At 35.5% G+C, this 56,537-nt stretch overlaps 2 protein-coding genes across 2 annotated transcripts; one reads left to right on the top strand and one right to left on the bottom strand.

The window, feature by feature from the left end:
• The first annotated feature begins 5,020 nt into the window (after window positions 1-5,020).
• LOC128553563 (uncharacterized) lies at window positions 5,021-44,965 on the top strand. The gene is made up of 11 exons (XM_053534745.1): window positions 5,021-5,356; window positions 5,970-6,124; window positions 6,632-6,988; window positions 7,384-7,905; window positions 8,824-8,930; window positions 10,691-10,801; window positions 13,262-13,429; window positions 18,368-18,535; window positions 19,852-20,016; window positions 21,430-21,561; window positions 39,775-44,965. The coding sequence occupies exons 2-11, from the start codon at window positions 6,097-6,099 to the stop codon at window positions 40,084-40,086; spliced, it is 2,070 nt and encodes a 689-aa protein (XP_053390720.1). The 5' UTR covers window positions 5,021-5,356; window positions 5,970-6,096; the 3' UTR covers window positions 40,087-44,965.
• A 3,981-nt stretch (window positions 44,966-48,946) lies between these two features.
• Window positions 48,947-52,641, bottom strand: LOC128553562 (complement C1q-like protein 3). The gene is made up of 2 exons (XM_053534744.1): window positions 52,339-52,641; window positions 48,947-51,474 (listed from the first exon to the last, which is right to left on the bottom strand). The coding sequence occupies exons 1-2, from the start codon at window positions 52,544-52,546 to the stop codon at window positions 51,068-51,070; spliced, it is 615 nt and encodes a 204-aa protein (XP_053390719.1). The 5' UTR covers window positions 52,547-52,641; the 3' UTR covers window positions 48,947-51,067.
• Window positions 52,642-56,537: the final 3,896 nt, after the last annotated feature.

Here is a 56,537-nt window from a genome sequence, read left to right as displayed (position 1 = left end):
GTTATCGCGTTGTAATAATTAAGGTTTTTGCTTATGGTTTTGAATTTCGGAATCACATTTAATTTGTTCTGGGTTTAACGCAGTTTTTCAACAGAAGTTCAGTTATATTACGGCTCTCAGTTAACCTAACCACTGTTCCTGGAGTTTGTTCCAGTACAAACCTGTTCTCCACAACTTACTACAACTTCACCACATGAATATCAGGTGGAGGACGAACAATTTCAGACACTCTATCTTTTATCAAATCGCCACCGTTGTTTTATATACACGTATCACCATTAGTCGTTTTTAGAAAATTAAGTGTTTAGGCTAGGTTAGACAATCTTGAAACTCTTATTAAATTCTGATCTAATTCTTTACTTTGACTAATTGAAAAGTTCGATTCCAAAACTCACTAATGGCAAAGTTCCATTCCGAAATTGACAAATGGTAACGTTCCATTCCAAAACTGACTATTCTATTCAAGGCTCAGTAATAGCAAACCTCCATTTCAAAACTGACTAATGACAACGTTCCATTCCAACATAGACAAATGATAAAGTTCTATTCAAAACTCAGTAACAGCAAACCTCCATTTCAAAACTGAATATGGTAAAGTTCCACTCTAAACTGACCAATGTCAATGTCAATGTCTAAATCGAAAACTGACTTACTGCAAAGTTTAATTACAAAACTGACTAATGACATAGTTCAGTTCCAAAACAAACAAATGTTACGGTTGTATTCCAAAACTTGCTGTGATTCAACGACAATTAGTGTTGGTGTGACTTATCCGCTATCTTCCGTTTTTACCGCAGTATTGTTATCAGCTAAAGGTACAGACACGCCTCAATGCATAGAGTTGATCTGTTATCGCAAAGTTCTGTTCCAATTATGGAAAGTTTTCATTCCGAACCTGTCTTTCAGACTCAGTGTCTGTAACCTCATAATTATATAGACTTTCTTTTTCTCTAAAAGATACAATTTGCATTGCTACTACAGTTAGGATGTATCATTTTGAAACAGAAGTATGTCTTCTTCAACCACGTAGGCATGTACGTACGTACACATACAAACATAAAAATTATTCTGATATCTTCCAAAAATCAAGTCCATATTATCAATCAAACAAACCAGTAACAGAGTACAACGAATGAATTCATAGCAATCTAATGCAAAGAAATAATTAACAAAACTTCTTTATTTGGATTCATGTCTTATGAAACAGGCATTTTACAATTGGTATCAGGCTTCCAGCGCTAACATACAATAAGTGACTAGTTTACAACCTTGGGTAATATTTTTGACAACTGACCAGCAAGTCATTCGTGTTGTATTGTACAACAAGCAAATAATCTTTCATATTTTTTCAAGTTTTGGCAAAGTGTAAGTTGATAAATAAACCGGTCGATAGCATATCCTACGGGCGAGCAATTTTTATAAGGAGATAATTTTGACAATGAAACTGAGAGTCTTTCAAGACATTTATTGTTTTCATTACAAAACATTAGAAGTACGTTTATAATACGCGTTAGCGTATTGAATATGGACATGTCATGTTGCACAGCAATGGACAGGTTATTTATATAAGGAGTCGTGTCGTAACAAATAATGAATACTGGGTCAATAGATACATGCTTTATATATAGATAAAACACTTCAAATTTTTTTGTAGAGAGAAATGAAAGAGAATCACGGAATTTTTTTAATACAACAATACACAAGATTGTTTTATCATTCTTTATTGTTATTACTTTTAATGCTAAACTTGACAATTAACCTCATGGAATAGGTAAGTTTTACTGCCACAATCAATATAACACCTTTCAAGAATCTAAATGCAGCAATGTTTGATTTTTAAACTGAATGCCTAATATGCGAACAAACTATAGGCTTAATTCAAGAAGAAAAAACGCATTTTAACTTTAGATTCACTTCCTTCTTCATAACAAAAGAAATTGCCACTCAGTACCTTGGTAGTATTGACACGACCGACACTTTGAAAAAAAAATCATTCAGCAAACGTATTTAATTATTAGAATGGGAGCTAGGAAAATAAACTGCATTTCTGGATTTTCTTTTTTAAATCTTGGTAAGTGACTTTTCTTTAGGAAACAAAATCAAAATAGAAAATAGCGTCCAATTTTGTTAAAACGAAAACATTTAAATGATAAATAGAAAAATAAATAAATAAATAAATAATAAATAAAAAAGGGGACAATTTCTATAGTTTTCTTTTTAAGTATTTGACAAATTATTCTTCTGGAAAATGATAAAATGGTTAACAAGATTTATTACAAGGAAGCATTGCAAAAAGTAGAAACTACGTGTATAATCGAGCATTACTGAAAATCATATCCGTTCATTTTTTTCCGAGATAAGAATTACTTCTTTGACAAAGACTTTGTTAAGCATCCACTCTAGATACAGCTAACGATATGACCATTCAAAATAAAACAACGATACTGGTTGGCAACCCAGATTCGGACAAATTTACAACGTTTTCAGCTGTCATGAAATGTTACCTGAATCAAGTTCAATTCTTCAGTGTCACAAAACACGAATTAATGATAAAAAGAACTTTTACCTTGTTTACATTCAACTATTAATGTCTGATATAAAGTTGTCGAAAAATAGAAGAAAAATCAGCTTGCATATTTTGAAGAAAAAAAATGGTAAAATGGTTTAAATGCATTTAACTTTTTTTGGGATATAATGTTTAACCCTTGCACTATTTACCCATTTTATCATTTTAAAACACTCAATTTTCTCGTCTACATTAAGATTATTTCATTTTATTTATTGTAGACGAGTACCCCTTGAATAATGTTGAGGCCTCAAAACAAATATACGCGTAAGCACTGAAAGCACATGCAACATACCCCAGCTAGAGCTGTAACAACATTTCGTAAACAAATGTAAATATTCCATTTTTTTTAAATTTTTTTTTTAGTTTTTCATACCGGTTCGCAGGGGATGTTACCCATAAAACAAGCCTCTGTGTACTCTTCAAAAAAAAGGTAATCAAAAAGAACCTAGAATTAAGCGTTTTACGCGACAGTTTGGGTTTCCAGGTCGTCCGAAATTCTGGGTATGCTAGGAGACGCACTTATGCTTTAAGATCAAATTATTTCAAGGTGCTCGTAAGTATGGTGGCATATGTCTGCCACGAGATAACTAGGTAGCTATCACAATAATTTGTAAACTTTTCAGGAAATGTGTGAATATTTTCTAGATATCTTATTTATTTCCTGAATATGTTTTAGCGCAAAATTGTTGCGTTAATGCATGGAACTGCTCGGTAACCACAAGATGCTCGATAACTATCACGATAATACTTTAAACTTTCCAGCAAAATTGTTCATTTTTCTGAAATCTTTATCGCAATAAATTAGTTTTTCTCGATATGCTTTTTATATTCAGAAAACTCTAGGCTATTGGTATAAACGTTTTAAAAAGTTCGAAATATCAAGATAATTTCAGAAAGTATCTCGAAAGCTTATCTAGCTACTAAATGGCATCGGTGGGCACAAAAGATATCGAGAAAATATTGTAAATTATCACAAAAGTATTTTCAGAAAATCTTCCACTATTGAGATAATCTTTTCAGAAAATAAAAAAGGATTTTTTTAAGTATCGCGACAGCTACATAACCTGTCTCATGGCAGAAAAATGTCACCATACAGAACAGTGTGTCAGAATTATTACGTACAGTTTTTCATCGGGTAACTCTCTAGCAAAATTGTTAATACATGATGATTAGCTTGATATGTTAAAAAAGGATGATCGTCGTTTATGTGGCTTGTTTTCATTACAATTTTTATGTTTCTCATAGCAGTTCGTCACAATTGATTCTTTGCTGAAGCCTTTTCTAGACTATTAACACTATTAGATTTGTAAACAAACATAATCTGAAGTTACTGTAATTATATTTTATGTATGTCTAAGCACTTTAACATAGGTAATATGTCTAGGACCATCATGCCATTTTGCGTCCAAAAACAAAAATATCTTAAGCGCTTGGTTTATAATTTCGAGCGCCTATTATCTTATCTTGAGCACACGACTTAATATCTCGAGTGTGCGACATAATTTGTCGAGCGATTGTCGAATGAAATAACTACAGTTACAAACAATTAGTGTTTGCCTAAACATGCATGTATCAATAGTTTACTTTTTATATGTTAAATTTGCCTGTTAATCATAAAAATCGGTTGTTCATACAGCACATTACAGTTTTAGTCCTTATTAAAGATTTTTTCTTTTGTAAGACGAATACGCTCTTATATTATCGCAGTAGATTAGAAAGAATATTTAAGACTGCATTTAACGTGTGTACCAGGCGTAAAATTGACATTGTACCTACTTAAAATCCATACACAGTTTTCCAGCTAAAATATAGTGTATTGAATTTCTATTACTGAAATAATAATAAAAAAAAACGATACTGCTGTATGCGTTTTGTTAAGCCGATACTAAGTTATACTTAAAGCATGCACAAAATTATACACAGCCGGATAATTAATTAGGGCTAATCGTATAGCAACATTGGGAACTATGAAAAATTACATAATTATAAAATATTAGTTCTTACAGAACGTTTAACATTGATAAAAATAAAATGTGTGTAGAATGTGTTTTCGGTGTTTAAGTGCATTCATATTTTGAACTGGATGTACATTTTAGTTTCTATTTTGTGAAGAATACCTAGTTGTCATTGTTTTACCGACAAATAGTGTTTCACATAAATATTGACATTTCTGACTAACACTTTAGCAAGGAAATATTTGCTAATGTGTTAATTTTTAAAAATAATTCTAGATGATTCCTTATCATTAAACCAGAAATATTCTGTTCTGTTAAACGTGTACAAACCTTTAATTATCAAGCTTAACTCTTCATAATACATATTAATATGTTTTTTATTACACAACTATGCAATTTAATTTCAAAACATGATGTTTACAAATTTATCAAAAAAAGTAAATACATTACAAAAATAACTATATATTGCCTTATTACATAACAGAACTAATTTTAGCCCAATATATACTGTTTTAGTTTTCTCAATCAGTGCTCAAATCTTGCCAGAGCCCTTAGTTTCATATAATAACCGTAACTCGGTGTGCTATGGTCCGGGGACACATGGCCAGTTTCGTCCATCCTGTCCGTACAACGACAGCGTCATCGCGGTCCAACAACTGAGAGTAGGTTCGAAACCAATAGAAGCTGACTGTCCAATCAGCGTAACTGAATGGACAGACCATACCGGAAGTTACCTCGTGGATCATTCGGATACTTCTAAAGTTCTAAACGAGACTGCATGTTGCTTTCCGGATGAACATCGGGACTGTACGTTCGTTTATGATTATGCAACGTAAGTCGTTTTTACTTTTAAATTGTAATCCTTTCTAGTAAACAAACCATTTAGTCTCACATTTATATCATACTAACTTTAGAAATAAAACGAGAATACAGCTTTGTAATATCATTTTCAAACTTTCTTGACCATTTGCAGTAGTTTAATTATAAACATGGACATACATTTTTGACTGAATTTAGTGTCACCCTTTGTTGTCACATTGCGCATCATGGGCAGATAATCATATGTGATTAAATTTTCATTCATTTTGCTTAATTACAATGACATGTGTTCATATAATTATAATCAGATCATAAAAATTTGATATTTCAGAGATCATCAAGTGTTATACTTGGTAACCGTGTATTATTAAGTTTTCATATTTATGCGTTCACATTTGAGATAATTCAAAACACATGAAATAAATTCACAGCAGATATGAATAAAAAAACTGAGACACTAGTTTGAACATTTTGAGCACTATGCATTTCCAATTCAGTAACAAATGTAATATTGTTTTAAAGATACGGTGCATCGACACAGAGAAAAGGAAAGCAGGACAATTCGTATAGAAACAGACGTAATATTAAAGAATTGCTTTTTTGCAGTTGAAAACTGAATCTTTCAGGTCTGGCTTGGAATACAAGTATCATATCAATTCGTCCGGATATACAAAAAGCCCGCCAAATTTGGAAGTTTCATGGGAAAAGACACGTTGCAATAACACATCAAATTATCACAGTGGCACCAATTTCATGTATATGGACTACTCGTGTATTAAACGTAAGTTTCTTTTTCATTTTTTCATTTACTGAAAACCAACAACTATTAATTACAAGTCAGTCATATGAAATTGTCGTGATACAGCCATAACATAAATTAGTTGGTTTGAAGCATTACGGGGCCGTAAGTTTGATCTCTTGGTGAGGCGTTTGCACTCAATGACGATTTATAGCAGACATTTTGTCGAAAATTTTTTGTCTACCACATCTATATTCATGTGAGGAAGTTGGCATTTACTTGTGTGGAAAACAGGTAAGTACTGGTACATAATCCAAAAACATTGTCTAGGTTAAAACAGGACAAACAAACAAAACCCTAAAGCTTTTTTCACTACAATATCAAATCTAAGCTTTTAAAAATATATCATCGCTGATATATATCTTCCTTACTACTTAAACAGCCGAACACAATGATTAGATACACATACATTGAATGAGACCTGAAATATATTAAGCTTACTTATGCGAAAATATATATATTTACCTAGATTTTGTCATTATTATGTAGGTAAGAAAATAGGTAATATGTGTTCTAATGGCACATTTACGCCAACCGATGGTCCATTTTACCTGTACAATACTGATTACCCGAGCAGTATGGAAGCAACCGTCGGTGTCTGTCAATGCGAGATCAAATCGGACTCAGCCAATATTCAGTTCTACTCTATTGATATTCGTCTGGAAAAATATGGGAACGAATGCAAACAAACATTTAACGTAACAGATTCTGAAGGAACGGTTTACTGGGATTGTGAATCTGCTCCGATTTTCAACGTTACCAAGTTGACGAAGAATCAGGTAGTAACAATCACATTTAGAAACAATCTTCCGGTGGATGGAGGTCATGTCTGGATAGGTTTCTCAGGTATGTAGGCATAACAATGATTATAATGATAATGATAATGAAAAGCTTGAGATATATTGACATAACAATGAAATGAATGATAATGAAAAATATGAAAGTGAAAGTATCATTTCTTTAAACTAATTGTAGTCTTGAAATTATATAACTCCACTGTTATAATTATGCACAACCTCTGACAAAAATTGTTTTTAAGTAAGAATATTACCAATTACAAGACTGAAGGTAACAGTCAGACACTATAGATTATATAGATATATCAAGTATATAAGTATGATGTACGTACTGTAAAAAAAATGACGAATTAAGAATCGTGATGGCTGCAGCATATGAGTACTCCCGTGTTACAAAATGTCTACATAAGTTTTTTTGTTTCCAACTACTCTATGGATGTGTAGGTGACAGTGATGATACATTAAAAATTGATTGCACTCATCAACTAAAGGAAGTCACAGTTCAATCTACAACGCCACTTCATAGTACAAACAGTGCACAAGCGACAGATGAATTAACAAGAACTCAAGGCTCAACAATTGAACATGAATCCACTTCCACTGAAGAAACAACAAATCGACATGAACCTGTAACCACCGACAGTACATCAAGCTTTTATGAAACAACAATATTCACTGAACCATCTCCAAGTATTACTAAAACAACAGTAACTGCCATAGCCACAACAAGAGTACATGAGTCAACAAAGGAAACCACCAATACGGATGTGTCAGCAAGTACCACTGTTTTTCAAACTACTTCAACAACTAAAAACATGATAACAGATGGAAAAACCGGAACAAGGGAACCTATAACTACGACCAAAGGGGCTTCATCTATACCTGATCCATTTGCTACAAGTACACAAAATGTAATACCGACGACGCAATCATTGACTGAACAACTAAAGATTGTCATCAAAGAAGGTATATTAGTATGAAGAAAAGAGAAACAATAAAACAACAATAACCTCATTATAGTATATATATTATTCATATTACTTTGAAATTTGCATTACTACAGGTATGTTATGTAAGGAATCCACAGGCTAACAACCTCAGGTTCCATTGTATATAAGAAACGAGCTAAAGTATTCTATGTTAAAAACGTAACATTCTGATGAGTACAAAATAAGCAGCCTAAATAAGCAGGAGAAGATTTCTTTAAGACAATCCTTTGAAAATATTAAACGTGATAAAGCAGCATAACAGAAGACTCTACGTGATTACTTATTTCTATTATTAAGCAGTAATAAAATTCAAAACCTTTATCTCTTAGCAACAGCCACTTTCATAAATAGCATGATCCCAAAAGACTAGAAATAATCACGCATTCCAAGTAAGGGTAATATTTTAATGGCCAATGAAATGTTTCGATGAAGCTGAGAGATTGCTTTTATAGGTTGTAACCACAAATTGCATGTTTCATACACAAAACACAGCATCATCAGTATTCAGTGGAGGAAAGAAGAAATATCTATTGTTGATTAGAATGTTGCTACTGTGGTGCAATCTCTATCAGTGAACTTGAAAAATACATGTCACTCATTCTTTTGAATATTTGATGAAAATGAATTTGTAAACTACAATGTTTAAAGGCGAGTGTTAATGTTGCTTTTCTGCTTTTATAAATTCCATTATTATTGTATAAATCATTATAATTGTATTCAGATTTAAACTAATAGCAATTGACTTCATTACAGATGTCAATCTTATGAATTTCATATTAATTCTTCTAGTTTCGACAAAAGCTTTGGAATTCGTAGTGTTTTTACATTTTCCGCATTTCCATTATGCCTTAACATTTTTGCATTTCTTTTTTCTTTATATATATTTACTTTACAGAATCTCGACTATTTCCAATCATGTTAGCTATTCTTCTAATCATGGTTTTTTGTGTAATTGTGGTGTTAGTTTGTTGGCTTATAGGAAGAAACAGAGGTGAACGTCAGGTGAGTATTCAAGCCAAAAGTGATGAATACATTATATAAAACAGTTGTAACCCGTTTGCAATAACACCGTTAATACCCTTCTGGGAATTGAATAGTTAATGTCTGCATTTCACTTAACGTTTCGGCCTAATTATAGCATTAGAAAGATCTACGTGAATTGTTAAAAATTTACCCTTAGGCTAGCTAATAGGAAACATGTGCTAGAAAAAGAATAGAAATGTCTGCTTTTACGCTTATTAAAGTTTACTGGTGTAGAATACTTCTATAAAACACACACACATACACACACACACGCACACAGAGTGTATGAGTGTATGACACAAATACTGATAACCAGTTTTATATTCTTAAAATTACTACATACTTCTGGAAACTGCTTACACGCATTTTTATCGAGAATTACTGAGATTTCATAGTATTCTAAAAGTAAACTATCCAAAAATTTTCAAAAACTGCGCTGTCCAGATGCTAAATGTCTGATCGCTGTGCCTCCTAGGTTGTGGCCTGGAAATGCGTAATTTTCGACAAACAAGCTTCACAATAGCAATGAATAATTTCCTAAACATGGTTACGAATAGCTCTATCTTTACTAAAGATCCCCGTGACTATTTATTGCCAAGTCACAATGTATGTCAACTCTTTCAAATATTTTGGGCGGAAACAAGGCCACTAGCTTTAAGACGTTTTGAGTATCCGACAGAAGTTAGTGGGTACATGATTTACAAATTTCGCACAAGCACATCATTCAATGTGAAATTTCCTTTTAAGTTTTCTTCATATTCGCATGTTACCCTTAATTAATCAGCAAATCTTGTACTCGACCAGTCACTGGTATTTCATCATGGTTCTCACAGGTACCGTGTTCAATATGGAGATTCTTTGCGATTTCATTGGCACCTCAGTATTTTTCGTTTGTCTTTATTTTTTGTTATGCCACATTTTTTAATCATTCTTAGAGTTTCATCTTGCCAAAATATGCGGCATTTATTTCTCAATATATACTTTTAAAAGAGACCTATTAAAAGTCCGTTTTTATCATTTTGCCTATAACACGCTGTTTATATAATACAAATTTATCAAAGTCGGTACTGTATTTTTATACGTATGATGTTTTCCATCCTAATTTTAAAGACCTGCTTCAGTCCTACCTTTTAACCTCAAATTGTCACTGAAAAAGCAGGAAAATCCTGACTATGAACAGTGACGGCTGTCAAAATAGAGTCTATCTTATATAATTTAAAAGTTCTATATGAAATACCTGTGGTTTTGCGTGCTAAAGTGTGGCGCGTGGCCTTTAACTGTTACCTATTGTAATCATGGGTTGCATACATACAAAAGAATACGAATAGATGCGGAGCAGGGCTTAAATAAGACCAGTACTATTTAAAATTTGTTATCAACGGCCGATTTCTAACAATTAAAATATGACCACGACAATCATGTAGACGGTGTTCGTGGACAAGCCACATGTCGATCTTTAAATTTGTAAATACGTTCAAGCAAAGAAATGATGTAAAATCAGTACTTATATAACTGATGCTTACTTTTCTTACTTTAAATACAATATAACTTACAAAATCGATACAGTAATATGATCTCTTTAAAATTACAATAATTAAAACATAATTGCTCAGTATATTAACTTAGGAAAGGATTAGGTGAGTAAACGCTGACAATATGATAATTTAGTAAAACCCGGAAGGCTAATTTTGCATTATACAGAAAAATCAGCCAGGTTTATCCTTATTGTTTCCTTTTAGATTTCTCCTGGAAGGGATGGGCAAGAAACTGTGATCGATATTTCAGACGAAAATGCTAACAAGAGAATTGGGGAAAGGACTAATAACAAAAATGAAAACACTGTTGCTAGTGTGAGTACTTTATTTGAAAGTAGTTGCATCACCGACAACTTCTAGTCGATACACTAGAGCCTGAGGGGGTTCTCTGAGCATGGTGCGTCCCATATAACTCTTTGAAGACGACTTACCATGCATGATTTAAAATTATTATCTTGACGCAGCCAAAGAAAATCAAGGTGGTGAACAAGGTGCATAAGTACGCTCTATGTGCGACAAAGTTCGTAATTCCGTAATTATACCTCTTATGCATTACACGTACTCTTTATGACTTATGTATAACACTTTATCAAATAACACAATCTTAAAGCGAGTTTATAGAGATTATGTACAGCCTAAGACATAGCATTAGAAAACGATAATCAACGAGAGTTGTTGTATAAAATTGATTACACTGATAGGAAAAATGTGCAAGACAAATAAATAATCTGTTATCATGCTTTGAAAAAATATTCGTATATAGGTATATATGTCTATACTGTATAAACTTAAAGAGGTAAAAGTTAATGTGATACTCTCGAATACAGCGTGCATGTGATTAAAAAGGTTTGGCAGTATTGCACTGATAAGGCTTTAATAATGTTTAATATTAAGTATATATATAACACCCTTTCTTCGTTACTAAGGTAGAAGAGCATTTCTGTCCATGTTTGCAGTTTGAATAGTGCATTTGGAAGAAATCATGATTGAACTGAAAGACTAGTTATGTTGTACCTGAATGATATAAATTGATACAACATATAAAGACAACAACTGACATTGTTAGCACATCCCGATTTATATGAAAAAATTCGAGTGGTTTATGTAACGTGCAAATAAAACAATCTTGAAGTTGTGATATCCGATGTAGATACCATCTGCATTATTAGTCTTGGAAAGGTCTGTTAAGCATTGACAGCCGAATCACAACTGATCCGATTATTTAAAAACTTCACATCTCCTATGTTTTCTATGGTCAAACAAATAAGAACGTTTATGTCAGATTTCTTAAATAGAAACTGTATTTTCCCTCCTAATTTTGATAAGACCTACATTTGTTCAAAGTAAGTATTGTTTGATCTTTATCACCAATGCCTGATATTGAAATATGACTATGACATGTAGACAGTGTTCTCCGACAAGCTACATGTGAAAGTTAAAATTTGACAAAGAAATTATCTAAAATCGGTACTTAGGTAACAGCTGCTTATTTTTCCTACTTTTAAACTAAATGTAAATACAAATGTAACACAAACAGGAAGTAAAGGTGTATGAATAATTTTACCCCTGTATTTTTTAGTCCAATGTCATAAAGCTATATGTCATAAAACAATTTTGACCTTATAAATAGCGTAGAGATGGTACCTACGCAAAACACTATTCAAGGGAAGCAACTAAACTGACTCATGAACTGAAACTAGCATAAAAGCAGTGTTCAAAATTGAAACAAAAACTAAATAGCCCACTTTCAAAATGCCTGATCTGACATGAAACATATGAGTTGCACTTGTAAAAAACTTTTTGTGACATATATAAAACATGCACATAAACATTTTCGAACTGGACCATGAGTATGCAAATATTTACAGAACTAATAAGACATTATTTCCATAGATAGTTGTGGAAAAACAATAATAAGTTAACTATTTAATTGATAAAATGTTAAACATATAAACCACAGAGAACACTGAAATTGTAAATTTACAGCGAATTATCAAAACAAAACGGACAGCTGTATTCAAAAGAGAAAACATTGCCAGCATTAATACTTCACACAACAATTATAGATGCTATTTATTTCATCAATATTGTCAAAAAACATTATTTTTTGTCGGGTTAAATGTGGCAATGACACAATCATAAGCCAGATTGCGTCTCACCAGCTTTAACAGAAGAGTTACGCCCATTGCTTTCAGTGCACTTTTTTCATCACGGGCGGAGACATGGGTAGAAACACAGATCTTTCGAAAACAGCCGGATGGCTTCCTAACCTGAAGATTCCAATGCCCCTAGTGAGGCTCGAACCAGTGTCAGTGAGGGGCAAGTAATTTGAAGTCACCGACCTTAGCCACTCGACAACAGTGACCCAATAGTCACATAATCTGTACTCACATTTCAACTTTGCTTAACGTGCTGTTTTGTTTCCTGAAGTAATATCTATTCAGAATGCATCTAAACATGTTTCGATTTTAACTTGATGTAGAAATACGTGTATATCATAGAGTTTCACGTTTATTACTTAAACAAACTGTTATGTTGATTACGTCCTTATCGCTTACAGTCATCGCTCTGAATAAGGCTATACGTCATTAAATTTCTGAATGCATTTATCATGCAGTTCGATAATTTACGACATACCCAGCTGAAGTATTTGATTTTGCTTTTTGTTTTGGGCACGGAGCCCTTGGATTTATTTTTTTTGCAAGAGAAAAATAAAGGCATATATAAATTCCGCACAAAGATCTCTCGATGTCAAACGATTTTTTCTTATTTTAGACCGCTAAAGTTGTAAGTCCTACACATAGCTACCTACAAGTTGACGGTGTACCCAGTGAGGATGACTTATCTTCAATAAGGCATAAGGCAACTGTCACAAATGACGATGGGACAGTTAAAAATGTTCAATGTGTTAAAAGCACCCAAACTGATAATAACGATAATAAGGTAAGTACGCTTTAATGTAAATAGCATGAGAAATAAGTACATAAGTGATGAAATAAAAAAGAGAGTAACATTTTATCAATATCACTGTTAACAGCTAAATGAAAAATGTAACACTAAATTCCTTCTGTAAAATGGATTAGAAATATTGATATTATTAGAACTTTAATTTCTTTACTGCAATATGTTTGTCAAACAAGAATACTTGTATTAACCAACATCTACGCAGACATCTCATCTGTAGGTATATTTCAATGTCACCGCAAACTAAAGCTTTCATTTTTGGTCAACTTACACACCATATTACACTGCTCCAATAATCAGAACTGTTTTCGATATTTTTCCTTTCCACCTTACCTTTTGTATACCTAAAATATTATTGGCATATCAAAACGAAGGCCACACAACTTTCAGCTAATATCTGATATCTAAACTAAACCTCCCATCAACACAACTAATGGTTCTGTAGCGACAAGACACCGGGTTCCCTTCTATGACTATCATTCATATCAAGATGATTTAGAGAAGCCTTGCAGTCCCTTGTGTGAAACGACTTGCAATTAACTTATATGATCGTAAGAGGAGAAAAAAGGGACTGAACATTTCATATTACTGTATCTTTATGATTCCAGCAGAGTTGATTCCCGCAGGTAACTTTATGAACGTCTTGATTCCATAAGGCATACATTTACTCTGGTATATATTAAGTAGGGTCATAATAACAATAGCACAATCTGGGATGCTGTATTCGGCTCGAGTGGATTTTTGCCAGATCGGATCTCACTAGGCGCGCAAAATCCACGAGAGCCGAATACAAAATCCCAGATCGAGCTACTGTTATAATGACATTTTTAGCTCACCTGTCACAAAGTGACAAGGTAAGCTTTTGTGATTGCGCAGCGTCTGTTGTCCGTGCGTCCGTACGTCCGTGCGTGTGTAAACTTTTGCTTGTGACCACTCTAGAGATCACATTTTTCATTGGGTCTTTATGAAAATTGGTCAGGATGTTCACCTTGATAATATCTAGGTCAGGTTCGAAACTGGGTCACGTGCGGTCAAAAACTAGATCAGTAGGTCTAAAAATAGAAAAACCTTGTGACCTCTCTAGAGGCCACATTTTTAAAAAGATCTTCATGAAAAATGGTCAGAATGTTCAACTTGATGATATCTAGGTCAAGTTTGAAACTGAGTTACGTGCCCTCCAAAACTAGGTCAGTAGGTCAAATAATAGAAATACCTTGTGACCTCTCTAGAGGCCAAAGTTTTAATGGGATCTGTATGAAAATTGGTCTGAATGTTCATCTTAATAATATCTAGGCCAAGTTTGAAACTGGATCACGTGTAGTCAAAAACTAGGTCAGTAGGTCTAAAAATAGAAAAACATTGTGACCTCTCTAGAGGCCATACTTGTGAATGGATCTTCATAAAAGTCGGTCAGAATGTTCACCTTGATGATATCTAGGTCAAGTTTGAAACTGGGTCGTCACGTGCCTTCAATAACTAGGTCAGTAGTTCAAATAATAAAAAAACCTTGTGACCTCTCTAGAGGCCATATTTTTCATGGGATCTGTATGAAAGTTTGTGTGAATGTTCATCTTGATGATATCTAGGTCATGTTTGAAACTGGGTCAACTGCAGTCAAAAACTAGGTCAGTAGGTCTAAAAATAGAAAAACCTCTGTTACCTCTCTAGAGGCCATACTTTTGAATGGACCTACATGAAAATTAGTCAGAATGTCCAACTTAATGATATCTAGGGCAAATTCGAAACTGGGTCACGTGCCGTCAATAATTAGGTCAGTAGGTCAAATAATAAAAAACCTTGTGACCTTTCTAGAGGCCATATTTTTCATGGGATCTGTATGAAAGTTGGTCTGAATGTTCATCTTGATGCTATCTAGGTCAAGTTCGAAACTGGGTCAGCTACGATCAAAAACTAGGTCAGTAGGTCTAAAAATAGAAAAACCTTGTGACCTCTCTAGAGGCCATACTTTTGAATGGATCTTCATGAAAATTGGTCAGAATGTTCATCTTGATGATATCTAAGTCAAATTTGAAACTGGGTCACGTGCCGTCAGATTTTTTATCTTGATGATATCTAGGTCAGGTTCAAAACTGGGTCACATGAGCTCAAAAACTAGGTCACTATGTCAAATAATAGAAAAAACTACATCATACTCAGTTCAAAACTGGGTCATGTGGGGACAGGTGAGCGATTCAGGACCATCATGGTCCTCTTGTTATTATATACCTCTACCTTTTTGTTTATTGTTTTGTTATTGAACGAAATCTTCAAGGTTTATCAATATTAAAATGGAACTAAGTGAAGTTTTATTTGCGCTATTTATGGAACTGTGTCAGGTTATTCATATTAATGAAAGTAGGCCGCAGCATACAATACGGAAGGTACAATATGGAATTTAATTTAAATACGGATTTTTTCTCTTCCTGTTCATACTTAATTGTGGAATACAAGCCGAATTTTAACAGAATTCATATAGGTATATAATAAAAAGATTTATTTTCCTGGATGTCTCTGTTTAGCATGTATTGTGTTGGTGCACAAACCAAGCCAAAATCAAATAAACATAAAGAAGACAATAAGTATGAACGAAATTTGCAAGCTTCGTGGTCAATCTTTGCAAAATAATTCCAATTGTATATTCCTGTGTTACAGTATCTACCAAGGTTGGGTCAATGTCAAATACTCTGTTCTTACGTGATAATCACAATTCAGCTAGGCATAACTGTAGCCTTTAATTCCTGAAGAATTGATAAAACATGTTACAGTGTAACTTCCGAAAACCGGACCTTCTGAAAACCGGAAACCTTTGAAAACCACACGAAACTCAAGGTCCGGGGTTTTTTTTCTGTTGTTATTTCTATTTATCTTTAACTTCTGAAAACGGAACGTCCGATTTTTGAAGGACCATTTATATTTCAACACTTAAATTGACTTCCGATAACCGAACAGCAAAATTTTTACTGGCTTAAAAGTGTCACATGTAAATCCAAAAACGCTGACAACATGTCCGTTTGTTTATCTATTAGCGGCGTTTATTTTGGCACGCTAGATAATCACAATGATCATTTGATGCAAAAGTAAGGAAGTGTCGGTACTTTCGTTTGTATTCAGTTTATGAAAACGTAATAAATTAAGTATCTTTCGTATGAAAAACTTTCTTAATGTTAACTTTGAACGAAAGAAAGATAGGTATTTTAATTGATTTAGTTACATCGATTAACCTATGCATTGTCAACAATTAATTAAATATTGACGAACTCGAGACTCCAAAGATGGTAAAATGTAAGTGGAAAATGTTTGCGTAAATGCTATTATTAAAGATATGTTGTTTCTTTTTATATTTGTTATTTATGAACTATTTAACCTTAATGTTTGTAATACATTATTGATAATAAATCAATTCATTATTTACTTTTAATAAAACTGTAAAATTAACAGGGATCATAATCTCCTTCATCCTACGTGTAAGAAAACATAACTCTTATGCACCACGTCCACTTTGCCTACAAACTTTCAAACTTCTGAATTCCGGAAACTTACAAAAACCGAACTTTTATGAACCATGGTCATGAAGGCAAAAATATACTGACAAGTTTGAATCGCACATTTCATACCTAAAACACACAGTTCGGTAAATGTGTACTATGGATATCAAACAAGTGGTAATTTATCTTCCATTGTGTACCGGTCATATTTCTTCATTACTTCTTATCTTCGGAAAACAACGCGTAGTTTATAGTTTTGTCAACGTTACACAAAAAACTTGCTTGAACCTCCCTGGTGAAGTTCCGTTCTAGATTACAAAACCATTCTGATTGGCTGTTGTGAAATGTATGTCAATCGTCATTTTACTACACGTGTTCTCTAAAATGTGAAAATGCAGCATAAATGTGCAAAATGAATAAAATAAACAGAACAGATGCAGACCAATATACAATTTCAAATTAAAGATCATATACAAGATGAATTTCATTCATCATTTCGAGTTTTAGTGTAAAATTGTGATTTTTTAAAATTCTGCTTTTGTTTGTTTACATTTCGCCAAACATGTGCACACTGCCGTGACCTCTAGACCGGATGTTCATTAGGGAAGGTCACGCAAGTTTTTTCTGTAACGTTGACGAAAGCATGAAATATGTTGATAATCTCAGCAATATGGAATATTGAGACAATGTGACTGGTGCACGATGGAAGATAAATTATCGCTTGTTCAATATACTAGGTACCCATTCACCGAACTGCGCGTTTAAGTTAAGAAATGAACGATTGAAACGGGCTAGTATATTTTCCCCTTCATAACCATGGTTCTTATAGAATACCTAGGGGTAAGGTATAATATATACAGAGGCATTTTCTTTCTGTTCTGGTGCCAGTGGGCTGGTCCGCAGGTCGTTCGGTTTTCGGAAGTTACACTGTGCTGTATTAACTTTTCGAAGAAAAACATGTATATCACAGAGTTTCATGCTAACGGTTGATGACGTTATATTCTTTTACAGTCATAGATGTGATCAAAAATATAGGTCATTAAATTTCCGAATGCATCTATCATGGTGTTCATAATTCACGACAAACCAATAAAAACATGTATATCACAGAGATTCATGCTAATTATTTATATTAACGGTAATGCTGATAACGTTATAATCGCTTACAGTCATAGCTGTCATCAAAAATAAAGGTCATTAAATTTCCGAATGCCTCTGTCATAGTTCATAATTCACGACAAACCAAGAAGAAGTTTGTGATGTTGCTGTGGTCTCAGGCACGGAGCTTGATATGAGGCAAATTTGTGTTAAGAAATATTAGAAAGCCTTGGATTTTAAGATTATAAGCGATTTTGCAAGCGAAAAATAAATGTATAAATTTAAGTTCCGCACAAAGATCTCTCGATGTCAAATGGTGTTCTTCTTATTTTAGACCAATGAAGTTGTAAGTCCTACAAATAGCTACGTACATGTTTGGGGTGCATCCAGTGAGAATGACTTTTCTTCACTTAGGCATGGGGCAGCTTTAAAACATGAGGATAAAACAGAGCAAAATAGTCAATATGTTGAAATGACGCAAACTGATAATAACGATGATAGGGTAAGTACGCAGCAATGTAAATAATGTGGGAAATATATTCATAAACGAAGAAATAGAAGAACATAGAGTCATATTTGATCAAATACCAGACACTGCTTACAGCGAAATGTAAAATGAAATGCTTAAAACGTCTTTTAAAGGAAATTTAAGAGTAGTTACATCTATAGAAAATGACCGTTTTAACCAACAACGAGGTAAGAATCTTTTATGCGTCACCGGCAATTAAAGATCAAGTTACAAATCACATAGCGCTGCTCAAATGATCACAAATAATTTCGATATTAGGTTCTTTCTACTTAAAGGTTTTGTCTATTGTTGTTTTTGTACGACAACTTTTGTGTAAACAGGAATAGAGCCATTGCCTCGAACTTATACGGTTTTAAGAGGCAAATAAAAGGGACTGAACACTTCATTTTACTGTATTTCTATGATTCCATCAGAGAAGGTCCGGCACATAAATTTTTTGACGTCTTTATATTCCCTACCTCATTTATTTATTTTGATGTAAATACCAAGATTTATTTTCTTGTTTGGCTTCATATAACATGTATTTTGTTGGTGCACCATCAAAACCCAAATCAAATAAAGATATAGTAGACAAGAAGTACATGTAATAAAAATAATCATGAAATAAGGCATTGCCTCAATCGGGAATCGACCTGACACCAACTTATCCCATAAGATTTTTCTAATTACAGCACCAAAGGACACATTTTTAATTCGACAGTAAATATCTCATTCGGTACATCGCCTGTTACCATCGGCCGCTCTAAATTGTATGTATGTATGGTCCGATAGGTATAAACAAACAACATCTGTCATATTGTACATCTGTTAAAGAACTTAATAGTCCATGATGTTCAGTATTTAGATGAACTGGTATTTCAATAAGTATATAATGCTTAACGTCATGTATTTAAACTATAAATGATATGCATATATGTGTGCCTGAATTGTTCTTAGTAGCTTATTACTTGTAAATCGTTATCCAGTTCAAATCCAGTTTTCTATTCAAGTAATTCATATTTATCTCTCTTTTGCATCTTACATGGTTAAGTCAATCTTTTAATGAAATATCATTGTAAATGATAAAAATGGAAAAAAACGTTAAAGTAAAGAGTTGATATTGCAAGAAAAAGTAAAACTGATTGGCGAAAGTAATGGCAAAAGTCAGCGGCAATTAGCTTAGCAGTTTGGAATGGGAAAAACTTACCTTTGAGGTAAAACAACTTTTTACAAACAGAGACGATGAGTTAAGATTGTAGAACATGTACACAAAGATAGCTCAAATTCAAAAGTATTTCATCTTATTTCAGACCTCTGAAGATAGAAGCCCTACAAATATCCACTTAAGTGCTAGCGGTTCCTCCATTGAGAGAGCTCCTTCACAAATTCATAGAGGACCTTTCAAAGATGAAGCTAAAACAGAGCAAAGTATTCCATATACTGGATCCATGTATATGGAAAATAACGATAAAAATGTAAGTATGTTTAATGTCAAAAAAAAAACGAAAAGGAAATAATAAACAACAGAGGAAGGGAAAATGTAATCAAAATGAAAGGCGTATTTCATCAAATATCACTGCTTATAGTGAAATTTCAAATGATTTGAGATGGACTAAATGTCCATAAACATAAAGTCTGAAATCAGAAATGATGAACACTTTATTGAAAAGGAATTTTTAGAGTCATGACATTTATATCCCCTTACTTTAATGGTTCCATAAATTCAAGTGATCTTAGTTGACCAAAAATGACGTAAACGTCTCTTAGATAAGCATATAGTTACCGCCTACAGAAGCTTTCGTTTATGGTCAACTTATACATCATCTACCACTACACCAATTCTTACTGATTAAGTTCCAGAAATGTGTTTCACTGCGTATTTATTTTCATATCTGAAAATTAAACTCATTATTTTCATAACGAAATGGTCACAATCCTTTTATCAAAGATCAGATACAACATATTAGTTGTTGTTAACGTCACAGCGGCTACTTTCCAGCCACGATAAAGTAAGAGCACGGTTGTCTCATCTTGCACTATTTAAGGTATGAGCGGGAATTGGTAGAATAAGTGACTTTTAGTAACCTGTCATAAACAAGATGGTTTAGAGATTTTAAAAACAGTCTCATGTGGATTTGGAACGAGAAGTCCATGTACCTATGAAAAAGACTGGCAAAGTGCCTTGCACTTCTATGATCTTAAGAGGCGACTAATAGGGACTGAACTTTTAATTCCGCTGTATCTTTGTGATTTCGGCAGAAAAATGTATAAGCGTTTTGATTCCATGTCTTTCATTTCGATGTATTTAAGATCTGAAACCAAACTTTTCAGTCCTTATGACACCGTATAACTTCTACTGTTTTTGGTGCACGATATTGGCATATTCCTATGTGGCGATTTGCCTGTAGGTTTGGTCTAAAGATACTATTCATTACTTATGCTGTTATAATTCAGGATATCATTTTTGATCTTTATCTTACGAACAAATACTCGTTTATTTGTTTATATCATTATCAACCGAAATATTGAGGACGTAATATTAAACCAGTCTTGCCATAGGTCTTGGAAGGGTAACATTTCTATATATTAATTAATATTTTTACCGAATTTTGAGAATTTTCTTACGGATTTCCGTTGAAAGACCACTTATACTGATTGCTACAATTTTGGGGGGTAATGTCAAACTTTAGCTGAAGCCAAAGACTGCCTTCGTATACATTTGAATAATGTCCTTTCTTTTTAAGGTAGAGTGACTGCAATATTAATCTTTTTTAGTAAGCTAAAACGAAATTGAAAAAAAAAGACGTCTTGAATAAAGTAAAGTACATGTGGATACCAAACATATATATACATATAGATTATATTAACGATTTCTCCCTATATTTCAGAACACCGGACGCAACTTAACGTCTATTAATACAGAAGGTCCTGTTAATGAAAGAGATGACAACGGTGAGATTACAACTGAGCAACGTCTCCAAAGCGATGAAATCATGCATATAGATTCTAGTGATCGTGACGTAAGTAGGCAACAATATAAACCATAGAAGAAAGTAAACAAAGTATAAAAAGACCTGAAAAAATAGGAAAAGAAATGCAATCAAAATATCATTCACATAGAACAAACTTACATTGTATAATTACTCTAAACAGAGCACAATTTTAACGGTGAATAATTACTTTCCGTCTCAGAACTATTATATTACAAATAGTAAAGGGTGATGATCTGGAACCGGTACCAGATCATCATGAGGCCGTTGCTATGGACCTCGGTACTAGATCATCATCCAGCCCATCCGTTGCTAGGGACCGCTATTTCAGGGATGCCAGATCACCATCTACCGGTACCGGATCACCATCCAGGTACCGGATCATCATGGCGCTTGTTGCTAGGTACCAGATCACCACTACCCATGCGTTGCTAGGGACCGCCATCCAGGGTACCATGTCACCCCCAGTAGGGTACCATATCACCATGCCACGCCATAGGCCCCATTGTGAGCCAGGAAATTTATGGTACCGGTACCATATCACTTCCAATATGGTACCATATCACCATGCCACGCCATAGGCCCCACTGTGAGCCAAGAAATTGATGGTACCCTATCGGAATTTAACATAGGGTACCATATCACCATTTAGGGTACTTATTAATACCAATAGACAATAAGAGAAAAGGTACTTTCTTTCGTAAAAGAAATGGAGTGGCCCTGAAAAGGGCCGTTGTGTTTTATTAAGTAGCATCTCTACTCAGTGGTGCTATCAGCCGGGGCCCTTTCGACATAGGGGTGAACCCTAACCACCCTGACGTAGCGCCGACCCATGTATCGCTCCTCCATTTCTGCCCCCGCCCTCCCCACTGCCCTTCTTTAAGGTCGGATGATCCTTAACCCCTCTTTCGTTTTCGTTGGGTGTCCTCCCCTCTTTTCTTTTTCCCCTTTAGGTATTGGGATACTTTTTGAAGAACACACTCGGGCTTCAGATGTTGCAGCCCTCAATGTGCTGGCAAGGGACTCCTTGTGAAGAATGTGAATTAAACCCAACTTTTAATGTTTATAGGGATCGCGCGGACCGGAATGAGAACAATATATTACCCAATGAGTTTTTGATGTTAAATGGAGGACCAACATCTCGGGGCTAATTTGAAAAAAGCCCTTTTTAGGGAGGGGTTATGGCACCTTTATACTCCCCTAGATAGGGAAAAATAACAAAGAATTTTTTTGTAACTTTTTTTTTATTGAAAAGTAATGTATTAAAAAAGAACATTAGGGTACAAATACTCATTGTCTAACCCCACAACAATTTAAACAAAGCTAAAGAAGTTTATCAACTGATTGTGTACAAAATGACAATTTTTCAGGTTTAGCTAGGACTATTTTTGAACAATGTCCTGAATTTTTTTACCAATTTCCTACTCTTTGAATTGAGATCCCAATTATTGGCTCTAAACGAAATTTGTGTCATATATTTTTTAAAATTTATATCCCCCGGGCAAAAGCGTCCAAAAAATTGCGTAAACACCCACTGCACTGTTCCCTTTGAAGTCGTATTTTTCCTATCCACTTCGGGATTGTTGTCCAAGAAGGTTAAAATAGTTTTCCTTTAAGGGTGGTAACCTAAGAGTCAACGTAGTGGCTGTTTTTTCTGAATAAATAGACCAATTTCCCCAGGTTTATCGGGTCATGTGTTTTCTAGAAAGTTTCACGTGACAGGGTTTTGCTGGGTAGTGACCTTGGGGACACTTTTTCCCATTGAGTGTTTAATAAAAGATTTATAAAGTTATTGAAGTTCAGGGGATTCATATTCCAGCGTCTTTACTCGATTCCCCATAAACTCACCCGCTTTCCCCGTAGATCTGATTGTGAGGGGTAATTGTCCTTATATCTACCCAATTGCGGGGGTGTTTCTTTTTAATGCCTGCACGTCAGGGCTCCGTTTAGGATACCTTTTTTCCCATGAATTGTGAGATTCGTTGTTGAGAGCTTTTTCATTTACAACTCCACCCACCGTCCGTAGATGGAACAAAACATTTGAGCTGTAACTGACTGGATGATCCAAATTCATCCAAAACAGTTCTTATGCACTTCATGGGAGATCATTGTTTGAATTCTTCCCAACACATTGTTTAAGGTGTCTCGTATTTTCTTCGGTTTTTTTTTAAAATTGGGTTCGGGTATTTATTTTTCCAGCATTTTCTCGAGTTGTCTGGCATGGCAACCACCATTTTAATAATTGTCGACTTCTCTCTTTCCGTTGATTTCAATTTGATTGCGAATTTTACATACCAGTTACGCGCTGGGAAGTTTTGTCAAACTAAAAGATCTATCCTCGGGTTTCCCCCGTTTTTTGGGGGGAAGTTGCCTTTCCTCGCAACCTTGTCTGCGTGAGATAAAAACCCCAAGGTGTACCCTTTTTATATTCTATCATAGTCAATCCAATCGACGTTGGCCCGAGAGCTCCTGTTCCCTGGTAATGACTGAAGGATCGCAAATTTCTCCATTTTCAAATCTGGTTGGAAGGTTTGTTTGAATGGTTTTTTCCGTCGATACTGCTTCTAGTTTAGACAATGGAAAGTCTGAAATCAAACGGGTTTGGGGTGGGGGTCTATTATTTGCATTTCTCACCATAAAAAAATGAGAGTCGTTTTAAAAAGTTGTCCAAGAACAAGGATCATCAAATTTTAGATCTTTGCCATCGGGGATCGTAATGTTTTCACTAAGCGATCGTTTTGGGGATTTCATGTTTGCTGGTAATGGCCTGATTCAATTGTTAGCCCCCAGAGGAAGCAATTCAACCGTCCTCCTTTAATCCCACTTGCGGGATATAAACTTTTCCTGGCTGTCCCCTGAGAAAAGGGTGGGTGGGGGCTCTTTTCAACTTGAGGCGTTTTTAAAATTCATTGGAGAGGTATTTCTTTGTAAATAAATCCGAGTAATTTCCAATGTGTTTACAGGTTTTGCTTTGGCATACAGTTTGCGATTTTTCCCACCTATTAGTGCGCCCGTGATTAGCCTGATATGACCGGTTTCTTTATCCCAGATTCAAACGCCGCAGTTGGGGTTTTTTTAAATTTTTTTGTTGTGGGACGGGGAATTTTCAAAGTAGCTCTTACGGATAGGTGTGTGTGTTGGTCGAATCAGTTTTTTTCAAGTTTAGTAAATGCTACTGAACAACTGTAAAAAATTTATTGACCACAGAAGTTTCAGTGCCACCCTCCGGTTGTCCTAGCCTTACCCCACTTTGAATTTGATTAAATGGGAATGATTTAAATTTTCCACTTTTCCTTTGTGGGGGAATAAAAATTCGAGGGCGTGAATTATTCAGAGCCAAAAAATGGGGTAATGTTCGTCTATTGTCCATCTTGCTGGTTACAGGGGTTGGGGTACAGAAAAATCAATTCGTTTTGCTACACTCGAAGAAACCGTGTTGCCTTATTTTTTCAGTCGAAAATATAAAGAGGTCTAGATTTTTCTTTGTGAACTTTTTTTTCCCACGCCCACTTGGGGTATCACCACCCCCTTCTTCCACGATGTGGGGAATGAGTATGCGACGGGGCCCTTGGGTTTTGAACCTTTTTTGTTTTGATCAAGTTTCCCCCCCAAAGGAAAAAGTTTTTCTTTAAACGACTTCAGGCCCTAACTCCACAATTTTAACACCTGTTTTGGATTTTTTCCTAAATGAATCCTTACTGCCCAACCCTTCTGTTTGAGAGCCCTAATTGCTGATAAAACCATAGTTTCCCCAAAGGAGATGTTTTTTTTAAGCTGTTTTAAAGATAGACCAAGCCCATGCCTATTGGCGGGGAAAAACCCACATACACGGAATCATTTGTAAATTTAAGTCGTGTTTCTTTCGAAAAAGAAAACTTTCCATAGACTTGCAAAAAAAACCCGACGGTTTGCCCAGTGTCACCCCTTAATTTTACCTATTTCTAAAAAACTGGTTTTTGGGGGGGGGACATAAGAAAAATTAACAAATTCTTCGTGAACATGATTTGAATCTTTCTTGCTGGTTTAAATGGAACCCACTCGAAGAATTGGTGCCTAATACTCCCAAAAAGTAAAACGCCAGACAGAATAAATAAAAAAATTTAATTTTTTAGCGCCCACATTCAAATCCACACCGAAAGGAAAGGGGATTTTATCCCCTGGAACACATCTCCCGATGTTGCTTTTCCCCCCTTGCTTAAGTAAAAAAAATGGGATGGAATGTATACCCACATGCTGTGTAGGGTATTGAATTTGTACTCTCCTTGTTGGGAAAAACCTATATGAAAAATTGGACATTTTAGGGAAAAAAGTCTTTCAAGTTCTTTTTAAAATAGTATTACGTTTCAGTAATGAGTGTCGGGGGAAGAAAACCCCCCAAAATTGTACAGCAATGCATGTTTTACTGATCATTTTTTTTTCCTCATTTGCGGGAAAAAAATTTACTAAATTCCTTCCTTTTTGAAATTGAAAATTCCCTTTTTTGTCCATTGAAAATTTGAGAAGGAATGATGATTTCGCCAAAGCCATTTCAAAACCCTTTATTGATAGAGGGGGTTTTTGGGTAATTTTGTCCTAAATTCGCTCGGGGTTTGTTAGAAAAAACCCATAAGTGCACTGACACCGTTATGAAAAACAATTTTCTCCTGGTGACCAATAGCTAGACTTTGAAGTAGGCCGTTTAAAATTTTAATGGGGAGGTTAAAAGAACCAAGTGTGCTACTGGGGCAAAATTTAAACCAAACCCTTTCTTCAGATTTCGACAAGTTAAATATGGAAACCCGCACAAAATAAATGGCAAAAATCTGTACATGTAAATGAGTCGTTTTTTTTGGTTTCACGATTTTACAAAGCGTGTTATTGTCTGCCGCCCCACGCTAGCCGAATCTGATGAGAATCGTCAAAATGTAGATCTTTTATCCAAATGACTTTCGGAAATCCAACTGTCAAATTTTTGGATAACCTTCCCAGTGAATTTTTAATTTTCTTTGATTTTTTTTTTCCACCCACTTTCCTTGTGGACGAGAAAGGGTGATTAAAATTTCGTAAATATCTTTGTTTTTTAGTCGAATTTCAGCAAAAAAAGGGTTTCCCTTTAAATTTTTTTTCCCCCCCAAACTTCAAATAAAAAGGGTTGGCGGTAAAGAAGGCGGTGTGAAGCCCTTAAATAATTTTTGGGTCCAGTTTGGGAGTCCCCTTTGTCAAAAGTTCGCTTTGTTTTGTTATGCGAAAAAAACCACCCACTTTGACCGACATAGGTTTTGATTTTTTTTTTTTTCCCATACAAGTGTTGGATATTCGGTTCTGTTTTTTTCAGGGGACGAGCGGGTGTTGTTTGTCTCCTGAAAATATGATTGTGGGATGAACCAAATCTCTAAAATATCAATGCAGCGTCCCCTTTTTTTCATGGTGAAATACCAAAACGACTTTTAAAAACGCTTTAAAATTTCTTTAAAAAAGGGCCCTTTGTTGGGGTTTTTCCGTATGAAAAAAGTAAATATGTTTGGACTTTAAAACTTTTGAAAGTCCTTTTTTTTTGAATTTAAACCCCCTTGTCATTTGAAAGGATTTTTTTGGGTGACCTGAATTTTAAAATAGACTGAACGTTTGAATAAAATTTGATTTTTTATTATAAATTTAAAAAACCCCAAGGTTTTTAAAAAACCATCAATGACACCAACAAATAACGAAATTCTTTGCTTTCTTTAACCTCTGAAAAATTCCCTAAACCCCGCCGCCATGAGATCAATGCCTCCACCTTTTTTTGGGTCTTTTAAATTTTTCGAGAAAAAGTTTATGCAAACGTGTAGGTTTTCGGCCGGCAAATGATCGACTTGATCAAAAATTGGATTTGTTTTTTTTCGGCTACCGATACATTTTTTTACCCCGAAAACCCTGCAGGGTTTTGGAGGTATTTAATTTTTGAAGCATTACCCCCTTTTTACGCCCCTTTTTAAATAAGCCTCCCACAACTGGGACGTTGAAACTCGGGGTTTTCAGTTTTTAGATTTTTTGGAAAAGGGGTAAGAAAAACTGGTCTAAAAAAAAATTTACCCCCATCCCTTTTCATACCGGCCCCGTTCTCTGCATCCATGCCGCATGTCTTTCCCAAAACGTATTCCTGAGGACTTAGTTCTCTCCCCCCTCGAGAAATTTCTTGTCCTCGGGGGTTTATCCTTTATGTTTTGGGACCTCTTTTGACTAAATCAATCATTAAAATCCAGAAATGGGTTTTCCCATTGATTTTAAAATTTTTCCCTGAGATTCCAACTTGCTGGATGGTCTTCCAACATTTAAAGAAGAAGTTTGACTTTAGACGCATGGTAAGGGCACACTATCAAAAATTTAGGCAAAGTCTCAGGCTTTTTTCTGTTTGTACAGTTTGTGTTTTGTTCTGTGCAATTTTGTGACGGTTGCCTGCCTTTTTATGACCCATTTTGAAATTTCTGAAAGGGGTTTGCCCGTATAATTGGTTTTTTTCACTTTAGAAAATCCTCCGTAGTCAGACCCCATGTCTTTCTGCAGCTTCGTGTTTGTGTGAGTTGGTTTGGGGTAATTTTGGGACTTTGTGTTGCTCTCTTTCCAGGATTCATCTTTCCGCATTTTAAAGGAAAGGCCATTTGCTTCAATTTTTTTATAAATTTTAAAATTTGCTGAACACAGGTCCCCAAAAAAGTAACAATGGAAAAATGCTCCTTTGATTTAAAATTTGTTTTTTTTCTGGAGGGGAAATTTTTGTTTGCCAAGCCCCCGAATTTGGGACGCCTTGGATGAAACGGCGCTTCTGGCTTTGATAGGATACTTTCCTTTTAAAACTTTTTTGACGCACTCCCCCCACAGTTGATCGATCTTTGGACGCTTCTTGTTTAGTTTTTTCCCTAAACGAGGCTGTGCTTTCCCTAAAGCAAACCCCATTGCCCCATTTTTCTTATCACGGTTTTTTACTTTTTGCATTCTTTTGCATCCCGTCTTCGTGAATGCCCCAAAAAAAAAATGTGTTGTTTCTGGAATTTTGGGGTTTATATAGGCGACGGGGCCCAAAAGGCTTTTTTTTGCGATAAGATCGAACCTGTTTAAAAAAAGATCTTTCGTTCGTGGGAAAATGGGGCTAACTTTCCACTTGGATCCCCCTGTAAATGGGAAAAAAAGGTGACTTCCCCCAAGATGGAATCCAACAAAGTATGAAGAACGATCGGGGGTTGAGTTTCGGGGGGGGAAAAGGAGAACAAAGTTTTCCGGTGTTATTTGCTTCAGTCTTTCCCTTTGGATCAAATGGGTTAAAACCTCAGGAAAATCACCACCCGTTATTAAATCTTGATTTAGGGTATTGAGAAGAGAGGTGTGGGGGGGTACCCTGGACTCGATTGCATGGTTTGGGTTTTTTGAAATCAACGATATGATAGGTGAGAGGGAATTGGCTGGTGATTTTGATATCACATCGAGATCGAGGTGGCTAAAAAGGGAGTTTGTCTTGGTGAAGTTTTTTTGTTGACAGTCCAAACCGATCATCGGTTTCCTCATGGGGGGGGAATGTCCGCTGGGGGTTTGCCCGATGTTTTTTTCTTGTTTTTTGACTTTAAAACGGTGATTTGTGTTTCTTGGGGTGTTTTAACAGATCTCTTTTTAAGATCGCTTTTTGCCTTTCGGAAAATGGTTTTTTGAAAGTTTTTTTTTCCCTTTTTTTGGCGGGGGTTTTTGCAGATTTTTTTTGAAGCCTGTAAATTTCTAAAAGTCTTTTGTCCGTCCAACAAGTAGACTTCGAATCAAAAACCCCCCCAAACAAAAAACCCACTCCCTCCTGGTTTCGTTCTTTTTGTTTGGTGTCGACACCCCTTTTGGCGTTCTAAATGTTGATTCTCTTTTGATTCTCTGGCGCAACGAAAAACCATTTGTTTTCTTTCTGCAGACCCCGCTTGTAAAAAACTTTTGTTTTTTTTGAAGTTTTTCTCCGACTGAGCGATTCCAACTTTGAGAAGTTTTGGTGGTAATCCAGACGTTTGTTTTGAAGTGAATACCTTTTTTCTAGTTATTTTTTTTAACTAGTCCCGTGTGCCAAAGGTCCTGACTTTCTACAGTCCCAAGGGAAAAGAATCTTTCTCATTTGTAAACTGGGGGAGTTCTTGGATGAAAAGGATCACTAAATTCCGTGAGGAACTAAAATGGATCTCGATAGGCGGGGGAGAAAATGGGCAACTGAATTTGACTTGCCAATACTTTGATTTTGTTTTTTATCTCAAATAATTTGAAACAAAATCGAATGCGCTTGGGACTCATTTTTTCGTTTGTTTTGGATTGTTGAAACATGTTTTGGGTGATATAAATCACACGGGGCTTGAGATGTCCTTTCTTGTAAACAAAGTTTGTTTTTTTCATCTTATCCCCGACTGCGCAAAACACCACCAAATGAGGAATATGGTATCGTGAAAATTCTCTCGTCGTTTTGGGGATGCCTTGATAATTGATATAAGATCCTTCTTTTTGAAAATAGCGTAGGTACCCCCCCCATTCTTGAACCCCACCCTTTGGGTGGTAATTTTAAAACACATCCTTTTTAACCAATCAATTGTTTGAAAAATTTGTGTTTTCCCCGCCCCTTTGGTTTCCAAAAAATAAAAATATTCCCGGTGTTGAAGCAGTAAATATTTTTTCCTGGGGTTTAAAGAATAATGACAACATATTTTTTTCCCACTTTTTTATTTAACTTAACCATTTTCAAAACAATGTTGACAAAAAACTTGTTCACAACAAAAACAACTTTACGTCTGACATGTTGTTTTTAAATTGACGGTTTCGGGGAACGAATTCGATGCTTCTTTTTATGCACCCACAAAATTTGTCTTTGGTAATGTTCCAATTTATTACTTGGTGAAGGAGATCTTTTTTTATTTTCCCGTGAAGTTGTTCAAACCCGTTACGCTCCTTCCCGAAATGTCGGAAAAGCCCGATCGTAAAAAATAAAAATATTTTTTCAATCTGTAATCCATGTTGCCGGGTGAGTCTAATTTTTTTATTTCCCCTGGCTTGACAAAAAACCCCATTTATAATCTGATAAATTACTGCGAGCATTTTGGATCAACGTATGCCCAAAGGGTTTTTTATCATATGTTTGGAGTAATGCACCCCATGCTTTTCCTCAACTTTTTGATTTTTGGGAAAACACAATCCTAGTTTGAATCATATTTGAAGATGCTTTTTTGTTTGTGGCTCCTATTTTCCATTGTCGTCTGATGGTGATCCTTAGCATGTCAGAATGTTACGTAGACTTTAAATCACTCCCATCCTTCATGTTTGGTTCTGTCCTGATGTCCACTAAAAAACGAATTGGGGTTTCAAACGTGTTGACCCACTCGGTTCGTGTCAGGAAGATATTTACTCATTTTTTTAGTAGAGAACTCTTTCCAGTCTGGCCTTCTTTTGTTTATGTCCCTTTTCTTGACGCAGAGCATTCTCTGCTTGCAGAAAACGAACAATGAACTTTCATACTGCCAAAAAATCCCCTGGCAAAATTTCCCACATGTCAAAAAGAATCACCATAGTGGCGTAGAGAATCACTTTTAAATCCATGTTTTTCTTTAATGGTTTGAATAAATTTTTCAAAAGTGTCGACGAAAAACCCAAAATGTACTTTATGTATTGCTTATACACCCTCTTTGGATGTACTGGCGAACTTCCCCATTCGCAGTGAGGGAATTTGTCTGTTCTCGAAATTACTCCGATATTTTCCTCAGAAGCCGAAAAATTTAACACAAATTCTTTTGTTTTTTAAATTATATTCAACACACTTGTTTGTTGGTTTCATGCTGAAATCAGTTTGATTCATTTAAAAATTTTAAAGTTTTTTGTGAAAAAGTACCGCCCTTTTTTTCCCGTGTTATTGTAAAAACACTCTTCACCTCAAAACGAAAATTTTCAGTCATGCTGTTAAAGTTTCCAGGTTTTAAGTTCGCTTCCCTTTTTAATGTTTTTTAAATTTTTTAAAAAGTTGAAATGTGTCAGGTTCGTTACCATGCACGTATCTTACGGTTTGATCCGTCCTTTCTTCTTCACGGGATTTTAAATAAAACCAGTAAGTTCAAAATTAGAATATGATCAACGAAATCCAGGGGGGTTTTTACAAAAACTCGATATACCCCGACAAAATTGGAGAAAGCACTCCATCATTTTTGTCATGTCACGGTTGAACATTCCGTAAGGCACAGTCTTTATTGATCCCACGACACTTTGGATACATGAACGGAAAGCTTGGGGGGATTCCTTGGTGCCTTTCTTCTCTGTGTCTTTTGATACGGTTTGGATATCAGGATTCTGAAAAGGATTTCCCGTTTTGGACAGCTTGTTCATATGTTGAAAAATTTACTTTTTTTTGGGGGGTTTTTAATCCAGGGGAAAGCCTTTGCCTTGCACACCCTGTGGGTTCCCCCTTGGCAATGTATCGACCCGTAGTTTTTTAGGACCCCGGGCAAATACTTACATTTTCCATTGGGTACTATCAGTCACGCCCAAAGCTGTCTGAAGGAATGTTGTTTTACAGGGCGTAAATTTTTACAACAAATGTCTGTGTAAAGTACAAACCCGATCCCCTAAACGTCCAATGAGTACGTTCTAAACCCAATGGCATGACAAAAGCTGCAACACCAATTTGGTGAGCATGGGGTTCTGAATACGGTAATCGGAATAAATTTATCAGAAAAATATCTGTTTAAAAAAAAGTCAAATAGTGGACTTTTTTCTAAGGGTCGACATGATCTCGTAACCTGGCTGGTTGTTAAAGTATTCCCATTTGGGGAAGACATTGTTTTGGGGGATTCTTTCCCCCAAACATTTGCATGGTTTTGGCCACGGCCCCTTTTCCGGGATTTTTCCTCATCTTCAAGAATAACCTTCGGGCCGAAAAAGTACTTTTAATTTTTTATCTGCCCCGAGTCTTGCCCAATTTGGGGTAAACCCTGGCCCCCCCTTGTTTTCTTGATATATTCCTTTAGACATGTCGCCCACCTTTAAGGGCCCGATTTTATCACTTTTGGACTTTGTAACCCAGATTAAGCCTTTTTAAACCACTGAAGTCCAAACCCCGACCAGAACCTTTCCCTTTGAAATGTGGAAGGTCTGAAGTTCTTTCTTGAATGTACGGAAAAGGTGACACCCTTTTCTTTTTCAATTCTGGGTAACGGGGAACCATAAATCTTTTAGGAGGGACACCCCCCTTGATCAAACCTTTTATTGCTTAAGTTGTCATTAATTTCCTCCCGACTTGAATGACAGGGTGAGGGGGGATATTTTTTTTATTTGTTCACATAGGGAAAATAATACTTCATGGGTTTAAAATGCTGCATTGGGGCCACCCAAAAAGGGCTCACGGGGGTTTTTCGGTTTCCTTGGGGGTAACCGATCAATCAAACCTTGTACCGGGGCTTCCTTCATTTTGGTCAAAATTTCTTTCCTATTATCAATGCCGGTAACCCCCGGGTTTTGCAAAGCTTCAATCTTGAAAAGGTCTTACATACAATGTATTCAGGTTTTTTTAAAGAGTAAGGATTTTTGCCCCCATTTTGGATGTTTTCCCCAATTTCCCGCACCCCAGAAACCATAACCCTATGGGTCTCTCATTGTACCCATCACAAAATGGGATTACGGATTCCCACAGTGCATGCAGACAATGGGTTTTCCGTGATGTTGCTCGGCCCGTAACCATCGAGGCTTTATTGGAAAAAGGGGCTGTTTTTATATCTGCATCTGAAAAGATACCCAAAAATCTTTTTTTGGGAAAGTGTTTTGCGAGGGCACAATAACAACTTGAGCCAAGTGAACCCCTTCTTAAAAAGGGGTTGATCTCCTGGGCCCTTTTAAAGTTTGAAATTACTACAACCCCCCCTCAAAGATTTACATTGATCACAATTTCTTTCCCTCTCCTTTTTACATTTAAAGATGGAATGGTGTTGACCTTTTTTGATGCCTTTTTAAAAAAGGTTCACGGGTTGGGGTTTTCATACCGAAAGGATGATTTTAAACTCTGAGTCAAAGGAAAGTCCCACATGTTTTTGGAATTTTACTTTTTTGGCCCCCCCTGGGGATAATACCTTTGGCCCTTTCAGTTTGACCAAAAGTTTTGGGAAAAGCTGACAATGAAACTGGAAAGCCAAGATCCCAAAACATTCTCGTCCAGACATTTCAGGGGAAATAGTTTGCTTCCCCCTGAGACCCCGGGGTTGGTTGGGTTCTGACAATTTACCAAGATAAAAATGACCTCAACCCCTTTTTGTGGCTATGACCCTAGCCTTTTTTGGTGGGTTTTTAAAAAACCAATTTCAAAATTTGCAGGTATTTCACCCCCAAAACCATTTCCCGGGTTCGGTAAAGGGTGCAGTGCGCAGGTTTAAATGATTCCTTACGGATCATTCATCGCAAAAGCGTTGACACAACGTCTCGTTGTATCGAAACCCGGCTCCAAAAAGAAAAAAAAATTAATCTGAAGGACCTTGATTCAGGAGAAACTATTTTTTTTTAAATTTTTTGACAATAGGCTTGGGGCAAAAAAGCCTTCAAACCAATTTCTTTTGGGGCCCCGAACAAACTGACTTTTTTTGTACCACAACATTTTATGAAATTTTTGACATCCCCTACAGATTTACAAAATCTTTTCTTTTTTTACCGGGATTTGCTTTTTTTGGATTTTCATTAACACTTTTAAAAGTAATCCTCAGTCACTACAAAACCCCTGTACGGAGATTCACAAAAACCGTTGAATAAACACTGCAAATGTTTTTTACACTTTGGTTCCAGTTTTTTAAGCCCAAAGTCCCCGTTTCACAATAATAATCAGTCGTGAACCCTTGACAAGTGATGGTGTCATAATTCTCCGGGTGGGGTTGTGTTAACTTTTGCTCCCTTTCTATGGGGGGGGGGAAACAAGGTTCACCCTTTTCCATGTTGGGGGAAAAAAAAAAAAAAAAAAATTTGAAAAAAAAAAAAAAAAAAAAAAAAAAAAAAAAAAAAAAAAAAAAAAAAAAAAAAAAAAAAAAAAAAAAAAAAAAAAAAAAAAAAAAAAAAAAAAAAAAAAAAAAAAAAAAAAAAAAAAAAAGTTTTTTGGGGAAGTTTGGTTGGATTGTCGGTACTCCCCTTTCCCCACGGTGAGTATTTCCCATTCCAACATGTCCAATAACGTTGGCTTCCTTTTGTTTAAAAAATTTTTTGGGGTTTGCTCTTTTTTTTAATGTTTTTTCCATTCCCGGTATTTTTTTTTTGTGCGGGATTTTCCTACAACAAGGACGTGCCAAGCACGCTGTCATTTGGATTGTCCATTGTATGACCGTTGTTTGGTTTTGTCATGTTCTCTATATTTCATTCGACCCCTATGCATTTGTTTGGGTTTTCGGGGTCCTTGGGGATGGAAATATGGGATTTTAGCAGCAGTTGACCTCATGAATCTTGAAATTTTCATTGTTTCATGAATTTTTTAAATTTTTTGAAACAATTCCCCCGTCATGGGACGATTGTCAATTGGGGGGTGATTCCGTCAACGGCGGTCATGGGTTTTAATGTGAAATCGTACACTTTACTTTGCGCTTAATTTTCTTGATTTTCTTTTCCCTTTAGGGTGATTTTAAAATATTGTTGTAGGGGTTGTTTTTCATTGTTGATCTTTCCTTGCTTGTTTAGTTTTCCTTCTAAAACCTTCACGCCCTTCTATAGCCAAGATTTGTTTCTTTTTTGTTATGATAAACGATGCTTTTTAGTTCTTCTTCATCATCTTCGCTGCTACTGAAAATATTGAGTAAGGTTAATTTACTGGGGGCGCCAGTTTGCCTGGAGAAATGAACAATCCTTTTATGACTTCCTTTTATAAAGACAGAAACCCATTCTTATTGCCTTGAAAAAAACCTATAAAAAGGGGATGTCAGCCTCGATAGTTTATCTTTGAAAAACTGAAGAGACAAAATTTGGGAAACAAAATTTTGCACCAGTAGAGAAAAATTTTGGGGGAACCATTACTATAACACAAAGGGCGGTTTTTTAGAAAATTAAAGAAGCATATCAGAGTATGAACTGTGATCTACAAAAATGGAAAAGAGTTTTGTTTTAATGCAAGGGGGAAAGGGCATTTTGCTAGCAAAGTCCCAACGAGCAAACTACACGAAAGCCGAGAGTTACAACGTAAGAATTAGACTTTTGCTAACAAATTTCTACTCGCAAGCGGGGGATAGCAAGGACACACAGGCGATTCAGCCCACCGTAAACCCCTTAAATTTCCCCCCTTTTGGGGGAACCTTGACAGATACCCCATACCCCAGCATGTACAAATGGTCAGATATGCGGCTGAAGGAAAAAAGCGTCAACTTTGGTTTTGGCTCTGTACCCCCGTCGACCAGACAAGGTTTTGTTCCACAGAAGCCAACTGCAGGGGTACAAGGGATAAGAAAAACGAAAAAACCCCAGAGCTATTGTACATTTATTGATTCCAACAGTTCCCCAGGGGAATAGGAGAGAAAAAGGTATCCCACCACAAACTACCGAGGAAAAGGAGACTAAAAAAGGGGTAAAGAAGGGGTTTTATACCCCAAAAGAAAAGGGTATAAGAAATCAGGGAGAACCCCGGGAAAGACCAAAGTTATAAAAAAACAGTGGCAAATTGCTTTAAAATGTTTTGGGGTGTTTTTTTTGTTGTTCTTGAATAAAATAGTTTAGAAAAAAAGAAAGTTGTTTGGGGTTGTTTTTTTCAAATGAAAAAAAACAAGGGATTTTTTACTCTAACATAGTTGGTTGGTCCCTTAAAAAGGGCCCTTTTTAAAAAATCAAAGCTTAAAAAAAACTCGAAAGCGGGGGATAAATTATTTAATTGGGTGGTGAGTCTTAAACCAGTCAATCCCGGGTAAAGGTTGTTAAAGTTTAATCTGTACCCCGGACGTGGCCACTCACCCCCGTCTTGCAAGAAGGCTTTTTAGCCCCGCCGCCTCTGTTTTTCTTCCGATCTCTTCGACACCCCGTAAGGGGGCCATCTTTCTTGGGTCAACCCCCCCTTTCAAAAAAAATACGGGCGTAGAACCTAGTGAATGGGATCCCTATACCCTTTTTAACTTTGTATTTAAAAAATAAAGGCCGAACTGCATAGGACTAAGTATTCAGAATCAAGTTTACATTTTAAATTTTTAACCAATCAAAAGGTTTACTAAACTCCCTTGGGGGTTAGACTCTTGGTCTTTCAATTTTTTTTTGACAATATAATGAAGGTATCTTTTTTAAAAAAGTGTGAGCCTGAAAAAAGGGTGTTGGTTTTTGGGGTTTAAGGGGTTCCAAAACCTAAGTGCCCCGCAGGCGGGCAGTATGAAGGTTCTTTTTTAAAGGAACGCCTTGGAAACGTGAGGCCGGGGCCTCGCCCCTGGGCCCCATCCGACCCTCCCACGGCGTTTGGTCTGTTTCCCCTTCCTAACCTCTTGCCCCATTAATAACAATGGGGTGGGGGGTTGTGCCGGGGCCCCTTTTGGGTTTGGGTGGGTCCTCCCCCCATTCCGTTATCCAACCCCCTTTACCTCCTCGGGTTCCATGCTTTGCATTTTCGCTCCCCTTAACCTCAGCTTCCTGGGGGGCTTCGGGGGTAACGAATTCAGGCCCCAACCCGGTAGGCCCCCCCCAATTTTTCAAGTCAAAAAAGATAAATAAAGACCCGAAAAATAATGAGAGCTTTTTAAATGACGTCTCGATACATTTTCTGTAGACTAAATGAACGTTAAAATGGCTTTTGTGTTTCTTGACCCCAGTTTTTTTGATGCTCATTTATTAGTCGTCCGATTTTAATAAATAGACCCTTGTTAGAAAGGTTTTTTGCCCTAGGCTATACAAAGAAAATTAAAGGGAAAAATTGACTGCAAAAAAGAATAGGGGAAATGTGGATTTGCTCTTTAATTCTTGATCACCCAAAGAAACACGTTTAACTCTGATATGGGTTAGAGGTTTATAAAGCGGTGCACCTAACCCGGTCCCTTTTTTGAAGGATGGAGGATATCTTTCCTCTAAAAATCTATACTTGAAAAAGTCAGGGGGGAACTAATTCATTAACCGTATACACAAACAGTACCACAGGAAAACTTTTCACCGATTTTCAATCGGGTATAATGGTCCTCAGAAACCTGAAATGGATGGATTCTTTATACCTCACCCAGGCGAATTTTACAAACAGTTCAACAGATCAAAACACCACAGGGAACAAGCTCAGCAACAAGTCAAACCAGCAGGCTAATGGGGTACCTCGAAAGTTTGAACATCCTACAGGAAGAGATCAAGCTTTACAATTTAAAGGCCAAAATCAACTTACTATCAAGGGGGTCGAAGACATCATCGGCGGATGTGTGTGAAATTCAAGGGGGATCAACTCAGGGACCTATCTCTTCATTTCTCCAAAAAAGACTCCAGGAAAAAAAAATAAGGGTGAAGGCAGGGGGTTTTAGACGCAGTGAACAAAAAACCCCTACGGATGATCAATTAGACAGTGCCAAAAAAAAAAGGTTTGACACAAAGGGTGCACACATGAAATCACAACAACCCCCAAGAAGACAAAAAAGTAACTCAAAAAAACAAGGCCCTTTTTGGGCCCCTCCATTTTACGAAAAAAAAATTACCTTTCTCTTCTGTCTACTGGGATAAAATTAAAAATACCCCAAATGGGATATGGCACCCGCCGCATGGGTAGTACCCTAAATGGTGATGGACCGGTGGTACTGGTACCCGGTGGGTGGTGATCTGGTACCGGACGGCCCTACAACGCATGGGTAGTGGGATTGGTACTAGCAACAAGGTCTGATAAATCCGGGCTGGATAGTGATCGTAACCGGGGGATGGGGACTGGGACCCCCGAAATCGGGCCCTAGAACGGTGGGGGTGGATGATGATCGGGACAGGGGCCATAGTAAGGCCCATGATGATCCGGTCCCGGGACCAGTTTACACCCCCTTTTACTATTAAATTGTTTTAAATTTTTTTATTTGAATAAGCCCGGGGGTTTGGTCGGGATTTCCATATGGGGAGGAAAATTGAAAAATCTCATTTTTATTTGCAGGGGTTTTTTTAAAGTAATTTGAGAGTGTTTTTTGTAAGTTTTACTGTGAAAAATTTGTAAAAAATAGGGCCATCATTTTTCGGAAAATTAAAAATGATCAACCTGAATATTAATGCTGTAACTTTCAAAATAATCTGTTCAGTTTTAGAAATGCTCTATTTTTCGAATAGTTCTCTTCCTGATTGGTATTTATCCCTTGTGATTGTATCATCTATTTAAAGAATTGGTCAATTAATCCAAAGTAACAATGGCATTTACTTTACGATATATTTCAAACTTATTTGGTAGATAATCATACATGTGCCAATCATCTCATAGAAGCATTGTCGCCGTTAGCAACATCGCCGCTGGTGTTTATGTTATGAAGTCAAAAGATGCATAAGGTTATTTCATTTATCATTAAAAGTCATAGCCTCAGTGGCCGAGTGGTTAAGGTCGCCGGCCTCAGATCACTTGCTCCTCACCGATGTGGATTCGAGTCTTACTCGGGGTGTTGAATTATTCATGTGAGGAAGCTATCTAACTGGCTTACGGAAGGTCGATTGCTCTACCTAGGTGCCCGCCAGTGATTAAATAATGCACGGATTGGGTCTGCCACCATGAAAGCTGGAAAGTCGCATATGACCTATAATTGTGTCAGTGCGACGTTCAACCCAACAAATAATAAATAAAATAAAAAAATACAAGTAACTGTAAAAAAAATAGTTTATTTATATTAAAGTATTCTGGCTTATAATTCTATAAGACGTCGTATTAAAGACGTTATAATTGTCCTATTCCAGGTACTGTAAGAGATTCATGTTTCTGTACTTTTTCGTAAACAATAGCTTTCTCATGATTGAAACATTCGTTGACTTAAAATGCTACTATTATGTTGTCAGGCAGGTTAAACAAGGACATTCAATGGCCATAAAACTGCGCTTTTAAACAGTAGTAATTACTCTTTTAAGTCCCTGAGGCTAAGATGGATTTGAAAAAAAAAAGAAAAAAAAAAAAAAAAACAGTGAGTCCTTTAGAATCAAAATTAAACAATTATTTTTTTTTCTTTGTTTTTTTTTTTCAAACATTGCGTTTAAAACAAATTTTACATTTAGATACCAAACAATGAATGAATTACAATTTTGATAGCAAAATTGTTTAACATGCATACCAATCAGTACGATGATTTTTGTAATATTTTATTTTTTGTCTGGTTTTAGAACTCCGAAAGTAGAATTTTAGAGAGTATCCACATTCATGAAAAAGAAAGAGATGTAAATGGTAAAGGTACAGTAAGGCAATGGGATCAACGTGAGCAAGGCACGCAAACAGAATATAAAGTAACAACGCTTCGAAAGGGTGGAAAAATAGAGAGATATGCTACATCTTTTGAACATACCTTAAATTCACTACCAGAAGAAGATATATGTGGCGAGAACGAGACTGGTCAACTAGTGTTACAGCATCCTGGCAGCCCTAAAAACAAAAAGAGGCACAAAAAGAGGCACGAAAAGAAAAACAGACCAAAGTAAATGTTTAGTGTCCCTCTATCACAAAATTGCTCAATCAATACAAACTAAATAATTTACATCCAATGTGTAGAGATGAAGGTACCATATTGACTTCATATAGAAATGTATTTCGGAGCCAAATTAGGAATGAATACGAAATAGGAAAAGCGACGACCCAAGAATGTAACTCATTTCAACCGTGACTACATGTATATAGCAGTGTAAGTTTGTATATATACGAATGCTGTATCGACAAAAAGATACAGGCGTCGATGAAACGGTTAATGGTCCCAACATCCTCACTGTTATATACGCGAAGATCATAAATGGCACGATATGTAAGACACTAAAATGACTTTAAACAGTGATAGAAAGAAAACTTGATAAGACATATACATGAAAACGGACTAATAAGAGAAATATCATTTAAAGGTAGGAACCGACTAAAGACTAATATCGAGAGCGCAGAACTTGATTTCAAGAACTGGTATCATGGAGTGTTCCACTGGTTCGTTTCGTAAGACTCTGAAAAGAAAAACATAGCATCTCACCGAAGGAGGGCAAGACATCCTAGAAGTAAAAAAAACATTTTAGTGAATCTATTATAAAACCTCTTTTGTCAAAGATGACCCGAAATCACCCCTGTACACTGCGTTTGTAATCATGCCTCATGTTTGTTGTTGTTGTTTTTTTTTGTTTTGTTTTTTATATATATCTTATGTATAGCTCCAAACTATTTAAATTCATCTTTTATTTCGTTCTGTGAACAACACATAAATTAACTAGTTTGGTCTTAGCCTTATGTATTATAAGTCGTGTTGATTTCTTTCTAGTTCTAGTATAACGTCGCACCGAAAAAATGGCACTGGGCATGTGCCAACTTTCCAGCTTTGATGGTGGAGGCAAACCCCAGGCGACCCTTTACTTTGCATTACTTCAACATGAGCCGGCACTTTGGTGGTGTAAGATAGCTTAATGTCTTCCTCACAAGCGATTAAAAGTCAGTGACCTTGACCACTAGGCCAAAGAGGCCACCAAAGGTTTTGACGACATAGTCTTTTAATCAGTTATATACCGTATTTAAAAAGTCAAAAAGGGACGAAAAATTTAAATGCGAATCATATAAAAGTTTAAAAGGCATAATTAGACATTTATGTGTATGGAATCTCACCTTAACTGTTTACAGTTTTGAAAATAAAAAGCATTAACTTTGTCATCTAAATTTTCTTGATGCATCCTTTCAGCAAAAGCGTAGTATATTTAACTAATTAGATATGGATGATGCCAAAGAATATATTTACTGAAAATAAAGTTTCTAAACTACAATTGCACAGAAATCTTACAAAACATAGAAACACTTGATGGAAGTTCAAAAGGATGTACGAGCGTTTTTTTTCTTGTTTTTTTTTCATGATGTCCGCCATTTTGAAAAACGTTTCTGCAAATATTGCTGTCTAACTGCTGCTTTTTTTCAAAAAATAATGAACCATTTTACCTAGTAGATTCTCGTTTTTGCGAAAACTCTTTTCACCAATATATTTGGCATTAACAATTGGATAAGAAGGTAATTTCAAATATCTATTTCTTTTCCATTGGAAATACTATTGCCGGGTTATTATGCCATTATGTAAAAATGAAAGAGATTTTTCAAGTGACATTTATGCTTAGATATTACTGATATTACCGTGTATTCATATTAAACTGTAAGACCTGAAATCCCTGAAACATTAAGCGGGATCTTATATACTTTATAAAGTAGCATCATTTTTCAATTTTACAAAATTTCAGAAATCCTTAAACAGTGGGTTAAGATAATGCCCTATACAACTAAAACGAGTTAGGTGAACTGTGTTTTGTGCCCCCATTATGAGTGGAAGGGGCATTTAAATTTGGTCTTGTCCGTCCGTGCTTCTGAAAAAAAAATATAAATTCAAACCGAAATTCTAATGATAATAGAGTGAATGTGCAAAAAAATAAAGTCAATTATCAGGGCATCTTTTTTCCCGAAAGTCAGTCTTCGAACAGTCCGCTATACACTGGAAAATGACATTTGACGCGTTTTTAGTTGCCATTTATTTGCGAAATCGCTGGCTTTGTACTTCAGTTTTTGCTTTGACGTTTCTTGTTCAGTTACTTCGATAGGTTTTATAACTATAAAAAGTATAATATCACATAACTTAATCAAAGATATGATAATTAGTTTTTCACTTTGTTCAGGGCAACCAACTATCACTATTTACAATGTTTCAAAAAAGAGCATAATACAGCACACAGCACAGTATCAAAGCCGTCGTAATCACTCTTCTTCCAATACCAGTCTGTGAAATAATACTAGTAACTGTTAAAGTATTTAGATATCAACGTGTTCTCGTTAAATAGGAAGTTTACCATGTATGAATGTTTAGTAGAACAAACAAATCCTAATTTCTGCAAACAGTAATAACGGAATATAATTGTTCTAAAACTTCTACATAACATATACAAGTCGAACTAAAAATTTAACTTCATGGTGGTCCGTCCTACAAGGTTGCACATACCTCTAATAAAATACTTTCTGTTGTTAAATATTTTTATGTTTCTCGGTAAGAATTACGTATTAACAAATTTTGCTTAGCGTTGATCATTTTGAAAAGATTAAACACTTTATACTCCGGCTGAATAAATCTAAACAGAAAACAAAGTTTCTGTTGAAAAGATACTATTTGCTTTTCAATACGATCATAATTTAGCCGGCCTATTACGCGTTACAATGCGGCTGCTGCAGTTCTACAAGTAACAAAACCAAAGTGCATTGATCAGTGTTCAAGATGACTTAAAATAAAGGTGGTTGACCAGATTTTGGTCAACCAATGGATTTGTTCATAAATGAACCTAATGATCATATGGATTTATTTATGTTCACCGAGTTCACGTCTAATTTTCACTGGACGTATTTTTAAAATTTGATTTTCCTATCCTGGTTGCCTGACTAAGAGAGTATTAGTTTAATTAAGTTAATTCAACATGTTTCACCTCAGGGATAATATTAATATAAGTATAACAGTATTAAAGTTGTCAAGGATTTGCATTGACATGTAGATTCTCTTCAAAATTACTTAGAGATGCAATTTATAAAAGTCTTCCTACAACCCTTTATCTACAAATATAGGTTAGAAATAGATGAATTATGAAGCTACATACTGTTTTAAAACTTGCCTTCTGTGTCAGCTTGCTAAATTATCCCAGAATTAATCAAATGCAAATGTTAAACTAGAAATTGCATTAAAATCCAAAGAAGTAGTCCACCTTTTAAATACTTTATTGATAAAGGGAGGCAATTGCAAAATTTTATACAAAGCAACAAAACCACATTTCCAATAGAGATCTAAATCTATGTAATGGGTCTTTTTGTTCATTTGATAAGTTTCTACGAGACTATGTGAAAACTGAAAAACGTCATTAACGTCATTGCTCAAGTCTGAATGATCACCTATAATCAATAAGAAGGTTAAACTTTGGCTGATATTCATATCAAGAAGAATAACCTGAGTTTTCAATAGATACTTAAATGTTGATAAGAAATTGAATTGGCGAGAAAACTGGAAACCAAGTTCGATAAAGTTTGTTGATATGTTCACGGCTTGACATATTTTATAGAAAATATTTGTTCATTCAGACATGATACTTATGCCCAATTTCTGAGTACTTCAGATTCTCTTTCGTGTGAAAGGTCTTTCTTTCACTGAGACGCTACACGGTTATAATTCATAACACCTTTATTTCAAGGTGACATATACTTTAATTACATATTCATCGCCAATAAAGTTATGATCAATCTACGTAATATATTTCACAGATTGATTTTCTTAACTTGACGGAAGTTTGCTTTCGTTTTATTTGTTTATTAATGTCATATCCATATTTACTTTCTAATGTATTCATTCAAAGTATTTCAATATGATATTTTATGTCGTATAAGAATTACATTTGACTGTAATGTATTTTAGATAAATAGCATTAAATTCCCAACAACAATACTACTACAAATAAGCTATGCCTGCTAACTATGGCAAATTAATTCGTTAAATTAAATGTATCTAAAACCTGACTAAAATAACTGATAAATAAACTAAACTAAAGTAGTTTGTGATTTGTGTACTAGACTTGCCCGTCCAGTAAAAACAGTCTAATACAGCTAAGCGTGTTTGCACTAGTCACATGCTAAAATGGTAAAATTATGCTTCCTGCTATCTATTATTTTTTAACGGAGAGCGGTGGTCTTGAGGTTAAGGTGTCGGCCGCTCGATCCAGGGGTCATGGGTTCGAACCTTACTAGAGTCATGACCATGACTTCACACCAGTACTGGTTTCTCCAAGAAGCGGGATAGAGAATGGTTCCAATAAGCTTGACGCTTTCATCACATTCGAGCTAAAACAAATTTAGTATTTAACTAAACTATATATACATTTGTATATGATTAATATGATATGTATATAGAATTAAATTCTTAAAGAATTAAGGATCAATAGATAATGTAGAACATTCGCCAGTTTGATATGATGTTCCACGAAAACACATCAAATACAAACTTTAATGCGAAATCTTGTTATTATTAATACATACATTTTACGCCTCTGAATGCTCCTGATTTAGCCTTCATGAAAAAAGTCATGAGACGAATCGCCGTTTAATGTAATTCTGTACATTGTGCAAATAGATTGCTTGCCATTAGATTTCCATGACATAGTCTTCATATAATCGGCCGTTTTTAAATGCAGATATTAATGGAACTACCATGCCGGAAGTGATGCTTATATTACTATATTGTAAACGAGTTAGAAACAAACTGATACCTAATAGAGCCGTTTTAAAAGAAATGTTGGCATTTTAATATTTTGCCTAGATCTGTTGTCTACAATAAAATATGTGTATATGACGGAGATCTTGTTTGTTTGTTTGTTTTGGGTTTAACGCCGTTTTTTAACAGTATTTCAGTCATGTAACGGCGGGCAGTTAACCTAACCAGTGTTCCTGGATTCTGTACCAGTACAAACCTGTTCTCTGCAAGTAACTGCCAACTTCCCCGCATGAATCAGAGGGGGAGGACTAATGATTAAAGACACAATGTCGTTTATCAAATCGTCACGGAGAACATACGCCCAGCCCGAGGATCGAACTCACGACCCCATTATCCGTAGACCGACGCTCTACCTACTGAGCTAAGCAGGCGGTATGACGGAAATCTGTTATCAACCACAGAAATATTTGTCTAAGGTCACCTTACTGTGGATTCGAATTATGGACTTCTTCCATGTAAGGAAATCATCCAGCTGGCTTAAAGAAAGTCACCATATGCCGGTGATATGAAGTATTTCGACCCCAATAGAATAATGACCCCCCGGTCATTATTCGCTAGAAAAAGTGACCCTCCGGTCATAGTATTATGACCTCCAGATCTTAGTACTATGACTCCCCCACGTGAAGTAAACTGAACATCAAGAAGAATATTGACTCCCATACAAAAACGACCCCCGGTCACTTGGTCAAATTTAGTGATAACTCATGTATCTAAGGCCTAATTGCTGCATTTTATGCCCCCACTCGGGGGAGGGGGCATATAGATTTGCCCTTGTCCGTCCGTGCGTCCGTCCGTCCTTCCGTTTGACCATAAGCCCCAGATACCATCACTTGACACAGAAATCAGAGCATTCCACAACGGGAAAAGGGATTCTATTTCTAGACGCTGTATCTTGGTGTATACATTTTTTTCAGGAAAATAACAATTCACAATACGTTCACAAAACACACCAGTGTCAATAATCCCTGCAAACTTCGGTATGAAGTAATTCTTCAGAAGAAAACTGCACAAGAAACTTCTAGCATAGAACTTAGTATTAATAGAAGTTGCAATACTTAGCAGTGGCAGTAAAGTACGGTAGCGGCAACAATAGAAAGTAGTAGTAGTAGTAGTAGTAGTAGTAGTGGTAGTGGCAGTGGCAGTGACAGTTGCAGTAGCAGCAGCAGCAGCAGCAGCAGAGGAATAAGTGACAGCAACAACAGCAGCTGGAGGAGAAGAGATAGATGTACAAGACGTATTAGTGGAAGCAGGTATAGTAGTATCAGTAGTAGCAGTTGTAGTAGTAGTAGTAGAAGTAGTAGTAGTAGTAGTAGTAGAAGAAGAAGTACACGTAGTAATAGCAATAGAAGTAGCGGCACCAGTAGTAGTAGTACAATCAAAATGTTAACTATTGGCAATGGAGGGTATTAGAGTTGTAGATCTAGTAAAATTGTCCGTTAGGTTTGGTGGGGATCACATTTTAATAGATATTATCGTCGAAAGTCTTTTTAGGAGCCGGTGTTTTACACGGAAAGAGTAACTTTTTTAAATAGAATAATGTCCGGGAATCGATATTGTATGAGAGTTCGAATGTAGTAATTTCGGCAGTGAGTATTTTACATGGAAGGAGTCACTTTTTCTATAGAATAATAACCGGGGTCGTTATTCTATGAGATTCGAAGGGAGTCATCTTTAGGGAGTCAGTATATTACTTGGAGGGGTCAGTTTTTCTATAGAATAATGACCGGGGGGTCGTTATTCTATAGAGTTTTCAAAGGGAGTCAGTTTTTTATAAGGGGAGTCAATATTTTACAGGAAAGGAGTCACATTTTCTATAGAATAATGACCGGGGGGGTCGTTATTCTATGGGGGTCGAAATACTTCATTACACCGGCTTTAATCTTAAATAGCGCACAAAGAGAAATCTGAGGTCTTCATGAACCTTTAAAAAACTGGATAGTTGTCTCATACCATATGATAATTTTGTTGATACGTTTAACCAAACAAAAAAAAAACCTTACTTTAATAATACAACAATAAAACAACGTGTAAACAATCGAAGGGAAATAAATCAAGACTTGAGAATTACAAACGATGCATGCAGTGACCGGCCATACAACGATGCATGAAATTTATTTGAATCCTGAAGCCATATCTTAACTATTACCAGCATAAATAAAAACTAAATGTACGAAAGTTCGCAGAAGTGTGAACCTTTGTTTTTTTGTTAACGATTTAATATGGCTTTCCTAGAAATTGACGACAAAATAGCATGATATATTGTATTACTTTTGCCCCTATTTTCACGGAAGTTTTGCAACACTGATATTTATGATAATTTAGTTTTACTTGTTTAAGCCGTATCGTATTCAGTGTAATAAATGATGTCTGTTGAATTTTTCTTTAGATCTTCCCCCGCCACCACCCCCCCCCCCCCCCCCCCCCCCCCCCCACGCATCTTGCCAAATTATTTGTTCAATTAATTATGCTGCTGGGGCCGTATTCATAAAGCATCTTAAGTATAAGTTTTGAAGATTTTACTTAAGTTTGTGGTGATTTCAGCTTAAGTCTAAGTAAAAACTTAAGTCCTACTCATACAACAGCTTAAACTTAAGATAATTAAGAAATGACTTATGTCAGAAAACAAAATTGCGCCGTGAGTACGATTAAAATGTTGTTTTTCAGATAAAAGCACTTTAAACATAATTGTGCATGTTGTATCTGTCTGAAATAATGTTGTTTTTTAATGTTTTCGTCCACAATAAAAGCCAAGAATTACGTATTAAGTTGTTTTATGAATAACAAATATGTAAATACTATGATCGTCATGCCTCAATATCAGCTTAAAGTCAGAAAATCAGTTGGTTATCTTTAACGATATTAGTTCTTTCACGGCGGTAGTATTGTACAGAAGGAGTTATGGCGATGCCCTACTGTATGCCTTAATTTTCCGTTTTGTCCTCATATGTTTGCTCTGTGTGTGTATGTGTATGTGTGCGTGCGTAAGTGCGTGTGTTTGTCTTTTGGTCGTGTGGATGTCCGCATGCTGTAGGCTTCGATTTGGGGAGGCTACGATTTTGGAACCTGACATTCCGTGTTGAATATGTATAAAAATAATGTTGGAAATCAATATTTTAGTGTGTGAAATTGTAAGGCAATATGCGCTAAAACGAATATCAGAATATCCCTTCTAGATTTTAGCACTAGTTTTCTAAAGATGAATGATCTGTCTTAATAACAAATATCTGTAGGCGACCCTCTTTAAAGTTGGCATTGAATTCGAAAGCCAATTTATTTGTTCAAAAGATTCTGTAAATCTTATCATGTATCCGATTCCTTGTAGAATATTGTTCGCACATTAGTCCGTCAGATCATCGTATCCGACTAGTCTATTTCACACAATTAAAGGCTTTTTATGCAGCTTGGCACCAATATTTGCCCTAGTGAAAGAAACATTCAGCCATTTTATTAAAATGCAAAACTGCCACAAGCTGTATCTGTTTCTGATTTCTTAACGGTGAAGGAGCTCATTTTATATAACGATTTGCTCAGACCTAAAATACCGCTAAAAGTTCAAATCCGCCTCTGATTACTCGTGTACCAAACTACTATACAACTTCATGCACGTGAATGGAGAAAAATAGCATTTAACGTAGATCTAAATAAAACTATAATGTGTTTACAAAAAAAACTTATTATAAATAATTATACAAAACACTTAAATCTGCAAAATATCGTTATTTTGGATAGTATCATGGGATGGCCTATTTTAACATGACAAGACAGTATCATAATATGTGTTATAATAACAGGATATGTGGATGTGTTTCAGTACACTTTGTAAGCCTTTTTCGGTTGGCAGTGAATTATTTTCCGGCTTAAGAATAAAAAAGATAAAAGCACTGGTGTTTTGGATTCGACCGTTTTGTTTAAAATGATTTTTTTTTAAAAAAACAGGAAGTTTTGAAAAGATATGATACATAATTTCTACGTTCTTAAGTGTTTGATATGTCATACTCGGCTTTGAGTACCTTAACTTTTAGGAAGATTAAAAAGAGCAGGAGAAAGACAATTGAACTCATTCTGATTGCAATATTTATTAGAAGCTTTTTCATGTTGTAGGTGTTATCAATATTTTAATATTTCACAGTACATGTATCACTTCGTGTCTTTTTTTTTGGCTTTGCAGGTCTATCGCTTTTGTCTGGTTAGAGTATTACCAAAAAGTGCCATAAAATATGCAGACTTCAAGGTCTTTTTTTATAATCGACTAAATGTGATGAAAATGTGGTGATTGAAATGTTGATAGCTGATATTATATCAGTACGATTGCGTTCAGTAAACGACCACGTTTAGTGAAATATTACACAATATCACGTAATGGATCTATTACTTGACAAATACAAGCGTCTGCATTTAAGACTACGTTTCAACCAGAATGTTATAAGACAGAGGGACACAAAGCTTATAAAGCCTGCTGGTGGCAAGTGTTTTGCCTTTGCAACCCGTACAGGCCAAGATCAGCACTGTTCGCTATTCAATCAGTAAATTTACAGTGAACACCCCTTCAAATGATAAATGGTACAGCCAAAATTGAAAGATAGACCAGTCCATTTTAGAAACTTAGCAGTGTAAAGGTTAAGCAGCTACCTGCATGATACGTTGAAAAGTAGGAACTTGTGACGACGATATTAGCTTGATCAATTTTTGAAAATTGAAATTCAGATGTTTGCGACAATATAACATCTAGTATAAAGGAGATATAATTTATAAAAAAAGACATTTGCTTGGTAAGTTGTAGTATCACTTGAATCGAAGCAATATCATTTGCTGAGTAAAACTGCTGGTATCTTAAAAAAAATAATGTTATCCAAATCTCACAAAACGCAAAAAAAAGCAAACACTAATAATCAAATACACTTCTACTTAAAGTTAAAAACATATAACGAAAAAGAACAACGCGATTCATGTTTTGAAAAAGGAGATAAAATCTTTTTTGAAAGTGCATGCGTCGAGATTAAAAAAACTGCATTTTAAAGATGTAATCAAAACAAAACTGTCAAAATCTTATCTTGACTATTTTTTTTTTTTTTTTTTTTTTGCAATTACAACAACACACGGGCAATAAAGACTGTTTTAAAGGGTATTCACATTTATTTCAACATTTATGACTAAAGGAAAATAATAGAGAGTCTAAATACATACTTATTCATTAAAATTTTAAAATGCATGTCCTTTTTGGAGTTGCTCAACATTATTCGAGTTGTATTTCAAGAAGATAATCATTCGAAAATGTGATTTAGAGTATCTTTATTGAGAAAGATTATTTGAATTTCGAAGTTAAAGTTTGTAAACGCAAAAACATGTACTGATCATTGCAAATTACAATGTTGTGGTATATAATATACGGTATGTGGAATGAACAATCAGCTATGAATATATTAAAGGGAAACAATTGTCTTTAGTGTACCATGCATTCATTACATTATTATTATATAATAAACGAAGTCAATGATAATTCAACAGAAATCCAGTCATTACAGTGTAAGATTTATCATTTCGCAGTCGAAAAAATCATGATTTTAGTGATTCGTGCCGATGATATTATCATGGTCATCTTATTTACTTATTCTTGTTCTGCAGACAGATACCAAGCTAACATGGGGTCATTAAAATGTTATCTATTTGTGGATCGGATACTTTAACTTTGAAGTATTGATAGCTTTATATAATACGCATACTGTTGAATCTGTTAACTCATATTGCGAGGTACCGACAACCGAAATTTGACTTAAAATGCCACATGCATTTTGTTCATAATTTTTGTAATAATTGCACGCATGATCACGTATTTATTTATGTAAACAATTTTCGCATCGGCACACCGAGACGTAAATATGTAGGAATTTGACTGAGGGAACTTCTAAGTTGTTTCGACACAACCGAAGTGTAAGTATGTCGAATTTGACTTAACCGGATTTAGAATACAAACATTAAGAAGGTATTTTGACTAGACATGTGACATTCTTCAAGATAGGCGGCATTTCGAGGTAAGCGAGCTTGAGTTAATGAGTTTCAACTGTAATGTTCATATTCATTTAGTAATACTTAACAAGAAACAAATTTGACAAAACATAAACAAAAATTAACGTGACGACTGCCATTTCAATATATTTTAAAAGTCATTAGTCAGCTTTGATAAGAACTCCGGTAAATTTCGAAAAGTTATCAAGATTTATTGACCATGTAATCAAATCTTTGACATACACCTCGTCTCCGGCTTCAGCATGGATCACAGTGCTGTCTGCTCCTGGTTCGTGAACTCCGTTCCCGGTCCAAGGGCGTCCGATTGCTTTCCCGTTATGATATACTCTTATCCGAGTTTGGCCTGTTGGACCACCAACAATATTGCATACAAACAGGTATATCCCGCTGACTGGACAGGTAAAGACTCCCGTGGTAGTACTGTACGCGTTGCCAACGTTGGTGATTACTGTATCGAATTTTGCGACGTTCTTGCCCTCTGAACTCGGTATGTTTCTGCTCAACTTGCCTGAGAAAGCAACTTGTTTCTTACTGTTTTGCATTTCAACTGAAAAGAAATTATGATTAGGACATTACACTTCTCTTCATGTTTTCTGTCGATAACAGAAATAAAATATTGGATGACTGTGATACCTTCACAAAGATTACCAAATGTAACTTCACTAATTACACGGAAGAATCTGGGGATGAAATGATAAAGTTAGAGTTAAACCTGTCTTAGAGGTCACCAATATTAGCAGCCACTTGCCTAAGATAGCCAGTCAGCCAACATTTAAATTGACTTTTTGTTTTAATTTCAAATTGTCTTTAGCAACCTCTTTACATAAGCAGCCATATTGTGGCTCTCCCTTAATTTGCAGCTAAATATGTGTTTGATTGTATTATTAGTCGATATTCTTGACTGACATAATTCAACAGAAATTTTTTATGTCAATGCTAAGTTACAAAAACGAAAAAAAAAAAAAATAATAAAATAATTAACAAGTTGAAGAACCAGTAAGCCTCCAAAGCGCTTTTCCCTTTCTCTAACATAGCCACGTTATGATAATGTGTGACGTAGCTTGTACACAAGTTCATGTATTTATTTTGCAAAATCATTTCAACTGACAAATATAAAAGAAATGTATGTTCAAAATATTTTCTTTCGTAAAATATAAGTTTTCATAGAATGTGTTTGTTTATTCATTTGTATGTCTATTGATATATTTAAATTAGTGAACAATGGAACATTTTATGGATTCTAAATGTTTGCATTTACTTTAATTGACCAAAATTGACCCACTTGATTTTCTTTAAATTTAACGCATATAAGCATTTGAATCAAAAGTAAGCAACATACATGTACAATGATGCTTATAAATAATTTTAATTTAACATTTGGGTTTAGTAGAATCAATTAAAACGAAATTACCTGTCAGTCTGTCAACACTTGACTGTTGACTTTCAACTTGGTCCTGTAGGCTCCGAACCCGCGTCTCTAACTCAAGCCTCAGTGTCTGCTCCTGTGTGTTAAGTTCTAGTAAACGAGCGTAATTGGCATTGCAGGTATTACCATCGGAATCCTCCGAGGCTCGAGCCCCTGCAGCTGAAAATAGTAAGGCGATCCAATAACACTTCATCCTCGAATATTTTGCTAGACTAGTACACAGATATCTTATGAACTGTTAACTTCAAGCTCGTTAACGATGCAAGTGGTACATTGCTGTTATCTTGTGATTGCAATCGAAGATAGATCTAGCGCTCTTATTGTTATGTACGACATACGACACCACTACATGCAATCTTTAGGCGAAATGTTGATGTATTATTTTGTCCTAACATTATTGGTTGCGTTTTGCTGTTTATCTAATATTTTTTGACATCCTAAATTAATTTTATGATATCTTTATTTCTTATTTTTTGTATCGTTATAAATATTTTGTGATATTTGTGAATACAGTGTATTTACTGATATCATTAATTATAATCTAAGGTATAATCAAATATTTTTGATATCCAAAAATAATTTAAAGATATCATAAATAATTTAAAGATATCATATATATTTAAGGAAAATTATAAGAAATCATAGTATTGATTATATCTTTTAGCGGGGAAAAGCTTTAAATTCAGACCTTGTGTTATGCGGTACTCATGCTGCTCAAATACCTATGAAATCAACGTCGTATTTGAGTTATAATCACAGTTAGGAATGAATTAAGTGCGACCTGAAAAATAAACGATAAAAAAGAATGGTTCTACATTGCTCATTTGAGTAACAGTGATCTTACGGGCAAGATCAAGGTCACAGTGGCTCATTTTTGCACAGTGCCCTAACTTAAGTACATCTAATACATCGCCTGCCCGCGTAGCTCAAAGGGAGCGCAGATCTACAATTCACAGGGTTCGGAGTTCGATCGCTGGACCAGACATATGTTCTCCGTAACTATTTGGTAGCAGGCATTGGATCTGAAACCTCCAACTCTGATTCATGTGGAAAGATTGTCAGTAGACTTGTGGAGAACAAGTTAGTACTGGTACAGAATCCTGGAACTCTCGTTATTTTAAATTCCCGCCGTTACATTACTGACATGATATTGAAAAAAAAACGACGCAAAATCCAAAACAAAAAACAAATTAATTCACATACCATGGTATTGTTCTATGGAGATACGGAACAGTATTTGACATCACATTGTTTCCGAAACCAAGAGCAAGTAAATGTTCAATAAATAGACCGATCATCCCAAACTCTCACAAGTAACATACGTACACAATGTACAAAAATGATCGTCATTGGTGAAGAAGATTTTCATGATAAAATCGGACGTTTTTGCTTAATTAAGAGCACGTAACTCTAGATAAATCAATCCGACCTTCCGTATACCAGGTAGATAGGTTTCTGGCATGAAAGAATTCCACGCCCATAGAGGTTAAAAAATACCAAAAAAAATCTCGTTTTCTGATAAATCAAAGGCACATAACATTTGACCGATACAGTCCATAGCCTAATTTAAACGACGTCAAAATGGTACACACAATTTATATGAATATAGAAATATAAGTGATAGAGTATAGATGTACGTAACCGTGATAGTTTAGCTAAACTGCATTTTTACTGGTCCGATTCTATTCGCATAATCAACATTGACCATGAAGATGTTGCTTAACATGCTTTCACTCGCAAACTTTCAAACCAAAATCTTTAACCTTTGATTCTGCCTTTGCGATCAGTGCAGACCAAGATCAGCCTGCACATACGTACTTCTGGTAAAGGAAAGACTGTCACCATTTTGGGTTGTGGGAGTGCTGCAGGACAAGCTATCCCTCCTTACTTGGTCTTCCCCGGACAGCGCATGAGAGAAGAACTGTTACACGGAGCTTCTCCTGGAGCTGATGGCACCATCAGTGAATCTGGGTGGTCAAACGCATCCATTTTCAGACACTACATTGAAAATCATTTCTTGAAATTTGCTCCTGGTCATAATGGACAGAAGATTCTTCTTGTACTTGATGGCCACAAGTCTCATGTCAGCGTTGGTTTGTCTGAATGGGCTCTTCAGTATGGAATCATCATCTTCATTCTTCCTCCCCACTGCAGCCACATTTTACAACCAATGGATGTTGGATGTTTTGGACCCTTTCAAAGAATTTATGATGCACAATGCCACAAACTAATCAGGCAGTCATCAACAATCATTACTCGATACAATATCTGTGAAGTTGCTTGTCAGGTGTACACTAAAGCCCTCTCATCTGAAAACATTCAGTCATCTTTTCGCCGCTCTGGTATCTACCCTTTCAGTGTTGATGCAGTTCCAAAGGAGAAGCTATTGCCAGCTGAAGTTTTTCAGAGTGAGAGTACTGACGCAATAAATGATGCTGACAGCCAAGAAACAGTGGAAGGTGGAATTATGGTTGATCAGTTGAGAACTGAAGAGGACACTATTACAGACCTATTTGAAAAGAAAGAAAATGATCTGAAGAAGGTCAAAAGTGAACATAAAAGCAAACAAAGGAAAACAATGAGTAAAATAGTGGCTGGAAAAGAAATTACTGAGGAAATAGTTGCCAAGATGACTGAACACGAGAAGAACCAAAAGAAACCTAGCCAAAATAAGCATGATAAACTGAAAAGTATGAAAAAAGATAAAGTAAATGTAATAGTTTCAGAACCATTGCCCCCAAAACCTGGTCCTTCACATATCAACTTGATTCCGGATACTGATACAGATGACTCAATGATTGATGAAGATGAGTTATGCTGCCAATGTAAGAGATACACTCCAGAGGAAGTTTCCGGGAGCATCTCTATCATTTTTGTCAAGTGGGGACGTTGTGATAATGTTATCAGGGGCAAAACATGCAACCATTGGGTGCATTTGTCATACTGCACACCAGTTCGTGTTCTGAGAAGAAGTGATTCTTTCCTTTGTCCATGTTGTGACAAGGAAGAATAAAAAGACACCCACAATAAACTTGTTTAAAAACTATGTGCATAGATAAAACTGTTAAAGTTTACATATTTAGTGTTTAAAAGTTTATTTCATGTTCTTGAAAGATTAAAAACTATTTTGACAATGGACCATAAAAACACATAATTAATTTTGAGTGCCTAATACTAAAACTCAACATGATTTACTTCCCCTGTGTGACGTCACCGGAATTAGGATCATAACAAAATGGCGGAAGTTTTTGACAGTTCAGTTTGTTATTAACTTGTAACATTCATGCTACAATCGCAAATTTGAGGAAAATTGATGCAAAATATTGGAAAAAGATTTATTTATTCAGGTAGGTGAGCATTATTTGTTTACTGTATATATTTTCTGCATTTCTTTACCATTATTTCTTATCCCCACGGAATTAGGACCCTCGAGGATATATGAATACTGCAGTCAGTAGACTCATTAGTGGTAATTCCAAATCTTATGTCTGATTAAATTTACTATTCAGATCAAAATAAAGTTTGAACTGTTTAACTTATTTATTTGCATACCCTACATAGCGGAAAAAAAGAAACTAGCCAGGCGTAACAAGATCTACTTAAAAGACAAAATCTTTACTGCGATTTATTTACTTCATTTTAGATCTGGATTTTCAAATGGAAATTTCGAAATATGATCAACTTGATCTATTTGGTAAAAAAAGAGATTTCTCGAAACAGACAACGCAAAGTTTTATATAGAGCATTGAAACCTGAATATTATATTTACTTTATAGTAAAGTTACTATATATAGTAATTTATACGGTCCTATTTTGACTGCATTAAGAGCCATGTGGAATGACTGTGCATTTTTTGACGACACGCACCATATATTACCTTGTCATTACGTCATGCATACCTTTTAAACATAACATGTTTAATCTAGTGGGTTAATGTTGATCAGTTACTTCAGAAAACAGCAGTAAATCAATTCATTAGTACTATAATTTTAAACCATGTCGCGTCCTCTCATGAACAGAGAGTCGAATTAAGTCTTCTTTCTTGTGCCACCCCCTCCCCCACCTCCCCTACTTAGAGTTGCCCATGTCCGTCCGTCGTTCATATTTTAAAAAGGTATTTGACCCAGTCATCAAAACGGGATTGTTTTTCAGCAACGGAAGTTGTGCACCAGGGGTTTTATTTG

This window comes from Mercenaria mercenaria, unplaced genomic scaffold (assembly GCF_021730395.1).
Source record: "Mercenaria mercenaria strain notata unplaced genomic scaffold, MADL_Memer_1 contig_3944, whole genome shotgun sequence".
Lineage (NCBI taxonomy): Eukaryota > Metazoa > Mollusca > Bivalvia > Venerida > Veneridae > Mercenaria > Mercenaria mercenaria.
The sequence above is the reverse complement of the archived record's forward strand: the minus strand, read 5'-3'. Positions and strand labels throughout refer to the sequence as shown.

Excerpts from the sequence above, each read along its gene's own strand:
- LOC128553562 (XM_053534744.1), bottom strand. The coding sequence starts at position 52,546 with ATGAAGTGTTATTGGATCGCCTTACTATTTTCAGCTGCAGGGGCTCGA. Across the intron at positions 51,475-52,338 it reads AAGTGTTGACAGACTGACAG|TTGAAATGCAAAACAGTAAG; the intron begins GTAATTTCGTTT and ends ATTTCTTTTCAG.
- LOC128553563 (XM_053534745.1), top strand. The coding sequence starts at position 6,097 with ATGTATATGGACTACTCGTGTATTAAAC. Across the intron at positions 6,989-7,383 it reads TGTCTGGATAGGTTTCTCAG|GTGACAGTGATGATACATTA; the intron begins GTATGTAGGCAT and ends ATGGATGTGTAG. Across the intron at positions 8,931-10,690 it reads GAAACAGAGGTGAACGTCAG|ATTTCTCCTGGAAGGGATGG; the intron begins GTGAGTATTCAA and ends GTTTCCTTTTAG.